Raw genomic sequence first — 71,309 nt, 5'->3', positions numbered from 1 at the left:
CTGATTAAAGAGCGTCAGTGGATGAATGTCTCAGTTTTGTATTGTGCTTTGAAACAGTAGGCATAGCCTAGATTTATGCTTTCAGGTTGAGAATAAATTTTGGTCGCGCATGCGGACCTGCGGACCACTTATGTGCACCCCTGTATATACATACAAACACACACACACACACACCGGTAGACTATATATAAAATAGTCCTGTGTGCGTGTCCCTTATTCTGTCCTTTATTTTTCTACGAAAAACCACGATTGTGCCTTATTTTCCTTTTCTGAAGTTGGCAACCTTAGAGGTACAGGACCATGAAAACACACATAAAGTGACATCCATTACACCCCTTGCACTTACACCCTCCAGCTATAATAATGACATAATTTGCAACTGTTGCTGTTTGTTATTTATTGTCATTGTTTTTTGTTGTTGTTTGTTTTTTTGTGCCCGAGACTCACCAGTCAGAATTTTGTTGTACTATGTACAGTGACAAAGTAAATTGAACTGAAATGAATTTATTCAGTCAAGTTTTATCACTTTTACCACAAGGAATACAATTCTCTAATGTAAAAAATACCTTTTGGTAGATGATGGTGTTTCCTCACTGAAATATGGTGGTCCATCTCTTGAACAGTCACTCTTCACAGACACAGAGCGGGACACATCTGAGCCTGTTTTTACACTAATGACACAAAGAACAGAGAGAGAGAGTCATGCTAATAAAGCTCATTTGAATTTGAATTGAGAGAGAGAGAGAACCTTTACTACAGAAGGTTCCTCTGTCTCAGTTTAGTTTAATTCAAATTATGTCTTCGCTGAGATTTCACCCTAAAAACTGATCGGGTCAGCTACAATAGAATTTAAACCGGTAAACAGTCAAGTTTCCTCACCCTGCATAATATCCATTTCACCATAAAACATATCCATCAGTTGTTCAGCCAACAGTCTGTGGATGTGACATCTGATTGTTTTCCAACTGTCATTTTTTTGTAATTACTGTTGTTACTTCATTCTGTCAAGTGTGTTGTTAAAAATGATTTAGTTATATTCCCAAAACATCTACAGTCATGATGGAAGCACTTTACATGAGCCATTGTCAAGCCCTGATTGCCAGCCATATTTTTATGTTCCAAGTAGTAAAATTTAAAAAAAAAATGGAACATAATGTGCACACTGATGGACATCCAGCTGGTTGTTTCATTTTCAATACAACTGTGATGCAAGATGTCAGAAGAGAAAGAATGTGAAATGAGAGAGTGAGTCCTTGCTGTAATATGAGACACAAAAAAGCGTCAGCTTGAAATACAATATGAGAGACATGAAAGAAGTGATGGCTTGAAATACATGGATCACTCTTCACATTCACCATTCTATTCCATGCTATCCGGAATGCTGAATCCCTGACAATTTTCAAGCAACAGCTGAAAACTATTCTCTTTCTATGCTACTTTACTTCATCCTAATATATATATATATATATATATATATATATATACAGGGAGTGCAGAATTATTAGGCACGTTGTATTTTTGAGGAATAATTTTATTATTGAACAACAACCATGTTCTCAATGATTCCAAAAACTCATTAATATCAAAGCTGAATATTTTTGGAAGTAGTTTTTAGTTTGTTTTTAGTTGTAGCTATTTTAGGAGGATATCTGTGTGTGCAGGTGACTATTACTGTGCATAATTATTAGGCAACTTAACAAAAAACAAATATATACCCATTTCAATTATTTATTTTCAGCAGTGAAACCAATATAACATCTCAACATTCACAAATATACATTTCTGACATTCAAAAACAAAACAAAAACAAATCAGTGACCAATATAGCCACCTTTCTTTGCAAGGACACTCAAAAGCCTGCCATCCATGGATTGTCAGTGTTTTGATCTGTTCACCATCAACATTGCGTGCAGCAGCAACCACAGCCTCCCAGACACTGTTCAGAGAGGTGTACTGTTTTCCCCTCCTTGTAAATCTCACATTTCATGATGGACCACAGGTTCTCTATGGGGTTCAGATCAGGTGAACAAGGAGGCCAAGTCATTAGTTTTTTTTCTTTTAGACCCTTTCTTGCCAGCCACGCTGTGGAGTACTTGGACGCGTGTGATGGAGCATTGTCCTGCATGAAAATCACGTTTTTCTTGAAGGATGCAGACCACTGCTTGAAGAAGGTGTTGACAGAGTACGCTAAATAACAGACGAGATACGTCTTTACCAACCGCACAGTCGCTCTGACTGGTGCCTTTTTATTAAAACAGAGAAAAAAATTCACACGTGCATTCATTCAGTCACTTATTAGGTCACATGACATTTCACAGTGTGACTGGATTGCCTGTACCAAAAAAAACAACAAAAATACAAATACAAATGAGAGCATATCATTTATACATGTCAACACCCCCACTTGCTCTCACATTGTTATTTCATCAGTCCACAACTCATACGTACAAAATTCATAAACCGAACATAAACAAATTAAATTTCATCAACTTAAGCTTTGTTGCTGGTTTAGTTAGTACATCTGCAAACATATCTTCAGTTGGACAGTACTTCAGACTAATTCTGCCTTCATTAATTACAGACCTCACAAAATGGTATTTAATGTCCACATGTTTACATCTTTGTCTATACACAGGATTTTTTGCTAAAGCTATAGCACCCTGATTGTCTTCGTAGACTATAGACTCATACACCATACCATCAATGTTTTGTAACAATTGCTGCAAGTATAAACACTCCTGTATAGTTGCAGCTAATGCCATATACTCAGCCTCACATGTGGAAAGTGCAACAGTAGGCTGCCTTTTGGTCTTCCATGAGACCAATGGACCTTTTCTGTTTAGGCTAATGCAGTAACCTGTAGTACTCAGTCTATCATTAACATCTGCTGCCCAATTTGCGTCACTGTATGCATGTATAACTTTCTCATTTGCACCTTTCCTGTAACACAGTTCTTTGTCTTTGGTGCCTTGCAAATATCTCAAAACATGCTTTACAGTATTCCACTGTTCTATTGTTGGCTTATTAAAATATTGTGCCAGTTTACTCACTACAAAACTTAGGTCTGGCCTTGTACAGGTTGCCAGGTAAATTAAGCTACCTACTGCTTCCCTGTATTTCCTGACATCACCCATTACATCAGCATCCTCAGTGTAACTTAGTTTCTGCTCACAAGGGGCAGCTCTGGGTTTACAGTTTTGCATGTCAAACTTTTCAAGTAGTTTCTCAACATACCCGTGTTGTGACATTTTGACAAAATCAGCACTTTGCTCAAAGTTAATGCCAAGAAAATGTGTGAGTTTTCCTAAATCCTTCATTCTAAACTTTAACATGAGCATCTCTTTCACATCTTTAAGCACACTCATATCACTGGCAGCAATAATCAAGTCATCAACCCAAATAATTATGAAAACTTTCTCAGTTTTTGTAACTTTTGTGTAAACACAATGATCAGCTGGGTTTTGAACAAACTGGTTTTCACATAGGTATTCGTGTAACATTCTGTTCCAGTTTCTGCCAGACTGTTTAAGCCCGTACAGTGATTTTTCTAGTTTACACACCAATTTTTCATTGCCTTGAGATTTTACCTTGTAACCCTCTGGCTGTTCTATATAAATCTCACATTCTATTGGCGCATGTAAATATGCTGTTTTTACATCCATCTGATGAACAATCAAATTTTCTTGAACTGCTTTTTGCATCAACACTCTGATACTAGTCATGCTAGCAGTTGGAGAAAAAGTCTCATCATAGTTTACACCTTTCTCTTGACTGTACCCTTTGGCAACATATCGTGCTTTGTACTTATCTGATCCATCACTATTTTTCTTAATTGCATAGACCCATTTACCCCCCACTACTTCTTTACCATCAGGCAGGTTAGTCAGGGTAAATGTAACATTCTCTCTCAATGAGTGCATTTCCTCATCCATAGCTTTAACCCATTCTTTCGCATCTACTGACGTTACAGCTTCTTTGTAGGTCTGGGGTATATTACACACAAGTCTGTAACAGTAATCAATATTAGTCACATCTCCTTCAATACCACAAATATAGTCACTTAAATAAGTTGGCTTTTTCCTGTCTCTTGCAGGATTTCTCCTTTCAGGTTTATCTTCTTCCTGTTGTGTTTGGTTACTATACACTACTGGTTCTTGAGTACTTTGTGAACTAACATCTGATTCTGATTTCACAGATTCTCTGAGAGGATTGTTTCTGGTCTCAAAACCATCGTCATCATCATCGATCAGTATAGTCTCAGTACTTTTGGATACAAACTCCACTAGTCTGCGTTTTTGTACCTTCTTGCTGTTAGGATAGTAAATCATGTATGCCGGACTATTCTTGTCGTATCCAACAAAAATACCCTTCTCACACCTTGAATCCAACTTTCCTAACTTCCCTCTGTCATGTATGTAAGCATAGCATACTACTCCGAATTTCTGCATCCTTGAAATGTTAGGCTGTCTACCTGTCAACATAAAGTAAGCTGTCTGATTAGTGCGATTGTTAAAACATCGGTTTCTCACTACAGCAGCTGTCTGGACTGCATATGTCCACAATGTTCTTGGTAACCCACTTTCTATTAACATGCATCTAGCCATGTCAAATAAAGTTCTCCAATTCCGCTCAGCCGTGCCGTTCTGGTGTGGCGAGTACGGCGCTGAGGTCTCATGTCTAATACGGTTTCTGCTTAATAATGCCTGGTACTCCCTTCCTGTAAATTCTGTACCATTATCAGACCTTATGCATTTTACCTTTCCATATGGAGCCATATCAGCAAGGAATTTTTCTGTGGCAGTCACTGTATCACTCTTGTTTTTCAAAAATTAAACAAACACTGCACTGGAGTAATCATCTGTGAAAGATAGTGCATACTTATGACCGTCTCTAGATGCTGGGTCTATAGGCCCTGATAAATCTGTATGAATCATTTCTAGGGCTGCTTTGGCTCTTGCATCTGGCCCGCTGTTTCTAGTTTGAATAAACTTTCCTTGTGTGCAAATTTCACAGCGTGGGATAGGTTTATCCTTACCCTTAATTTGCATACCGTCAACAACTTTCTCTAACTTAATTATATCCCCATGATTGCAATGCCCTAATATTTCATGCCATGTCTGCAAATCATAACACTTTTTACATTGATCAACACATTCATTGTCTATTGTGTGCAAGTAGTACAGTTTGTCGTGCACATGTATGGGGAATTTGGTACCGTCTTTATGTAGCAGAACGTTCTTCCCTTCTTTGAAGATCACCGTCGCTCCCTTCGATGTGGCTGCTTTCACAGAGATAATGTCCTGTGGATATGTTGGCATGTACAGCGCGTTTCTTAGCATTGCTTTGACGCGCTGTCCTGTGCTGTCCACCAAATATACCTCTGCGTCCCCTCTGTGCCTTGCGACCCCGTTGCACCGAGTGCCGTCAGCCAATTCCACGCAGTGTGTATTGGCCTGGAAACTGCTGTCAAAACTCAGAAACTTCTCGATGTCCGTGATGATGTGTGAGGTTGCACCTGCATCCACCATTAGGCCTTTCCTCTTGGTATTTTGTACCCACATTTCAGCGTCGCTTGCCCGAAAAGCATACTCCTTGTCACTTGGCTCTGCGGAAACTTTTTGTGCGTTATCTCGCTGCTTTCCCCGTCTGCATGTTGCGTCGCGGTGAGTGGTACTTCTACACTGACTACACCACTGTTTACGCTGACATGTTCTTGCTTTGTGGCCTTTTGTACCACACCTGTGACAAACAATGTTGGTACTTCCAGCACCACAAACAGCTGTACTCGCTAAAGCGGTTTTACTGCCAGGCTGCACTCTTGCTTTCATAACATTGTCCTCGGATACGGTTGCCCGCATATTTTCAATGTCTTCATAACTTCGAAGCCTTGTTTTAAATTCCGCAAAAGTCCATTTATCATCTCTCTGGCTAACATGAATGGCAAATGGCTTAAATGTCTCTGGAAGTCCTTTCAGAACCATTGCTATTAAAAGTCCATCACTCAGATTCTCACCTGCGTTCCTCAAAGCGGTGATTGCGGTCTCAGCCCTGACAACATAATCAGTAACACACTCACTGGCAGACTTTTGTAGTGACGTTAGCTCTGTGTATAAGTTAATTACTCTAGGCTTTCCTTTGCCAGCATAATATTCCCTAAGAATCTTCAATCCTGCTCTTCCATCGTCTTCTGCTTCCCTCATAACTAGCGACAAACTTTTGTCATCCAGGAACTGTATCAGCTCTGCATAGGCTTCGGTGTTTTTCGCTGTATCTCTCTCGTCTTCCTCAAAAGACTCACTTAAAATAGTCTCTTTCAGTCCTTGCAAATAAAGATGTCCCAAAAACTTTGTCTCCCATAGCTCATAGTTTTTCTCATCTCCATCAAAGACTAAACGAGACCATCGGTTTGTCACGGTTTCTTTTTCTCTTCTTCTCATGTTGAAAGACTCGGGTACACGCTTTATCCGTCGCGACTTTCACCCAGTGTCTTAACACTCAAAACGTTTTGTACCTTGCTCTGGGCCCATAACCTGTTGACAGAGTACGCTAAATAACAGACGAGATACGTCTTTACCAACCGCACAGTCGCTCTGACTGGTGCCTTTTTATTAAAACAGAGAAAAAAAATACACACGTGCATTCATTCAGTCACTTATTAGGTCACATGACATTTCACAGTGTGACTGGATTGCCTGTACCAAAAAAAAAAAAAAAAATACAAATACAAATGAGAGCATATCATTTATACATGTCAACAGAAGGTGTCTTCCAGAAACTGGCAGTAGGACTGGGAGTTGAGCTTGACTCCATCCTCAACCCGAAAAGGCCCCACAAGCTCATCTTTGATGATAGCAGCCCAAACCAGTACTCCACCTCCACCTTGCTGGCGTCTGAGCCACTGGAGCTCTCTGCCCTTTACTGATCCAGCCACGGGCCCATCCATCTGGCCCATCAAGACTCAATCTCATTTCATCAGTCCATAAAACCTTAGAAAAATCAGTCTTGAGATATTTCTTTGCCCAGTCTTGACGTTTCAGCATGTGTGTCTTGTTCAGTGGTGGTCGTTTTTCAGCCTTTCTTACCTTGGCCATGTCTCTGAGTATTGCACACCTTGTGCTTTTGGGCACTCCAGTGATGTTGCAGCTCTGAAATATGGCAAAACTGGTGGCAAGTGGCATCTTGGCAGCTGTACGCTTGACTTTTCTCAGTTCACGGGCAGTTATTTTGCGCCTTGGTTTTTCCACACGCTTCTTGCGACCCTGTTGGCTATTTTGAATGAAACGCTTGATTGTTCGATGATCACGCTTCAGAAGCTTGGCAATTTTAAGAGTGCTGCATCCCTCTGCAAGATATCTCACTATTTGTGACTTTTCTGAGCCTGTCAAGTCCTTCTTTTGACCCATTTTGCCAAAGGAAAGGAAGTTGCCTAATAATTATGCACACCTGATATAGGGTGTTGATGTCATTAAACCACACCCCTTCTCATAACTGAGATGCACATCACCTAATATGCTTAATTGGTAGTAAGCTTTCGAGCCTATACAGCTTGGAGTAAGACAACATGCATAAAGAGGATGATGTGGTCAAAATACTCATTTGCCTAATAATTCTGCACACAGTGTATATATATATATATATATATATATATATATATATATATCAGAATCAGAATGAGCTTTATTGCCAAGTATGCTTGTGCATACAAGGAATTTGTTTTAGTGAAATAAGCTTCCAGTACACAGAGACAACAACAACACAGACAAAAAAAAAAAAAAAAAAAAAAAATAGGCAAATAAATAAGTGTATAAACAATTGTGCTATAAATGATAATGGAATAGGATTGAATAAGAAGCAGGGATGTACTAGGATGAAGGGGTGACAAATAAATATAAGGATATTGCACATTTTTTAAAAAATAATTTCTTTAAGTATTCCCAAATTGTAAGTCGCTTTAGACTATGCAAAATGACTAAATGTAAACGTCACACTCTGTTGCTACTGATGATGCAAATAGTTTTATAAGGGAATATCAGACTTAGGAGTGTGGTGACTGACCATTCAGAATCTAATATTTTAATCATATTAGTCATAATATTAATTTAAGCTTGCTTGTTACAAAAAAATATAAAAGTAATAATAATCAAATAAACTTAGTGTTTAAAATGATTCTCTGAAAACAGACTCAGTCTTACCTCGGTTTCTCTGAGAGACTCATCTCAGACAGAAAGTCCTTTTCTAGCTTCTCTGACATACTGCAGATAAACTGGAAAATGCAAAATGTCAAATGGTGTTGACAATCAGCTTCTCTGTATGACTGGAGATGATGATATCTTACTGAGATGAACAACATGATAGTTGATGATGAAAATTTGAGAATGTTGAGTTAGCAACAAACAGGCTATAAATAAAGAAATAAATATATTGTGATTTTGCAATGCATTGTAATCACTATGTTTCTTTTCAACAGATTAACAGAAATGCATCCATCTCATCAAAACATAAAAAAATATGAATAATTAAACTATTAAAAATATATATATGTAAGATTAATTAACTGGCTTTCATTTTAACACATGGCACTATCTATAAGTACACCACAATGCAAGGAATACTGTAAAAACTAAAATGCAAAGATTACTTTCTCTATTGCAGTTTACATCATTTACACTCATATTTGTTCAACCTTTACTTTACAGTCCTTTTTATTTGTCATTTGATCATTGCTTAAAGTTCATAATCTATTTTATGGTTATCAAATGTTTTTAGACTTCTAATTGTGAATTATTATGATTACATGGAATATCTAATGAATTAGGCCATGTGAACCGGACATTTTATTTATTCACATCACATTCTTGTTACACGTTTCTTTGACAAAAACAAACAAACAAACACAAAACTAAATAATACGAGAGATCACATAGTTATATGTTGGGGTTCATCATTGGTGTGATTAAAAAATAAATAAATACTTTCGATTTCGGACAAACACAAACCAACAGCCTAAAATTAATCAGAGACAATACAGAGGGGAAAACGTTGCGAGGTAGCTATTATTCGTTTGCAGAGACGCTTTCAATAAACTTCATGTTTTACATCCGTGAACTTCATCTAATCTCTAGCAGTTTAACGCTCCGGAATAAAAGTAAAGCATACTCTGATACGCTTCACAATCTCGCTATTTTACAAATTAACTTGTAATCAAGAAGGTATTAAAACTTACTTGCAGTCTTGTGCACTAAGAAGAGAATTTGACGTTTTCATTTCCCAGGCATTTCCTAAATAACTTTCTCGCCGTGCCAATCACAGTTTCGAGGTTTAAGAGATAACGGTACGCGATCACTGCTGTGACAAAGTCCCCCTCAGTGCTGCTTTGAACGCCAGATTAAATCAACTGCTTTGGGGTGTGTCTATCCTGTTTGTGTGGATGTTATGAAATGCCAAAGCCTATCGCGTAAACAAAATTGAAGACCTTGTTAAAGATGAAGACCTCAGGGGTTTTGCAAGCGGACACAACGTTTATCCAGAGAATGCAAATATTTTTTTATATATGAAACGCAAAAGCGTTGACATTTTCCATCATCCTGTCCATTTTAGTGCTCCTTGGTTTGACTTTGTTCCAGCTGCTCTCTTTCCGCTGATTGTGTTGTGAATGTGGGGTGGGCAGATGGCTATTTGTTTACTCAATAGAGTGTGTTACAGCTAACAGTAGCCGATTGTTCTGCTGGCATGGAAGGAATGTTGCGAATAAAGGAAGGGCTTCCAAATACTGTAACTTATAGCCTCTAATGAAAGTTAAATAGACCAATAGTCTCTAATGTTCCAAATAAAATCTTATAAGCAACTTCCTGAAATAAATAGATCACCCTTGGCCACAACATTTTTGTATACTAACTTAAACAAATAAGATTATATTTTGTGCAGTGTTAAATATGATTAACAAATGGCATTCCTTCACTCCTTTACTTTAACAATTATTATTGGCACTAAAAAGTGGCCCTGGACTTTCTGGCAAAGAGTGTCCAATGTGATGCTATCCAGTCTGCACCACACTGCAAATAACACTGGGTCCTTTTGAGCAGAGCATTTTTTATAAAATATAACACACTAAATAGGTTTTCTTGTGCTAATTATTGACTGGAATACTAATTTGGTCATGCAACTCTGGACATAGAATTTTGAATTTTTTTGCTTTTTCCACACAGGGACAAATGAATGTAAATAAAAGCTGAATTAAACCTAAAATCAAGTTGATGACAAAACTGTATAAAAAAAAAACAATCATGACAAACTGCTCTTGTTTGATGACAGAAGTTATATGGACTGTCTTCATGGTGACTTTTTAGTGGTTACAGTATTTGTCCACCTTTGTAACAGAAACTGAAATGTTACCAGAATGTTTTCCATTACGGGGTGATAGTTAAAGAGCCAGTAAGATGGAAATTCTAAGCTTCCTATCACTGTTTATAAGTCCTGTACAATAGGTTTAAATCCATCCAAGGTTAAAAAACATTGTCATTTTGTCAAAATAACATTTTAAAATTACCTCAATTTTCAGAGATCCTCAAACGGTTCGCGCGAAGCTGTTCAAAAGATTCAGTTTCCTTAAACCCCACCTTTCGATAGCATACTGTGTTCTGATTGGTCAACTGACATAGTCAGGTTTGATTGGTTGTTCCGCACACAACTTCATGGTAAACAATGCGTTAGCATCTGTTTGGGGTGAATTATACATCAAAACTGACACTCATTCATCAACTTCATCAACAATTTTATCAACAGTCACTGCCTGTTTGGAGGAAATAAGGGCATGGATGACTCATAATTTTCTCCAGCTGAATAGTTCAAAGACAGAAGCTATCCTCATTGGTTCCCCTCATCAGATCAGATCATCTTCCATAACCTGCATTACATTCTCTGGCCAGGATATTCCCCTATCATCATTAGTCACCAATCTTGGTGTCAAGTTTGATCTTCATTTAACCTTTGAGGCGCACATTAAACATCTTTGTAAAACATCTTTTCTCCACCTCAGGAATATTGCCAGACTCCGCCCCACACTTACCCTACATGATGCTGAGAAACTCATTCACGCCTTTGTCTCCTCAAGATTGGACTATTGTAACGCTCTTCTCATCGGGATTCCTAGCAAGAGCATCCAGAAACTCCAGCACATACAAAACAGTGCCGCTCGGATCCTGAGGAGAGTGCGTAAATATGAACACATCACACCAATTCTTCGATCTTTGCATTGGCTTCCCATTTCTGCCCGGATTGAGTATAAAGTCTCCCTTCTCACACATCAGTGCATCCATGGCAATGCCCCCAGTTACCTTCAAGAACTCCTAACTCCACAGACTTCAGTACGTTCCCTCCGCTCCACAAATACCTACCGGCTCCGTCCCCCTAAGACTAAGTCCCGTACAATTGGGGACAGAGCCTTCTGTGCCGCGGCCCCTCGGCTCTGGAATGCTCTTCCTGAACACTTGAGGGCTCCACAAAAGACAAATGGTTTTAAAAAGGACTTAAAAACGTATCTTTTTAAAAAGTTTTTCAATGTTTAAAACTTTTTAGATTTATTTTTTTATTTTTATTTTTTTTATTTTTTTCTGCTTTTATTGTAGCACTTTGAGATTTTCTTTAAAATGTAAAGTGCTTTATAAATAAAATGTATTATTATTATTATTATGTCTTATTCCTCTCATCGCGAAGCAAACAGTAAAATAAAAAACTTGAACAGTCTCGCTGCTTTTTCTTCTGTGTGGGTGTATTCAAGCTGCGCGCTTCAGTTTGAATCTGAATAGCGCGTTAAGCGCGGGGGCGTGGTCACATTAGATATAACGAAGGGAGACATGAAAAACAGACATCGCGTTGTTTTCATATGGATTATTTTATCACAGAATATCTGTTTTCGGCAGCACTTGTTTAGTTTTAAAGAAGACATGTCAAGCTTTATAGATATCTCTCTCATGTCTCTTCGTTGAGTATTCACGGAGTTACACTTCATTTTAATTACCTGTTTGTAAAATGAAGATCGGCGCAGAGAAAGGCTGCAGACAGCACACATACTGATAAGACGCTCGGGAGAAAACAAACACATAACTTCATAATCATACTTCGCGTTGTGATTCGGAGATGCTCGTTGGTCTAAATAAAGTTGGTAATGAACCTTCTTTTATGGCCAAACGCTTTGAAAATCCCGCCTTGTACTCACCGAGATTAGAAAAGCAGTCATCAGTGAAATGTTGTGAACACAACAAAAGGGATTTGTTGTACTGCTCTGTTATTGTGGTAAAAATGAATTTTAGCCATTGGTTCTTTGGCAGTGAAAATAAAACAAACTTGCCTTTACAATTAAAAATATGGAAGCATATGGGTAGCATTATTCAATTTGGGATGTAATATGCAAAATGACAATGCAATATGTAAAATGGCAATGCATTTCTTTTTTTAAATTTACATTTTCCAATACATTTGCAACGTTTGGTGCAAAATGAAAATGAAAATTAAATTACATAAGTTTCATTTGCCATTACATACACCAGTTTTAATATGTAAAATGAATATTAATTTTAACGCTTTATAAGTTGCAAAATTAAAATGAAAATGTATTACAGAAATGTTTAACATGTCCAAGCAAACACTGTGGCAAAATGATCATTTAAATGCTATTTTTCTTAAATGCATTAACACTCACAGTCAAGACACTTGCGATTGCATTTTCATTCAATGACCCGCAATGAATGTAGCAAAATTCAAAGTCCACATTGAAAATGCATTCCGAGCAGATCACATCTCCGCCCCCTCCCGCCCTGTCAATCACTGCGTGAACAAGGCGGGGCTTACAGAAGGTCAAGAGACTCAAGTGAGAGAAAATGGACAAGACGGATGGCCCGTGTACGTTTTGATCATTTTGGTTTATGGCATCAATATTTAATTCGCACTTGTGGGCGGAGCTGAAACGCTGCTTTCATCTGATTGGTCGAATCGCTCCGCTTTCAGCTCGGTCTTTTTATTCTTTCAGACAGAATAAGAGTCAGTGCGAGTGAAGCACTGTAATGTCTGAAACCACCGCTCACTATCAATTAGCATAATATTTGAATCAGATGTAGCTGGGCACATAATTTGTGCTGCTGAGACCTGCAAGAGACCCCATTAAATTATTGTATGAATATTAATTTGTCCCACTAATAAATACAGTGCAAATAGTTCTGTCTCCTTGGATAAGTGGAAATAAATATAGTTAAATTTATGAAATAAAATTAAATAGGATTTTTTTGGGAAGGTAAGTCTGGCCAGTTATAAAAGCAACATGAGTCAGACGAGTCTGAAGATCTGAGCTGAATTTTGGTGAAACATTAAAGTCCTAGTCTGTGTCAATTACTCTCAGAATAGATAATAATAATGATGTTACTTGTATTTTTTCGCTATAAGTTGCATCAGTCCAAAAATATGTCATGACGAGGAAAAAAACATAGCCTATATAAATCGCACTGGACTATATGTCACATATATTCTGGACCAAGAGAAAACGCTACCGTCTACAGCCGCGAGAGGGCGCTCTGGGGTAGGCTACAGGAGCACTGAGCAGCATGAGCACTGAGCAGCATAGAGCTAATTTGACTATTTTTATTTAGAAATTTAACTATATTCATTTTTACAATTATTTATTAATGTAACACACACACATACCTAGTGCCTTATGACTTAAAAGATGAGAGTGGTAAATGTTACAGACATGGAACTGTTCAGTCTATTATTTACTTTTATTTCCACTTCATTTTATCCAAAGAGAGAGAACTATTTGCACTGTGTTTATCAGTGGGACAATATTCATACAATACTACAACCTAGAAATAATTTGGAAGTCTCGACAGCACAAATTATGTGCCCAGCTACATCTGATTCAAATATTATGCTAATTTACAGTGAGCGGTGGTTTCAGACATTACAGTGCTTCACTCGCACTGACTCTTATTCTGTCTGAAAGAATAAAAAGACCAAGCTGAAGGCGGAGCGATTCGACCAAACAGATGAAAGCAGCGTTTCAGCTCCGCCCACAAGTGTGAATGAAATATTGAAGCCATAAACCAAAATGATCAAAACGTACACGGACCATCTGTCTTGTCCATTTTCTCTCACTTGAATCCTCTTCTTGAGATTTGAGACCTTCTGTAAGCCCCGCCTTGTTCACGCAGTGATTGACAGGGCGGGAGGGGGCGGAGATGTGATCTGCTCGGAATGCATTTTCAATGTGCTCATTGAATTTTCCTACATTCATTGCGGGTCATTGAATGAAAATGCAATCGCAAGTGTCTTGACTGTGAGTGTTAATGCATTTAAGAAAAATAGCATTTAAATGATCATTTTGCCACAGTTTTTGCTTGAACATGTTAGACATATCTAATCATTTCTGTAATACATTTTCATTTTAATTTTGCAACTTATAAAGCGTTAAAATTAATATTCATTTTACATATTAAAACTGGTGTAGGAAATGGCAAATGAAATTATGTAATTTAATTTTCATTTTCATTTTGCACCAAACGTTGCACAAATGTATTGGAAAATGTAAATTTAAAAAACAGAAATGCATTGCCATTTTACATATTGCATTGTCATTTTGCATATTACATCCCAAATTGAATAATGCTACCCATATGCTTCCATATAAAAACACACTGTCTCCTCGACATGATGCTATCACACCAACCAGAGCGTCTGTGTGGGAGGGGGGGGGGGGGCAGGTCAGAGTTCCGTTTCTCCCAAGACGGTAGGCGGAGATTATTATGCAAAGTGTTCCTAGTGACGTACATAGAGATGGGCAAAAGATTTGAAATCTATAACGACTCATTTCAGCGATTCAAAGTCGACTCCTTACTTTAGAAGCCAATAACTTTATAAATCGTGTACTTTTTGGTTTAATTACTTTGCACATTGTTTACACTGATGGACAGCTATATCATTCACTGTAATAGAGGTAATTTTTGATTTCCCATCTGTGTGGCTCTTTAATAGAATTCCAGGAAAATGTGTGTGTATATATACTGGATGGATTTTGTCTGAATTAATTTGATCGGTTACAGCCGATATATATATATATATATATATATATATATATATATATATATATATATATATATATATATATATATATATATATATATATATATATATATATATATATACACATACATATATATATATATATACACATACATATATACATATATATACTAGGGGTGTAACGGTTCACAAAATTCACGGTTCGGTTCGATACGATACACTGATGTCACGGTTCGGTTCGGTACGTTTTAGATACAGCAAAATTTAAAAACATCTCAACTTTTCAGAATGCTGCAAGCGCACCGCGGGTCATGTGACAAGAACTAACCAATCAGCTTCATCCTTTCCCGTAACAACGTTGAAAACTCAGCCAAGATGAAGGAACAGCTGTTCACAGTTGTATATGGATTGCAATTTTGAAATAAATTTAGTAGCAGAGCTACTGCAAGCGATTTTTAGAGCTGCAAATCCATTTATCATTCGCTGAAATTTCTCTGCTGACTCCACTATATATATATACACACACGTATATATACACACATATATATATATATATATATATATATATATATATATATATATATATATATATATATATATATATATATATAAAAGAAAATCTCATACAGTACATGAATAAAACATTTACTTTGTGTCATTTTAATGTAGGGTACAAACCTGCTTGATAAAATTAAATGTAGTGAAATGTACCTTTAGCCCTTCAAAAACGACGTTTAACAGTCAGATTAACCTATTCTCACTAGTCGTGTCACTTCTGTGTTGTTTAGCAGTAAATATTTTAGCATATGTATACGTTTTATAGACACATTTCTATTTATAATCTTATTTAACCATTAGTACATTCAATTTTTCTTCAGATGGGGAACTGCTAGAAGCTGCAGTGCTATAAATCTTGTCATTTGAATCTGCTGTATGAAAACAGCTTTAATCACACTGTAACTGCTATACAGTATGATGCTACAAACTCTAGTTTCTCCAGTTTGCATTGTGGGTTCATCAGTAGATCACTGATGTTTTTCACTCCAGAGTAGGGCTGCACGATATTGGGAAAAAATGACATTGCGATATTTTATTTTTCTGCGATATATATTGCGATATTTTTTCTTACAAACAAAAATGGAGTGAGCACACTTACATTCTCATTTTAAATGATTTAAACATCGACACCATTGTGTCAATTGCTTAATATGCGCGAGGGAGAGATAGCAAGACAGCTCTCGTGTTGTTTGAAGACTGCTCGTTCTCTCTCTCTCGCGCGCGCGCGCACTCTCCGTCTCTCTCTCGTGCGCTCTACCTCACTCTCTGCCCTGTTAAACTTGCATGTGTTTTTCAGTCCTGTCAATGATAAACTTTCACTCTATGATGGTTAAGCTGTGCAATTAATCCGTGAATCACATTCGTCAAAGGCCGGGGAGCAGCTGGCCCGTACAGTTAATGAATAACGGATCAACTACGACAGCCTACATCGCACATCCTGCGATGTGAGTTTCGTGGATTCGTACATCGCGATATCGATGCTTTAACGACACATCGTGCAGCCCTACTCCAGAGTCTCCTAGTTTATTTCCACTGAGGTCCAGTTCTCTCAGATGTGATGGGTTTGATTTCAGAGCAGAAGTCACAGCAGAACAACCTTCATCTGTCACAGCACAACCTCTTATCCTACATTGAGAGAAAAGAGACAAACTCTTCAATTGCTTTTATTCAAATATCTAAAAAACATTTTCTTCTGTTTTGTGGTGTCGCATGCAAAAATGGAAATAAAGCTCTATCCAAACTTGGGGTGTGTTCTGATTCTACCTGCAGTGTTTCGGCACTGTGTCACCTAGTGGTCAGGAGATGCATATTTTTGCTTATAACTTCTGAATGGTTTGGCCAAAAATCACAAAACTAGTCTTTTTAGATTATGGGGTATCATGCTGAGTCAAATGATACATTTTCTCATGTCAGCCATTTTGGGCATCCGCCATTGTTAATTTTGTATTGTATCGTCGCGAAACTTGGTATGGGTCATCAGCACGATGCCCTGAAGTATCCTGAGAAGTTTCGAGCCAGCGACACCTAGTGGTAAAATTAAACATTCACATGCTTTTACCTTTGGGTGTGGTCTACTTATTTTCACGGGAGTCACCATTGTAGACTCCTGAATCCTTGCCGAGTCCAGCAGTAACACACATGCAAGGTTTTGCCTTATGGTTTTTGTGCAACTTTGCATTTTAGCACTTAAAAAACATTTGCCAATACCTTAAAAAAAACATTACTCTGATTTACACAAAACCACCGTAGAAAATTCTAAAACAGTGAGCCAGCTAAATTTGACACACATATGTATGGACACAGTCTAAGGACACACTCTAAGGACACATACAAAATATGGTGGGATTGTGCCTCTTGGTGGCGCTATAATTGAACAAAACATACAATTGCCATTGACTACAATAGATTTTTATAATATAAAATGCTATATTTTACGATGTACCATTACGAAATGTTGTATGTACCATCAAGACCATGACTTGAAAGTACTCGAGAGGTTTTGAGACAGTGCTATCTTGTGATCAAAAGTCATAATGAAATTTTAAATAAATGCTAATAGCGTCTTGTGAATTTTGCTTATTGTATTGAGACTGATATTATTCGATTCCTTGGGTCATGCTGAGAACAACGAAACTAATGTTTCCATGGTCAGCCAAAATCTCTGTCAGCCATTTAGATTTTCTTTGAAGACCATTGGTCCGATTTTCACCAAAATCTAATCGTATCATCTTCAGACCATACTGACAAAAAGTTATGGATTTTGTGTTCGCTGGACGAATTTGCTGGAAAGATGCCAAACTGAATCCGAGGCTGTATCACAGCAATATTTTTAATATAGACACCAAACTTTCTATGTGCCATTGTCACTTTCAACTGACAATGCCACATTAATTTGGTCCAACAGTTGGTCAAACGTGATAAGCCAATAAATCATGTTACTAGAGGTTGTATTTATGATTTTTCAGTCCTTTTGACCAAAATCATCCTAAAATTTACATTTACATACATGCATTCAGCAGACACTTTTATCCAAAGCGACTTGCAAAAAAAATTCAGGCTAGACATTTAATTATTATGTTATCAGTATAAAATGTCTTCAATTACTCACCTCTGCAATTGGTCTTATGCTACATGCTCAGCTTTTTGTTTAGTTTCTGCTGTGCTTGGCCCTGTATTTGCTGCTTGCAGCTATATTTCTAATTTTATCTGCTTGTTTTTCATTATTATAATTATTATAATTATTAGTATTATTATTATCACTATCATCATTATTTAAAAGATCCTTTAACATTTGTACTCCCTATTCTATTTCCATTTTAACCAGTTTTATTTAAAAATAAAAAGCAGCCTTTAACATTAGTATTTTGTGTTCTTTCTACTTATTCTATCTTTATTTATTATAAATAATGACCTTCTAACACAAGCTTTATCTATTCTTTTTCTGATGTACTGAGATTTTTTTTCTGTTCAATCTGCTTTTTTTTTAGTTATGAAAACAAAAACAAGTAAACAAACACACTTCAGGATAATTTTAGGAGGTTTGATTTTATTATTGAACTTTATTAATGTCTATGTATTATTCTTGTTAAACCTAGGATGACATTCTAGAAAGAACCCATAATGCATGACTTACAATCAAGCAGGAAAGCAAACAAATGAAAATATTTGGAAGGAAACTAATTTTGATCATAATCCATGTTATGGTAAAATAGAGTGAAGTATGAATACTTTGTTTTGGTGAGCTTTCTTAGCACGTCTCAAGCTCAGAATGTTTTGAGATCTCATTTACACCTGTGTTTTGTATTCACATTTGATTAGACTCAAAAATGCGTATTAATGCAAGGTATAACATGGGGCCAAAGTTGAATGTTCCTCACCTCAATGTCTCCAGTTTGCATTGTGAATTGTTCCGAATATCACAAAAGTGCTCCGCTCCTGTGTTTTTCATTTGATTCCAGCTGAGGTCCAGTTCTCTCAGGTGTGATGGGTTTGATTTTAGAGCTGAAGTCAGAATGAGACACTGTTTCTCTGAAATACTACAATCACACAGACTGAAAACAAAAAGAGAAAAAGCAATGAATCGGATCCATGTGAGATAAACGTGGCCCAAAAAGTTTAATGCTTTTGATAATGTATTGAACAATAGGTCAATTAATAAGATAACAAACACTATAATTGCTGTACAGTATAATGTTACTAACTCTAGTTTTTCCAGCTTGCATTGTGGATTCTTCAATAGATCAATGAGAATCTTAACTCCTAATTGTCCTAGTTCATTCTCACTCAGGTTCAGTTCTCTCAGGTGTGATGGATTTCAGAGCTGAAGTCACAGCAGAACAACCCTCATCTGTCATAAAACAGTATCTTAACCTACATTTGGAGGCATAAGACAAACTCTTCATTCTGTTTCATTCAAATTCTAAAACACTTTATTTCCATTTGTGAGAATGACGTTAATGTTTCTCACCTCAATCTCTCCAGTTTACAGCGTGAATCATTCAGGACACCAAATAAGTGATTTACCCGTTTTTTATTTCATTCTCACTGAGGTCCAGTTCTCTCATGTGTGATGGGTTTGATTTCAGAGCTGAAGTCAGGTTGAAACACTGTCTCTCTGTGATACTGCATCCACAAAAACTTAAGACAGAGAGAGAAAGAGAAAGAACAATGACTCAGATCCATGGTTTCCATCTTATAAAAGAGGTACAGAAATTAAGTTTGTAGTCCATCTAGACTGTTTTAACCACATCACACGATGTACTGTATACAGGATTCTGTTGACCAAAGGGAAATGCCAAAGGCAATGCTTCTGCTTAAACAATGTAACTTGGGCCCTGTTATTTAAAAAAATAAACCACCAAGGAGTAAACTTTAATAAATTAAACTGCTGTGTTACTAACTCTAGTACTTCCAATTTGGATTGTGGGTTCATCAGTAGATCTTTGATGTTTATGACTCCTGGTTGTCCTAGTTCATTTCCACTTAGGTCCAGATTTCTCAGGTGTGCTGGGTTTGATTTCAGAGCTGAAGTCACAGCAGAACAACCTTCATCGGTCAAACCACAGCATCTTAACCTACATTAAGGAAAAATAATTTCAACAAACAATATAGAATGACACATGCTTTGAGTGCTTTTGCTATATTATATATTGATTTTCAGTAGTAATTAAAAATGAACTGTGAAGCAACAGAATTAATCTGCTATTTTTTTTTTTTTTTTTTTGACTGAGAAATAAACTGATCAAACAAATTACATTTACTCATTTATTCATTTAGCTGATGCTTTTGTCCAAAGTGACTTACAATTGCTATATATGTCAGAGGTCGCACACTTCTGGAGCAACTAGGGGTTAAGTGTCTTGCTCAGGTACACATTGGTGTCTCACAGTGGATTCGAACCCAGGTCTCTCACACCAAAGGCATGTGACTTATCCACTGTGCCAACACCACCCCAAATTAAAATAAGTATTATCAGCTACTGTAAAATTACTACTAGTACTATAACATTTTAAATGATGGGAAATACTCACATCAGTGTGTTGAGTTGACAGTGTTTATCCTGCAGTAGAGCAACAATCTGATTCACTCGTGTCTCCTAGTTCACATTTACTCAGATTCAGTTCTCTCAGGAGTAACGGGTTTTTACCCACAATTCCTGTCACATACTGACAGGCTTCATCTGCAGCAGGACCCAAAAACCTACAGAAGATTATTTGAGATTTAAATCAACATCCATTGCTTTACAAAACATGTCAAGTTTACCAAATCCTTTTTGAAGTAAAGCTTTGATTACTTTTAACAGTTAGGAACAAAAGAACAAAAGCTCACAAGATCATTCATCTCAGTAAAAAAAAAATGGACAGTGAAATTAACGTCTTTATGGCTTCTGAAAAGATGATGAGAAATGTTAGCAAAAAGATTACTGGCTCAAGATTTTATGCTGGCTCTTACTATCATTAATAAGCATAATATACCAAGCACTGGATTGTAAAATCACTAATTGTCAACACGAACTGCATTTAGATTATATGTACATTTTATTTATTATAATTGTTGCTTTTTTTGTTTACAAATAATTCATCATCTCTCACCTCAGTTTCTTCAGTGAATAGTTTGGATCCTGTAGTAAATCAGTGAGCTCCTTCACTCCTGATTGTCCAGGATCATTTCCTGTGAGATCCAGCTCTATCAGGTGTGAAGGGTTTGATCTCAGAGCTGAAGCCAGAGCTTTATAACCTTCTTCTCTTATACTACAGTCAGAGAGTCTAGAAGAGGAATGAAAATATAACATTCAGCTGATTAGTCAGTTGCTCTACAAATGACCTGAGCAATATTAATCCATATTTTGTTTCTTATTGAAATAAATGTATTGCTTATTTAAAATATTTTGTGGGCATAGCTATTTTAAATTAAACAACATTGAGAATTTTTTCTTTCTCATCTGCTAAACTTTCCTGTGGTGTGCCAAATACTTCTTTCTGATTCTATATCATGGTTAAAGCAAAGAGGGGATAGAGCCTTTGCAGTTGTTGGCCCTAGGCTGTGGAACAGCCTTCCAGCCTATATCAGATCGGCACAGTCTTTAACTGTTTTTAAATAATCTCTTAAAACCTATTTCTTCTCTTTGGTTTTTGATTCATTGTGTTTATGGTATGAATCTGTGAAATGCCCTGTGTTCTATGTTTTTGTTTGTTCAGCACTTTGGTCAGCCGTGCTTGCGGTTTTTGAATGTGCTATATAAATATAACAAACTTGAAACTAAATTGGATGTTGGTTGCAAAACAAGTGAGTGAGATTGATGTGAAAATGGCAAGCAAGTGCTGCTTTGTTTATGGTTTGTATATCCGCAGTCCTAGCTTTTCTAGCTTCCCTTTTAAAAAACAATTGCCATACATAGACTAATGTCACCTGATGTAAAAATTTCACATTTCTTACAACATGCTAGTTGGCCATAGGATATGGTCTTTGCATCGTTTTTGAGCACAACTTGTTTTTTGATACAGGTATAAAGTGGCTGTTTCAAACAAAGGGGAGTGTTGGATCCACATGCAGTAAGAATATTTTTTTTTTTTTAATCCAGGCAAGGAACAATGGCCACTTTTCAACCACCAGACTAAATGGTTCTAAGAAAAAAAATGAGGAATCAGTTAATTGCGTGTTGTCTGGCTACTATTTTCTCTCTGTGGCTGGCCACAGGAGAAGCACTGAACAGACACACACAATATATCTATGCACGACAACACCAGACAAAGAACATGAGCAAACACTGGGGTAATTACACACAACTACACCAGGGTCTGACATGGGATAGCTGTTGGTCAATAGTTGCCATGAAAACTAACAAGGGTTGATAAGGAGACAAACAAGGCAGCAAAGCAAACAATTATTTATTTATTTACTTCCTTTTTTACCCATTATTTCGGAGCACAAAGGAAAAGAGCACAGAAATAATGGTTAATACATTTCAAAATATAAGTTCTTAACACAAGAACACAGGGTAACACAAGCTGGGATTATGACAGCAGGTGGCACCACAGTTGGCTTTTGATGCTGCTGTTTCTGTGATGTTGGTTTGGTGTGCCACTGCCTTTAGACATCAACTCACCTGAGTTTCTCCAATTTACAGTTATGTTTAAGTCCATCAGAGAGCAGCATCACTCCTGAATTCTGCAGATTATTATTGCTCAGGTCAAGATCTTTCAGGCTGCTAGAGTCTGCACTGAGAACTGAAGCAAGACTTGAACAGCTTTCCTCTGTAAGTGCACACTTGCTAAGCCTAAAAATATAATACATAAAATCAAAACTCAGGATATACAACTCTACCATTATAGCTGCAAGAACTAGGTGCTGATATTGAGGCGAATTAACCAGTTATTCTTTAAATATTTGAAATTCATTTGAGATAACGTTGAATTTTGAAAGTGATACTAAAAAGTGATTGTGCCATAGGCGCAAAATATAATTGAAATATGTGTATTATAAATCATATAATGATATATAGTTAAACTAATTGTGTAAGTAGTAAAACGATACAAACGCAAACAGAGCAACAACAAAAAAAGTTTTAAACATCTCGAGTTCCCCCTGCTTTGCCTCACATTGCTTTGGTCCACTGCCTGCTCCCCTTTTACCTCACCACCACCGACACACACACAGTCCAGTGCGAGAAAACAACATGTTTCAGTAGTTGTGGAACTACATAAGTCAAGCTTACTTTATTCACATTAAACATCGGATGACGTGATTATTTTCTCTTTAATATAGATGATGCTGAGTCATTAATAAATTGTGTCCAAAAAATATTATTGTGTACCAATTTACTTTTGTCACCGATGTCATCTGCGCTGTTAGCCATTAAAACGTTTACCCTTGTTTTATACAGGCGTTGACCTAGCTTGTTTAATAACGTCTTACACACACCCATATACAAGTCTTTTACATTAGATTGGACTAGTGTGGGTGCCCATTTAGATTTTTCTGCGTTCACTATGATTTAGTCAGTTTCAGTGGCGGGTCGTCGGGTGAGGCACCAATTTTTTTTTTTAATTAATATTGATATTGAATATATTTTCTTTACAGTTTCTGACTAAAAGCTGCCAAAAAGCCATTTTGAAGTGGTTAAACACATAATAATAATAACAATCGGAAGAGATCCCCAGACCGATACAATTAGTTTGCCTCCTCTATTTTAAAATCCATGAGCCACCACTGGTCGGTTTATTTAATTTAACGTAGGTAATCTAATATAACATCATACTAAAAGTGCAGTCATTCTCCAGATATTAGCATAACAAATGTGATTTAGATTTTTATAAAAATTGAATAAACAAGAAGTTAATATTAAGTGCATTTAGGCACCATATTGCCTGTTTTAGCTCTATTTCACCAACAAAAATGTTGAAAACTAAGCTACAGCAGTAACAGCACTAATTGCATCTTTGAGAAACACACTGAGGTGTTTCCTTACTGAATGAATCCATTTTTTGAACAAATCAGTCCTTGACGTAATAAATAATTATTTTTTGGTTGTTTTTCCCTCTCTTTCACGTCTATACCGATCTCACTATACAGTTGTGTGAGGGTGTATGTCTAAAAGTGTATATGCCTTCATTTTGCTAGGCATGGCAAATGTTTTTATACAAGCCTGCTTTAAAGAGCAACACAGATAGGAAATCAAAAATTACCTGTATTACAGTGTATGATGTAGCTGTCCATCAGTATAAACAATGTGCAAAGTAATTAAACCAAAAAGTACACGATTTATAAAGTTATTGGCTTCTAAAGTAAGGAGTCGACTCTGAATCGCTGAAACGAGTCGTTATAGATTTCAAATCTTTTGCTCATCTCTATGTACGTCACTAGGAGCACTTTGCATAATAATCTCCGCCTACCGTCTTGGGAGAAACGGAACTCTGACCTGCCCCCCCCCCCCCACACAGACGCTCTGGTTGGTGTAATAGCATCATGTCGAGGAGACAGTGTGTTTTTAATTGTAAAGGCAAGTTTGTTTTATTTTCACTGCCGAAGAATGAAGATCAGAAGAACCAATGGCTAAAATTCATTTTTACCACAATACCAGAGCAGTACAACAAATCCCTTTTGTTGTGTTCACAACATTTCACCGATGACTGCTTTTCTAATCTCGGTGAGTACAGCGGGATTTTCAAAGCATTTGGCCATAAAAGGTTCATTACCAACTTTATTTAGACCAACAAGCATCTCCGAATCACAACGCAAAGTATGATTATGAAGTTATGTGTTTGTTTTCTCCCGAGCGTCTTATCAGTATGTGTGCTGTCTGCAGCCTGTCTGCGCTGATCTTCATTTACAAACACGTCATTAAAATGAAGTGTAACTCTGTGAATACTCATCGAAGAGACATGAGAGAGATATCTATAGAAAGCTTGACATGTCTACTTTAAAACTAAAGTTGTGTGCGGAACAACCAATCAAAACTATGTCTGACCAATCAGAACACAGTATGCTACCAAAAGGTGGGGTTTAAGGAAACTGAATCTTTTGAACAGCTTCACGCAAACCGTTTGGGGATCTCTGAGAATTTAGGTAATTTTAAAATGATATTTGACAAGATTACAATGTTTTTTAACCTTGAATGGATTTAAACCTAATGTACAGGACTTATAAACAGTGATAGGAAGCTTAGAATTTTCATCTTACTGGCTCTTTAATTATAACTGCTAAGCAACAACATTGCTATTAAATGTGCTATATAAATAAATAAAAGTTGAAGTTAAGTTCAAATTTCATTGTATTTTGGTGGCTTGATAGTGTAAACAACTTCAAAAACACTGCAATAAAAAAAAAAAAGTTTTGAAGAATGTTTTGGTCAATTTAGTCAGCTTTTCATTGAACCAGAAAGAAACTTTGAGAAGGAGGATAATGGAACGTATGGAAGCATATGGGTAGCATTATTCAATTTGGGATGTAATATGCAAAATGACAATGCAATATGTAAAATGGCAATGCATTTCTGTATATACATTTCCATTTTCCAATACATTTGTGCAACGTTTGGTGCAAAATGAAAATGAAAATTAAATTACATAATTTTCATTTGCCATTTACTACACCAGTTTTAATATGTAAAATGAATATTAATTTTAACGCTTTATAAGTTGCAAAATTAAAATGAAAATGTATTACAGAAATGATTAGATATGTCTAACATGTTAAAGCAAAAACTGTGGCAAAATGATCATTTAAATGCTATTTTTCTTAATTGCATTAACACTCACAGTCAAGACACTTACGATTGCATTTTCATTCGGTGTCCCGCAATGAATGTAGCAAAATTCAATGTGCACATTGAAAATGCATTCCGAGCCGATCACGTGTCCCCGCCCTCGCGCCACGTCAATCACTGCGTGAACAAGGCGGGGCTTGCAGAAGGTCAGAGACTCACATCTCAAGAAGAGGATTCAATCAAGTGAGACAACATGGACAAGACAGTTGGACTGTGTATGTTTTGATCATATCGGTTTATGGCTTCAATATTTCATTCGCACTTGTGGGCGGAGCTGAAACGCTGCTTTCATCTGATTGGTCGAATCGGGTCGGTTTTCATCTGACAGCCTTCAGCTCGGTCTTGTCATTCTTTCAGGCAGAATAAGAGTCAGTGCGAGTGAAGCACTGAAATGTCTGAAACTACGCTCACTGTTAATTAGTATAATATTTGAATCAGATGTAGCTGGGCACATAATTCGTGCTGCTGAGACCTGCAAATTATTTCTAGATTGTAGTATTGTATGAATATTGTCCCACTGATAAAAACAGTGCAAATAGTTCTGTCCCTTTGGATAACAGTGAAGTGGAAATAAATATAGTTAAATTTATGAAATAAAATTAAATAGGATTTTTTGGGAAGGTAAGTCTGGCCAGTTATACAAGCAACAGGAGTCGGACGAGTCTAAAGATATGAGCTGAATTGGGTGAAACATTAAAGTTCTAGTCTGTGTCAATTACTCTCATAATAAATAATAATAATAATGTTAACTGTATTTTTCGGTATAAGTTGCATCAGTCCAAAAATACGTCATGACGAGGAAAAAAACATATATAAGTCGCACTGGACTATATGTCACATTTATTCAAGACCAAGAGAAAACATTACCGTCTACAGCCGCGAGAGGGCGCGCTGGGGTAGGCTACAGGACCACTGAGCAGCATAGAGCTAATTTTACTATTTTTATTTAGAAATGTAACTATATTCATTTTTACAATTATTTATTAATGTCACACACACACACACACACACACACATACCTAGTGCCTTATGACTTAAAAGATGAGAGTGGTAAATGTTACAGACATGGAACTGTTCAGTCTATTATTGATTTTAATTTCCACTTCACTGTTATCCAAAGGGACAGAACTATTTGCACTGTATTTATCAGTGGGACAATATTCATACAATACTACAACCTAGAAATAATTTGCAGGTCTCAGCAGCACGAATTATGTGCCCAGCTACATCTGATTCAAATATTATACTAATTAACAGTGAGCGTAGTTTCAGACATTTCAGTGCTTCACTCGCACTGACTCTTATTCTGCCTGAAAGAATGACAAGACCGAGCTGAAGGCTGTCAGATGAAAACCGACCCGATTCGACCAATCAGATGAAAGCAGCGTTTCAGCTCCGCCCACAAGTGCGAATGAAATATTGAAGCCATAAACCGAAATGATCACAACATACACAGACCAGCTGTCTTGTCCATGTTGTCTCACTTGATTGAATCCTCTTCTTGAGATGTGAGTCTCTGACCTTCTGCAAGCCCCGCCTTGTTCACACAATGATTGACGTGGCGCGAGGGCGGGGACACGTGATCGGCTCGGAATGCATTTTCAATGTGCACATTGAATTTTGCTACATTCATTGCGGGACACCGAATGAAAATGCAATCGTAAGTGTCTTGACTGTGAGTGTTAATGCAATTAAGAAAAATAGCATTTAAATGATCATTTTGCCACAGTTTTTGCTTTAACATGTTAGACATATCTAATCATTTCTGTAATACATTTTCATTTTAATTTTGCAACTTATAAAGCGTTAAAATTAATATTCATTTTACATATTAAAACTGGTGTAGTAAATGGCAAATGAAAATTATGTAATTTCATTTTCATTTTCATTTTGCACCAAACGTTGCACAAATGTATTGGAAAATGGAAATGTATATACAGAAATGCATTGCCATTTTACATATTGCATTGTCATTTAGCATATTACATCCCAAATTGAATAATGCTACCCATATGCTTCCATAGGAACGGTCTTCATGCAATAGTAAGGCTCTCCTCTCTGTACACATATCCTTAAGTACAATTTGCCTGTTTTATTGGTGTCCCCTTCAAAACTTCCTCGTAAGAAAATGTGTCTTGTTTATTTTCCCCTGCAACATTTAGATGAGATTTTCGCCCCTGGATTGTGCATTCAAAAACAGTTCCAATACCAGGCATACTGGCTCAGTGGCGTAGCAAGCTTTTCAAAAGTGTGGGGGATGGATGTGGTTTGTTCATAAACAATAAAAACTATGAATACAGTGACAGAGGGGTCCTCTGTCCCCATTAACACTGTAACTGCAGCTGCTTAACGACTCAAAGATGATACGTCTACAAACACACGATTGACGACATAAAATGACGATATACTTTAGACAAGTTTAACTGTATGACGTCTTAAGAACATAATCCACCTTTTAAATTTTATTTAAGAACCAAAATTAGCAGAAAAATACCGCCAATAAAAATGGCGCGGGCGGTAACTTTGAACCAACTTATTAACAGCTCATTAACACAAAACTCACAATATACTGAAAAATTACGCCAAACGAACACACTATTTAACTCAATCCAGCATCAAAACATGCCATCCACTGATATCAACCACAATTTTAACTCATTTTGATATAATTTAACTCCATGTCACAGAGCACATTTGCAACTTACCTGTCTCGCTCATGTCCAAAGCTGCTCTGACAAGAGCGGATTATGCGATCATTGGGCTATTCAATTAAAGGAAGTGACATCACACAACATAAAATGCAATACATTATTTTTAAACAAAAATCCACAGTTTCCTTATAGTCCTACAAGTTTATTAATAATGTCTTGATGGTGAAACGTGAAAATAAAAATGAAATATAATTTCTTGGAAAAAATTAGCTGGAATGGTCAAACTCATAACACTACATATAAACCACATAAATTAAGTAATGTGTGGATTAGTGCATACTGGTGATGCAAACTGTTTTAAACAATTCAGTTTAATTTGGTGAACTGAACTGGTTCAACACATTTCACATTACAAACGAGGCATTTGTTACATCCAGTGGGGACATAATTACTCATTAAAATGACATATACTGTCTTTTTACACCTTGCTTTGCCTATTGTGCTGTGTTGAATATTGCGCTGTGTAAAAATAAAACCATGTCTGCATTTGTGATCTGACAAACAACAAGTATATTCTACTCCTCAAAACTCCCATTTGAATCATAATTGGCAAATTATTTTAATATAAAAACGTACTTACAGGTTGTGAGTCAAAGAGCCAGACTGTCCTTGCAAAGTTTGAACTGCCCCGCTTTATAGAAACAGCCATTGTGCCACAGACACATTGCAGGCTACTGGTTCAGGTTAACTGTGCGTGCCTTTAATGGTTAAGTCAGTTTGAGTTAGTGATGTGTGTGGTTCTGCTCGTCCTGCAAGATTACACGCTCTGTCCCTGGTAAAAAATAAATAATGAATTAATTAATTAATTTAATTTAATTACATAAAAAAAGCCCTGTCCCTGGTTATTTGAATATGTGACTGTTACACTTTAGCTATGTTTTCTTGAGGTAAAACAAAATATAGCCATTTCTGCTTTTTTTCTTTTAAACAAAAAACCTGTACCCTTTTTGAAATTTCATCTTTCCTTCCGAAAAAGAATAATGAATGAACAAAAAAGTACACTGACCCAGAAATATACAGTTTGCCTCTGAGTCACACACTAACCATCATACTTCGTTTTAAAAAGCAGACTTAATATTTATCAATTTCAGGTCTGAATTTTAGAGTAACATTTTTATTCAGATTAGACTTTTAAATGCAAAATACAATGTAACTGCACCTACTGAACCAGAGGGCAGTTGTAATTTATCTGTTTGAAACACCTTGAATGAATGAATGCTTTATTTCGAACATAAACATAAAACAAGTCACAAAAGAAAGTAAACTGAAAATAAAAAGACAAACAAACCAAACAATTAATGATAATAATATGAAACCAACAGGTCCGAAAAGGAGTAGGATGAAGCATAAGCTTATGAAAACCTACCCCTTCTCCACTATTCAATAAACAATCAGTTTTCCCTAATAAACATTTTTACATAATACCTATCTACAAAAAATATAAAATAAATAAATTAAGAAAACAAATACATAAATTATTTACCGATTGCTAAATCCCTTCCTCCTCCCTATACCTTGTGAAAACCATATGTTTGTACTGCTTCTTAAACTGGGTCATGCTTGGACATAGCTTAACCTCCACACCCAAACTGTTCCACAACCTCACTCCACAAACAGAAACACAAAAACCTTTTATTGTTGTACGAACCCGCTGATGTTTTCAATTAAAAAAACAATTTTTGTATATTTCCAGGAAGTTTTTTTGTGTATTGCTTTGTACATGATTTGTGCTGTTTGAAAATGAACCAGGTCAATGAATTTTAATATTTTTGATTTTAAGAAAAGTACATTTGTGTGCTCTCTTTAACCAGTATTATGTATTATTCTTATGGCTCTTTTCTGCAATATGAATAGTGATTGTATTGAACATTTATAAGTATTGCCCCAAACCTCTGCACAATAATGTAAATATGGTAAAATCAATGAACAATAGAGAATGTGGGGTGATTTATGGTCCAGTATGTGTCTTGCTTTACTAAGAACAGAAATACTCCTTGACAATTTGCTGTGAACATATTTTATATGTGATCCAGTTTATTTTATCATCAATTATTACCCCAAGAAACTTATTTTCATTTACTCTTTCAATGCCCACCCCATCTATTTGTATCTGTAATTCTTATTGCAATTACTGAATAATATGAATTTGGTTTTACTTAAGTTTAACGATAATTTGTTTCTATCAAACCACATTTTCATTTTGCACATTTCAGAAGAAATCCTCGCCAGTAGTTCATGCAAATCTCCACCAGAACAGAAAATACTAGTGCCATCTGCAAATAATAATATTTTTAATGTTTTTGAAATGTTACATATATCATTAAAAACAGTTTTGGACCTAATACTGACCCCTGGGGGTCGCCACAAACAATGTCCAAGCATGATGATGTATATTCACCCAATTTCACAAATTGTTTTCTGTTGCTTAAATAACTTCTCACCCAGTGCAATACTAACCCCCAAATCCCATACCGTTCCAGTTTATTGATTAATATTTCATGATTGATTGTGTCAAAAGCTTTTTTAAGATCTGTGAATATTCCAACTGAATGCAGTCTTTGGTCTATTGCCTCTGTGATCACCTGAACTGATTCAGTTAGTGCCAATGATTTTGAACTGTTTGCTCTAAATCCATATTGACTGTCAGAAAGTAATTTGTATTTGTTTATGAAATTTTCTAATCGGTTATTGAATAGTTTTTCTAGTATTTTTGAAAATTGTGAAAGTAAAGAAACAGACCTGTAATTTGTGAAGTGGTGTCTATCCCCAGTTTTATACAAAGGTACAACTTTTGCTATTTTCATTTTATTAGGAAATTTACCAGTTCGGAATGATAAATTACAGATGTATGTAAGTGGTTTTGAAATCCCATCAATGACCTTTTTTACAACTTTCATATCAATTTAATTTAAATTGGTAGATGTTTTACCTTTAAAGTTATTTACAATATGTATTATTTATTTTTCTTCAACTGCTGTAAGAAACATTGAGCACGGATTTCTCACTATGAGATTATCCTCCCAATCCACGGATGACAGTGAATCAGGAATTTTTTTCTGCTAATCTTGGTCCAACATTTACAAAAAAAATTATTAAAACTGTTTACCACATCATCCATAATATATTTTTTCATGTTGTTATCAATAAAATATTGAGGGTAGCTCTTTTGTTTCAAACCATTTTTAATAATGCTGTTCAATATGTTCCATGTTCCTTTAATATTGTTTTTGTTATTATCTAATATTTTACTATAGTAATCTTTCCTACATGCCCTTATAATATTGGTTAACTTATTTTTATATTTTTTTGTATTTATTTTCTGACTCTTTAGTCCAGGGCCGTGCACAGACCTTTTGAGGGGCATGTGCTGAAACTGAAAAAGGGCACCCCCTCCCTTTTTTTATATCAAGATTATTTAGTAAAAAATTAATTATATATATTCTCTTTTTTAGCTTTTCTGTTTGGTTTTATAAGCTAATTTGTATTATTTGGTTAACATGATTATGAATGACATTGAGAAGAGGGGAAGGTGAGCAATGAGTCAAGTATGTTTAACAAACTTTTTTGAAATATAATTTAAGTAATTATGTCCAACTCAATTCCAGATTATAAGAAACTATAGCCATACCGTCACTATAACATATCCAACATGTATCCGCCTACCTGGCAAAAATTTGATACTGTGGTGGACCAGGGATGTTGGTCTCTTGAAGGTCTCTTATTCACTACACTTTCTCTAAAATAAGCCAGCAATGAAAAAATAAATAAAAATAGTGTGAAAAGTACAGTTGCAGTGAAAAGCATTTCTGAAGGATCACGTGACACTGAAGATTAATGATGCTGAAAATTCGGCTTTGATCACAAAAATAAATTACATTTTAAAATATATTCAAATAGAAAACAGTTATTTAAAATTGTAAAAATATTACACAATATTACTGTTTTTGCTGTATTTTTTGGATCAAATAAATGAAGCCTTGGAATGAATCATGAATTACATTCTGCATGATAAAATATAAAGATTTCACAGTGATCTTCTGTAAAATAAAATTTAGTTACTACTACATTACTGTAATAAAACCATTTTTTACTACATTTTATACATGTGAGAACGAGCGGAGAGTATACCATAACATGATTAGCCTAAATGTTAATAATGTGTATCAGCAATCATAAATCAAAGTAGCCTAAATTCCACGGATTTGGCAACATTCCCGCATGCAAATACACCAAACACACCTGGATGTAAGGAAAGCAAAAAGGGACAAATTTCTTGTTACACTGCAGCATAGTAAAATGATTCTCACATTCCCGTTTATGTTCTTTTTTTATTATTATTCATCTTGCAGTTGTTCCGTTATTTTTGTCTTATGTTTTTACATTTCAAGTTGAAAAACCTCTCGTCTTAAATTTATTTTCAAGTTTAAGATTTAGGACGGTATTTTTAACTATTTGACTTGCCGTACATCCAGTCACGCTTCTTGCGCACGCTAGTTCTGATCGTACGTATAGTAACTCTGCAACTACGCAAGAATTGTAGTATGTTTGCGTAAAGGGGAACAGAATCGACTGCTACACCGGCATCACATTTTCAACTAAAGTTACAGGTTACAAACTAGTTTTTGTAGCTATATAGATGGAGCGCTCAGTTTTTCCTGTGGTAAAATGCATTTGGCCAAAATCGCATTTTATAAAAGATGAAATGCTACTGTATGCACAGGCTATTTAAGTGTTGGCTATGTATTGGCAATGACTAGATGGCAAATGCTTGCCCTCTCTCTCAGGCGACGTCCCACATGTCTCAGTCAGTGAGTCAGTCAGACATCAAATAAATAAAATATGAGCCTTTATACAGACATAGTGTTTAGTAGTACTTATTCAAACAACAAGATATTTATTTAACCTTCGCAAAACTTTGTTCAGCTCAGCTGTTGTCTACTGTGCGGCTGCTACGGAACTTCAGTTAATTCAATGAATATAGAGGGGGCGAAGTTATCAGCTTACTGACAGCTTGAGGATCGAATAAGATTTACACAAGCTCGTTTTAAGAACTTTCATTTGCTAAATATTTGTAAAACAGACAGACGTAAAGGGTGACCAATAGCATTGATTAAAAAAAAAAAAAAAAAAACACCAAAAAAAGGGCACTTCGGAGTGTAAGGGCAAAAAGGGCATGTGCTCTGCACAGGTTGAGCCCTACCTGTGCACGTGCCTGCTTTAGTCCTTTGTTTTATGAATTCTCTATATAGTGTATTTTTCTTTTTACAGGCATTTTGTAATCCCTTCGTGAACCATGGTTGATCTTTGTATTTTTGTTTTCTGTAGTACTGTTTTATTGGACAATTTTTATCATATAATGACGTGAATATACTTAAAAAAGTTTCATATGCACTATCAATATTACTTTCATTATATACCTTTTCCCAATTTAGTGCCAGTAGATAGTTCTTAAATGCAGTTGTAGTTTCCGCTGTCCTTACTCGTCTGTATTTTAGTTTTTCTTCTGGCTGTTTTCTCTGGCTGTTGCTATTATAAACAGTAAAAACTGGTAGGTGGTCACTGATGTCGTTAATTAATAGTCCACTCACTGTATTATTGTCAATATCATTGGTGAATATGTTATCGATTAAAGTAGCACAATGGGATGTGATTCTACTTGGTCTGGTAATTTTTGGGTATAAACACATGCTCTACATTGTATTAATAAATTCATCAATCATTTTGTGCTTATTTGGATTAAGCATGTCAATATTTAAATCACCACAGATAAATACAACTTTTTGATTAGTTTTTGAAAACATTTCTCTATCGAGTTATTGAATGCTTCGATACTAGAGGCTGGTGCTCTGTATATACAGCTTATTATTACATTTTTACTTTTCTCTTCATATATTTCAATTGTTATACATTCTAATAAGTTATCAATCACAGTTGTCATTTTTTCCACTACTTTATAATTTAACATTTTATCTACATACACAGCCACTCCTCCTCCACTCTTGTTCTTTCTATTTACACAGTTAAATTCATATCCATCCAGTTCAAAATCCATTCTTTTATCTTTATTGATCCATGTTTCTGATATAGCAATAATTTTAAATGGTTTAATAAACTGACTTAGATATTCCCTTATGTTATTGAAATTTGCATACATACTCCTGCTATTAAAATGGATTATTGATAATTTGCTATCCTTTTTAATGGTCATATTGTACTGTTCATCTGTGTAGTAGCAACAGTTGTTGTTAATATTAGAGAAAAAATTATTGTCCGGGTCTATGTCATGCTCCATGTCCGGTAAATTATGATCAGTGTATTGAAATGTTCTCAATTCAAGTTTTTCATGATCAGCAATCCTCTGTGTTATATCTCCAATGCCTCCAGATGAAGATGAATAACCTCTGTCAGACCGTGTCATTAAGGTGTGTTGTGTATGAGCCATCATACCTGTCCGGATCGTAATGATCATTCGTATTTTTCCAGTTCCTCGATGTTCCTGATGACAAGGGCTTTGGCTTGTTGAGGTGTCCCATTAAGTGTAATAAATACTTTACAGTTTGATGTCCATGTATGTTGAATTTTTCCCTGTTTTTTCATAAGACTGATTGATCAGCCGGCCAATTAACTGGGCTGATCTTCAGTAATTTTTATTATTATTATTATTATTATTATTTTATCGTATTGGATGATACTGCTGCAAATTGGTCAATTAATAGGCAGGCACATCTGCGGGCAGCTAAGCATTGTTGTGGAATGTTGTACCAGAGAATTTATCTCCCTCTGAAGCTAAATGTGAGATGGAGCAGCTTGAAATCTGCAGCTTCAGCTAATGATGGCAGGGGAAAACAGACAATTTTGCAAGCGTAATTACAATGTAGCCTAATAGAATTTATGCTGACCATGCTTATCATAAGTGCAACAACTAATTTTGAAATTAGAAACACGTAGAGTTGGGGTACTCGAACTCGGACTCGGACTCGAGTCCGGACTCGAGTCCAATTTTGAATGAACTCGGACTTGTCACGCACTCGGGTGAATTTGTACTCGGACTTGACACGGACTTGAACATTTTGGACTCGGAAAATATTCCGAGTACAGTCGAGTCCGCGTCATGTGTAACAATAAAACCAGCATAAAATTGAGATGATAAATTAATGAATGTCTCCCCTTCTGTCATTTTACTGCACCACATCGGCAGGCAGCAGTAGCATATCATCTTATACTTGCAGACGAAACACACACATCACTCATTGGATATCAATGTGGATTAGTGATGGGAAATTCTATTCTTTTCCGCGAACAAGGTTCTTTCGGACGGTTTGATTCAATAAACCGGTTGAAAAAAAAAACGGTTCACCGGTTCTTTTACGTCATTGGCGATAACGTAATGGCGTCAAGTCTACCAAATATTCAAATATATAAAGTCACTAATCATAACTTCAGTAAGTTAAAAACCTCATAATCATGAAAAGTTTACAATTAAGTTTTGTAACACCACGCCCAAATACAGTAACAACAATGTGCACACAAGGATTTAAGTCTTGAAGATATAAAGTAAATAAATTAGGTGTCATCAGCGCAGAAACCATGATCCACTTACTACACATAATCCATTGCGATGTATTTGTTATTACATGAATTTACGTTTCGCCAGATTGCCCTTCATCCAAGCCCTCAGTTTACCCGTGCTCATATTAGCACAGAATCAGTTCAGAATCAATCACCAAAAGAATCAGTTCGGTTCAGACGCGCTATGAGTCAGTCGGCTTCACGCTGAATCAAACATGCGCAGTATCATCAGCTCCTCGGTTCTCGAATCGGACGCGTCCTAAAGAAACATAGAAGAAACTGTTTTCGGTTCAGTTTACTGATGATCCGAAAGCCGATGCAACCGGTTCTTGACTCGAGAAGGAGAACCGCTCTAACCGGCACTTGCTGCAGTTCAGTATCATCAGCTGCTTTACTCGTGTTCACGTTCTGTTTACTACAAACTCAATTTGTGAATGTGTCATCATTAACTATAAATACTACTGATATTTCATAAATCTTCCCTTATTCCTATTAAACATAGAGTCTTTAGAGATTTAATTATTTTCCAGCTTCCCTGAAAACCCCTTTGGCCCATACATAATCTACAATATACAGATTAGAAACATGCATTAAAAAATAAATAAAAAAAAATTATATAATATATTATTTTATATTATATATATATATATATATATATATATATATATATATATATATATATATATAATTTAGTTATTTTAGCACACTTTCCGATGTTTAACAAAATACTTGAAAAATTAAACGCATGCACAGTATCAACAGTTCATCGGTTCTTAAATCGGACGTGTCCGAAAGAAACGGTTTTCGGTTCAGTGTACTGGTGATCCGAAAACCGATGCAACCGAGTACCAAAGACAGCAGCAGCAACCAACAGATGCTGCACAGCTCAGCATTGCAGGATTTGCAAGACCAGAATTGACCAAACAAGCAGTGCAACTTTATGATGCAAGGTCTCCAACACAACAAGAAATTCATAATGCCATCATTAAGGATCTCCTCATTGGCTGCACTTTACCTCTGTCAAATTTGTGGGAGAGGCAGTGAATAATTGAAATGTCAGCTTTAACTGGAGGACAATATAGTGTGATACAATAATAAAACAGGTTCATTTGTATTTTCATGCACTTGTAATACAATAGAACTTTGAAACCTTTTTTGATAGGAAACTAGTTCTGTTGACATAAAATAAAAATGTTCAATGGCAATGACTAGATGTTACAGTGGTATTTTTTTATTAAATTTTTATATTTCCATTGGTTTAATGGGTTGAAAGGTTAAAATATTAATAGAATGTAAAAATTCACAATACCAATTTATAATCTTTTTTAATTTAATTACTTTCTGGACTCGGGCGGACTCGACTCGGACTCGGCCTTTAAGGACTCGGACTTGAGTCCAACTCGGACCCTTTTGGACTCGGACTCGGACTTGGACTTGATGTTTGAGGACTTGGTCTTGACTCGTACTCGACAAAGGTGGACTCGGACCCAACTCTAGAAACACGTGCAATTCCGACGTAAGGTCTAGCTAAAACATGCAGGTTAACTTTCCTCATTAAATGTGCATTCTTAAGCAGTTATGAGCAGCAGACTGCGTAATATGTGTGAACTCTTTTATTTTTGTTATCGCTTAGATTATGGCCAGTTGACTTATAGCATACTCCAGTGTTTCCAATACATATTTGTGGCATCACAATATCAAAACTGACCACCATAAAAACATTTTCCAAAAGGCTTCTACTGCATTGAATAAGCCTGCAAAATAAAAAAATACTGCAAAATCAGAATGTGATGCAGGTGTTTTTATATGAATGTATCTTTGTACAGAACATACATTGGCCAAACATATCAGACAAAATAATCAGCATCATATATCGGCCACCCTGATTTCTAAATATCGGCATCGAACAGAGAAAAACCCATATCGGTCGACTTTTACAAATTACATGAAGAAATACTGTAATTAGCAACATAATCTAGGTTACCCATTTTAGGTATTCTGTATTCTGATTACTTTTTTTAGATTAATTTTACAATACTTTTTTTCCTAATTTGTTATAAACTTAGCAATAAATGTACCCTATTTATATAAAAAATTTAAAGATAATTATAGTCCATTATTTGATAATAAAATATAAAGCAAGACAAAAATTTATTATTTTAAAACAAAAACAATTAAAATATAACACTAAAAATAGAAATAAGTTTTTTTTTTTTATCTGCACGTTAAAAAATTTGACCATTAATCTACATCAGAGAACTGTAAATATTTTATGTAAATAATAATAATAATAATTTAAAACAAATTTGTTTAAACAAATTTAACTTCTTTAGTTTTGAATTACATCACAAGTTAAAATTTTAGATTTGAAAAAAAAAAGAAGAAAAAAGAAAATAATATTACATTTAAAAAAAGGTGAGACTATACAAAGATGCCAAAAAATTCTTACAGACAAATCAGACCATGATATCCACGTTTTTCTTCAACGCAGAAGTAAGCCTTTGGGTGAGACTTCTGGATCATTAGCTGCTATAGCTAAATAACGAGGAGAATAACAACATGCCATAAACAGTAAAACTGTACAAACCAGTGTGTTCATAATTAAGATTAATAATGAATTAATTAATTTATCCTCATAGATTTAAACACTATAGTAGAGCTCTTGTGTAGCTCTGTCAGCTGATGGTGATTGCTGGTTCCATCCTGTTGGAGTTCAGCTTAAATTAATGTTGCTTAGACTAGCTGTGAGCCAGTGTTCTTTTTCTAGTCTGTAAGGAGAAATCATAGAATAAAATATTCAGTTTTCATTGAAACAAGGTGCAAATTATCTAGTATGTTTCAATTATGTTTGTGTTAAAAGATGTAGCTATAGATTGCACTAATACAATTAATATAACAAGTTACTATAAGCTTATTTGGCATACATATTCTAAAAAAATATTTGTGTTTATAATATAATACATTTAAAACATAATTTATGTTTGTATGATTTTGTCTGTGTGATTGCAGTAGAGCTTGTGACTCAAACTTAATCAGTGTAATGGAGAAATGCATGCTGATGAATGCTCAGTCTATGTAATAAACCATAAGGAGCTAACACAAATGCTATTGTGATTTAAAACAAAACAGTCCAGTTTAAAAATGTTTAGGCTTATTATTAAATAATTAGAAGAATAAAGTAATGTGATGTTTTGATTGTCAAAATAAAAACACACTAGAGACAGAAATATTGACAATGTAATGCTACACAACTGCGAGCTGAAGGAGAAATCTGAAATCATTTTACCAGCATTGACCAAATCCAAACCAAACAGAAATGATTCACTAATATAATTAATAAAGCAGGTATTATTGTATAAAGCTGTGACATTGTTTTTTGTTCTTTTTCCTAAGTTGTGCAAAATATTTCAATCAACTTTTTGCTTTATTGCAATAACACTTGATGATAATTTGAAAATGTTCTTTCACAAATATTTTAAAAATATATTCACATATGTATTCAAAAATAAATGAGAATCTTTAATACCACAAATCAGGGTACTGTGGATATTTTATGTCAAAGGCATTTGGCTTGCAAAAAAACAACAAAATAAATAAATAAATAAATAGGTACCCCTGCATTACATAAAGCAACATTAATAAACATGAAAACAACAACTAGATTACACATCCAAAGTATTCAAGTTATTAATAGTATTGTCCTGTCTTTCACATTCAATAATGTATTAATTGTTTTGTTTTATTTATTTATTTATTTTATTTTATTTTTATTGTGCATAATATCAATCACGCTGCAGGGGAGCATTCTAGAAAGGTTAACTTACATATACCCTTACATATACAAGCTAATTTCTTCTTCAGGATTGCTTTTACTTAATTAGTTATCCATTGGGTTTTTCTTTGTCTAAAGTTATATAAAGTTATATATACAGTGCATGGTCTTATATTGTTGTTTGGGTAAAGCTTTTATGTAAAGGGCCTTGAGAAAGTAACTTTTAAAGTCACTATATAAAATAATTAATGATGTATTGATGACACCTTTTATGAATTGTGTTGTATACTGTGACTACCATATTTTCCGGACTATAAGTCCCACTTTTTTTCATAGTTTGGCTGGTCCTGCAACTTATAGTCAGGTGCAACTTATCAAAATTAATTTGACATGAGAGAACCGAGAGAAATGAACCAAGAGAAATGAACCAACAGAAAACATTACCGTCTACAGCCGCGAGAGGACGCTCTATGCTGCTCAGTGCTCCTGTAGTCTACACTGAGCAGCATAGAACGCCCTCTCGTGGGTGTAGACGGTCATGTTTTCTCTTGGTTCTTGATTCTAAATAAATGCTACTTTTAGTCCAGTGCGACTTATACATGTTTTTTTCCTCAGCATGAAGTATTTTTGGAACGATGTGACTTATACTGAGGTGCGACTTATAGTCCAAAAAATATGGTAAATAAACAGAAAAGGCTCCACAGAATAAGTAGGCGCTGTGTCATCTTTCTTTTGTGAAATAATTGGTTCATACCACTTTATTTCTGTGTTATTATTTTGAAAATATTGATAATGTTGGATTTAAATCTTTAACAAAAACAAATGGCCGCTTTTATCATGTTTATTTTGTGATTATGCTAGTTCCACTTTGCATTTAAGTAATTAAGTGATTAACTAAGTGCTGATTGAGAATTAGTGATGAACAGCTGCTGTTAACAAACAGAATCACTGAAGAAAAGAGAAACACAAGAACTACTACAACTGACTTCAGACACAGACTTAGATGAAATCAACTGAAATAAAATACATGAAATCTCTCAAGATCTGATTTAACAACCCCACAAACAGCATCACCAGCTCCACTTATTAATAACCAGACTGACTTTATTTCTGTCAGACGTCTACAGAAGATCTTATTGAGAATGAACTAAGGTTTAGATGTTGATTTATTGTTTCATTTGAAGTAACCATGTTAGAGATCAGTGTTTGCTTTAGTTGGGCTCTTGACCCTTGATTTCTGTCTTAGTGTTTTCTCTGTCTGTTATAACTGTGTGTTTCTAAAACACATTTGTTGTAACTCAAAAGCCCAGAAGAAATGCCATCAGGTATTAACCTGTAACTAGGTGTAAGTTGTTATACTTTATATTGGTGATGATAATCCTCAATTATTGAACTGTACGGAGTCTAATCTCTGATGAAATAGGTGTTGTGTAATTTGATTGATTATAGTAAAAGTGATTCTAAGAGCAAGTGGTTCTGTGATAATCAGTTAATATGAATGACTTTTCAAACAGTGTGGTCTTCTACTGTGTCAAACAGTCACACAAAGACATCAATAATCAGAATATGAACCTCAACAATGGTGACCATAAAAAAAAATAAAAAAAATGCTGCAGAGCATGCTGGGAGCCATGGATGAGTTTTGTACTACAATAGTACCCAGCATGCATTGCATCATGTTTTTTTTCATCACCATTGTAGAGGTTCATATTCTGATTATTGATGTCTGTGTTTGACCAATTACTGGCAAAGAAGACAAATGTATGTGTACAAAAGTTTAGAAAGTCATTTTTATATTAACTGATTATCACAGAATCACTGGCTCTTACTGTCATTTTTACTAGAACCACTTCTACTAATTATACAACATATACTTCATCAGAGATTAGACTCCGTACAGTTCAATAATTGATGATTCTCATCACCGATATAACATATAAAAACCTACACCTAGGTACAGGTTAACACCTGATGATATTTCTTCGGGGCTATTGAGTTACAACAAATGTGTTTTTTTTTTCAAATATTGGGTACAGAGACAAAATAATAATAAGAAGAAGAACAATCATGTTAGTTGGCTTCATTTAGTAAACAGATATTTCCTTCAGCTGTTTCCATACTTAACTATACCTGTTAAATGTATTGATTAAGCTTTTGTTACTTTCACTGTTCATTTAAATCGCACATTTCAATATTGCAGCAGCTCAATACTTTAATGCAGGGAACCACTCCTTATTTAAACGTTATACGAGTAAGCCCAAACTCTTTTGGTGATCCAATTTGTGTAATGCAAACTGTATGCGGACCCTCGCTTACGAATTAAAACCATAATTTTAGAGCATGGTAAACATGCACAGCGCACAAATGTTTGCATTGGTGCAGAAGACACTTCAAGCCTAGCAAATTTCACACAGTCTGCTTGTTTCACTTTTGCTGTAATCATGTGTTTGACGTTTAAAATAAATGTTGTTTATATTGAATGCCCCTATAATTCGTGTTTGTTTTATATTTATGATTAGTTATAATCCAAATGCATGCACTAACGGAGAGAACAGCAATCAAGAAAATGCAAAAGAAGTGGATGATCTCTGACTCTATCTGGCTCTCACTCTCTCTGTCTTTCTCCCTTTCTCACTCTCCTTACCATCAAATAACTTTAGTAACCTGTACACTGTTTTGCTTGCTTGCTTTTGACATATCTGACCGAACTTCAAGTATCGGTATCGGTGCATCCATGTTTGTCACCACATTAAGTGTTATGGATAAGAACCACAGGGACAGAAATTCACACATTTATATACTGTAAGAAAACAAAAGCTAAAATTAGAGACCAAAAATGTATCACATAACAATAAGAGTAAATAATAATTATGATGATGATGATGATGATGATGATAATAATAATAATAACTATGCACCCATTTGTAAGGAAATTTATTTCTCTATTCAATGCTGTCACGTCACGTGACAAAAAAATGATTCGAAAGAAAAACCTATCAATTCTCTTTCCGGCTCAGACAGCATAGGTTTAGCTTATGGGTCTGTTACGTGATGAAGAAACAACTCAAACCCAAAGACTCAAAGAGTGAACTAATAGTATTATATTATATAGTATATTATATATGCTATATTATATAGTGTTTTTTTTGCGCAAGTACAAAGAAAGTAGCATGTAACATTTTAATTACATTTTGCTAAAATTAACGAAATGATGAAAAAAAAAAAAGATTTGTTCATTTGGTGAATGAGACTCAAAAGATAGAGTCAGTAAAATTATCCAAACTACTCATTACTAGTCTAAATGTTTCAGAGGTGCTTCCACTCCCCACCCCCAATTAAAATGTAATATAATCCAGTTTCAAGTACTTATTTTTTGTGATCTCATTACGTAATCCAGATTACATGTAATCAGTTATTACCCAACACTGTTAACTGGTTAGCTAGCAAATTCATACAAATTAATAAAAAATGTTAAACACCTATTAGTTTACCACTATCTGCTTACATTCATATGCATGCAAACTCTCTTAGTGTTTTTCTGGCAATCATCTACTCAATTTCAGCAAACCAAGCAAAGTGTTTGAATAACACCTATCCCCGTTCCAAAAGCAAAGTCATGCTTACTCACAGTTTACAGTTTGAGCCTTGTAGCACATCAATGAGCTGCTGCTTTGAGTCTCCAATCATATTGTAACTCAGATCAAGCTCTTTTAGAAACTGCAGTGCTTTTGTGTTTGTCAAAGACTGAATTAAAGTATGAAGATCTGTAATGCCACAGTCATGCAGACTAGAAAGAGAAAAATCACAAGAAAACATATCTTACGAAGAAATTATTAAGATTAAGAATTTTAAACAAGTATAATGTGATCTCAAACTCATCATGAGTTATTGGGTATAAGGTGTTTTGGTTTAAACTGTTGGAAGTGAATTTAAGCATTTTGATTATTGTTTGTGAATGTTACTTACCTCAATCTCTCAAGTTTACAGTCTGGATCCTTCAGTATGTCACATAAATGCTTCACTCCTGTGTTTTTTATTTTGTTCTCACTGAGGTCCAGTTCTCTCAGATGTGAAGGGTTTGATTTCAGAGCTGAAGTCAGGATGAAACACTGTTTCTCTGTAACTCTGCATCCACACAGCCTGAAGACATAAAAAAGGAACACTTATGCAAATTCATGTTAAGTTCACGTGGAAGTTAAATACACCATGAAAAACAGTACCACCAGCGAAATCATGTTAACTGAATTGAATGAACATTAGACATAAGCATTAGATCAGGGTTTCTAACAGTTTACATTCAAAGGTCAGAATCTGAATTGTCATCAAGGTCAGAAATGATTGTTATAGGGGTGACCCCAAATAGTCAACGATTCGATGCTTCGATTCGAGGAGCCTGATACGACTACCAATCTCACAGTCGAATATTCGCAGGGGGTTATGGTTATGCCATTCTGACTATATGTGAGCGCTCAAATGTCTGATTTCACATAGAACTTGCGGTTATTATGGCTGTCGGATGTCTGACTTGACTCAATGTATTTTGCCCCACCCCCAGACATATGATTCGACTATCAGTTGAATATCAGCAAGATTCGAAAATTCCGATTCGACTATGAAAATCCTTAGTCGGGGACACCCCTAGATTGTTATAACAAAACTTGTTTTAATAAACATAACTTTATATAACAATTCAAATTTGTGTATGCTTAATGATCAAATTCATGAAGTCATCAGGTCATGATTGCAATTACGAAAATTAATCATGGTTTTACTACAAATATAACCAAAAAAACATGGTTACATGCAACCCCAAATGAACTATGATCTTGCTAAACTAAGCATAGTTTAATCATGGTATTTGTAGTAAAGTTGTGGTTATACAAATTGTGATCAATATGCCAAAAAAAAGTAACTACTCTTCCACTATAATAAAACCATAACTATTTTTACTCTCTGAACTCTAACAGTAAGCAACTACATTTTCAAACAACTAACGCTCAATAAAGCAGTTCTCATTTGCATATTGTAATTTTTCCATAGTTAGAGAAATGACAGAAGGTACAGTGTTATAAATAATGTGACTTGAGCCAAGTTGTTTATATTAAGCAGTAACCTTTAATCTCTAACTGAAGTACAGTATAATGTTACTTACTCCAGTTTTTCCAGCTTGCATTGTGGGTTCATCATTAGATCACTGAGGTTTTTGGCTCCTGAGTCTTTAAGCTTATTACCACTAAGGTTCAGTTCTCTCAGGTGTGATGGGTTTGATTTCAAAGCCGAAGTCAGGATGAGTAACTGTTTCTCTGTAATCTTGCAACCACACAGTCTGAAGACAGAAAGAGAAAGAACAATGACTCAGATATGTGATGGTTATCTTATTAAAGAGTATATATATATATATATATATATATATATATATATATATACAGTCTTGTTCAAAATAATAGCAGTACAATGTGACTAACCAGAATAATCAAGGTTTTTCGTATATTTTTTTATTGCTACGTGGCAAACAAGTTACCAGTAGGTTCAGTAGATTCTCAGAAAACAAATGAGACCCAGCATTCATGATATGCACGCTCTTAAGGCTGTGCAATTGGGCAATTAGTTGAATTAGTTGAAAGGGGTGTGTTCAAAAAAATAGCAGTGTGGCATTCAATCACTGAGGTCATAAATTTTGTGAAGAAACAGGTGTGAATCAGGTGGCCCCTATTTAAGGATGAAGCCAACACTTGTTGAACATGCATTTGAAAGCTGAGGAAAATGGGTCGTTCAAGACATTGTTCAGAAGAACAGCGTACTTTGATTAAAAAGTTGATTAGAGAGGGGAAAACCTATAAAGAGGTGCAAAAAATGATAGGCTGTTCAGCTAAAATGATCTCCAATGCCTTAAAATGGAGAGCAAAACCAGAGAGACGTGGAAGAAAACGGAAGACAACCATCAAAATGGATAGAAGAATAACCAGAATGGCAAAGGCTCAGCCAATGATCACCTCCAGGATGATCAAAGACAGTCTGGAGTTACCTGTAAGTACTGTGACAGTTAGAAGACGTCTGTGTGAAGCTAATCTATTTTCAAGAATCCCCCGCAAAGTCCCTCTGTTAAAAAAAAGGCATGTGCAGAAGAGGTTACAATTTGCCAAAGAACACATCAACTGGCCTAAAGAGAAATGGAGGAACATTTTGTGGACTGATGAGAGTAAAATTGTTCTTTTTGGGTCCAAGGGCCACAGGCAGTTTGTGAGACGACCCCCAAACTCTGAATTCAAGCCACAGTACACAGTGAAGACAGTGAAGCATGGAGGTGCAAGCATCATGATATGGGCATGTTTCTCCTACTATGGTGTTGGGCCTATTTATCGCATACCAGGGATCATGGATCAGTTTGCATATGTTAAAATACTTGAAGAGGTCATGTTGCCCTATGCTGAAGAGGACATGCCCTTGAAATGGTTGTTTCAACAAGACAATGACCCAAAACACACTAGTAAACGGGTAAAGTCTTGGTTCCAAACCAACAAAATTAATGTTATGGAGTGGCCAGCCCAATCTCCAGACCTTAATCCAATTGAGAACTTGTGGGGTGATATCAAAAATGCTGTTTCTGAAGCAAAACCAAGAAATGTGAATGAATTGTGGAATGTTGTTAAAGAATCATGGAGTGGAATAACAGCTGAGAGGTGCCACAAGTTGGTTGACTCCATGCCACACAGATGTCAAGCAGTTTTAAAAAACTGTGGTCATACAACTAAATATTAGTTTAGTGATTCACAGGATTGCTAAATCCCAGAAAAAAATTTTTTGTACAAAATAGTTTTGAGTTTGTACAGTCAAAGGTAGACACTGCTATTTTTTTGAACACACCCCTTTCAACTAATTGCCCAATTGCACAGCCTTAAGAGCGTGCATATCATGAATGCTGGGTCTTGTTTGTTTTCTGACAATCTACTGAACCTACTGGTAACTTGTTTGCCACGTAGCAATAACAAATATACTAAAAACCTTGATTATTCTGGTTAGTCACATTGTACTGCTATTATTTTGAACAAGACTGTATATTCTTCCATATACAGTAGTTTACAGTTTCAATAATTTGATACAGCGTCATACTAGTTCAGTGTGCTTGAAACATTTCTTCTCTTTATTTTCTTTTTTGTCTTTTGTTTATTGTAGCAGCAGATGCAAATCTAAAAATGATATTGCTGCAGAACAGCAAGTACGCAATCAGTACATTGTTTCAAATACTTTAAATGTAGTTATTTGCTAGTTAGACTCTTAATTCTAATTGTGAGCAGTGACAAAGGTCAGAAAATACAATGCTATAATATAAATAATATAACTTGGGTACAGTTGTCTTAAACTAAATATTTAACTTTATTCACACTGTTGGTATAGAAAAGGCTTGCTATGTACAGTATATACTGTAGAAACATTAGTGTCCCCTTTTGACTGAAAAAGCATGACTCAACATTTCCCTTTAAAGGGAAAGTTCACCCAAAAAATTTAATTCTGTAATAAATAACTCACCCTCATGACATTCCAAACCCGTTAGACCTTCGTTTATCATCAGAAAAGAAACTAAGATATTTTTGATGGAATCTGAGAGCTCTCTGACCCTCCATAGACAGCAATGTTATCACCACAATCAACTCACAGAAACGTAGCAAGGACATCGGCAAAATGAGTGTTAGCATGTGAGTCATTTTAATCTAGATTAATCTAGATTAATTCCAACATAACAGTGAGATTAATCTAGATTAAAAAAATAAATCTATGCCCACCACTAATATATATATATATATATATATATACAATTTAAAGTTTATTTTCAGTTAGTATAGTCATGTCAAATTATTTTCAGTGTACTTGAAAGATGAAACATTTAAATAAATGTGAAAATATGAAATAAACATTTTTTTAAATACAATTAAGTATATTTACTTTCACTATGGAAACAACTGAGGAAATAGTATTATTATATACATTAACATCATTATGCAATGTAACATTCTAAATACAAATAATACTCACATCAGTGTACTGAGTTGACAGTGTTTATCCTGCAGTAGAGCAGATATCTGACTCACTCGTGTGTCTCCTAGATGATGTCCACTCAGATTCAGCTCACTCAAAAGTAACAGGTTTTTACCCACAATTCCAGTCACAAATCGACAGGCTTCATCTGCTTCAGGACACAAAAACCTGCAGTAGGCAAGATAAATGAGAATTCAAACGAATGGCAGGCATGCTCATAATATAAACAATGCAGTCCGTGCTACATCAAGATAAAAACATTTCAACTTTTCAGAATGCCACAGGTGCAATATGGGTCATGTGATATGAATCAACCAATCAGCTTCATCCTTTCACGTAAAAACACTGAAAGCCCAGCCAAGTTGAAGGAAGTTCAGGAAACAGCTGATCTTTAAGTTTCTCAAGAGTGATCGGCGATGTGATCACACATTTCATAAGATCCTTTTCAGCTGTCATAAGCTGAGAGTGATTCTTAAGGCTTGCGTACATGCTTAGTAAAGGACTAGTGCCGTTTTTCTCACAACTGAAAACTGTGTCACACGCCATATTCAAGGCCAACACTTCCTGTGAAAATTGCCAGTCCAAGTCAGCCAGCAGTGACTCAGTCCACCACATTTTTATTTGTAGGTTTATTAAAAAGATACACAGGATTTCCATTATTCCATTAACTTGCTAAAGCTGTAAAATAATGAACATTGAATCCTCTCATAGCCTATTGCGACAAGGGGCTGTTCACATATCACGTCTTCTGCTCTCACAAGTTCATTATTTCAAATGTAGATGCATGGCAAGCATGTTCATAATGGAAGCTATGTGGTCTGCTCTGCATCAAGATAAAAACATTTCAACTTGAATGCTGTAAGCATTACTGCTTCAAATCCATTTTCCTGCTCTGGGTGTGTGATCACGGTGTGTGTGTGTGTTCACTGCTGTGTGTGTGCACTTTGGATGGGTTAAATGCAGAGCACAAATTCTGTGTAAGTGTCACCATACTTGGCTGTATGTCACGTCACTTCTCTTTCTCTCTCACTTTCTCTCACTTCCACTTTGATGAAACGTCCACGTCTTAATGGAGAGCGCAGCCACCCCTCCCCTAAACTCTGCCTATGATACTGTTCCCCAATGTCTATTAACCACAACTAAACTGTGTTGACATTCATCATCAAATACAACAGCTACCACATCATCTGATCTATTCAATTTGATATTGATATTTTTGATGGCTCAAATTGTGCAGCTTAATGCATTACTAAGAATATAATTAAATTGTAATTTGATTTCATCATGACTCACCTCAGTGTCTTGAGTTGACAGTTTGGTTCCTGTAGAAAATCACTGAACTCCTTCACTCCTGTTTGTCCAGGATCATTTCCTCTGAGATCCAGCTCTATCAGGTGTGAAGGGTTTGATCTCAGAGCTGAAGCCAGAGCTTTATAACCTTCTTCTGTTATACTGCAGTCTGAGAGTCTAGAAAATTAGTTACTATTTATTTTAATATTATTTATCAAACAAGTACATGGTCTACATGAATATAAATGAGACATGTAATGATTAAATTAATATTAAAATGCCCCCCCCCCTCCTAAAAAAAAAAAAAAAAAAAATCAAAACCATAAAACTTATATATTAATTTACTGTGACAGCATTTGAAGAGTTTATTTGCAAAAAAAAAAAAAAATTTAAAAAAAAAATAAATGCCATGCTAAAAAATATATATAATACATATGGTGTGATCTGAACCCTCAACGTGTTTTGTCAAAAAATATGTTATTGTCCACTTTCAATGTTTGTGAACAAAAGTCAATGAGTAATTTTTAGCAAATGCTTGGATGGATGGGACATGCAGATGGAGGGCCGGGTGGAGAATTTGGAAAATCTCAATGAGAGAGCGTTTTTTTATATCTCTGTGTCGACCAATCTTTTGGGTTACGACCAATCTTTGACCTGCATGTCTTGAACCAGGCCCTTCACCATTTAACCATTCAAGATGTTGATGCAGAAAAGCATTTTCGGGTGTGTCCGTTCCCAACATTGGTTTGCAGCAATCTACCTGAAGGACATGTGTTTTCATGTGTCAATCAGACCATATCTGGGGTTAGCAATCTTGACAATTGGCTTATACTAGCACAGTCTTGGGATCAGTTGTGCGAGGACCTGGTGCTCCGGCACCTCAGCCTGTTGGGTCTTTGGGTCAACTAGGAAAAGAGCAAACTCTCCTCGACATCCAAGGTTTCCACAGTTCCCTTCAGGAATCAGGTGCTGAGCCTGAAAGCTTTACTCCCGGAGGAGACAGTCCCAGCTCTATCTTTGCTCTGTCCTGTCCAGGCATTGAGATGCTACATTGACCAGACACAAAGCTTTAGGGCCTCAGACCAGCTCTTTGTCTGTTATGGAGAACGGCAGAAGGGCAAGGCTGTCTCTAAACAGAGGATGGCCCACTATATTGTGGATGCCATTACCCTGGCTTATCAGGCACAGGGTGTGCCCTACCCGCTCAGGTTGCAAGCTCACTCTAGGAGTGTTCCATCCTCCTGGGCACTGACCCCCCCCCCCCCCATAGCCTGCTTTGTTCTCACCTCAAATGGGTAGAGGCACTGAGAGGTTTAGTGTCGGCTTACTAAAACTGCTCTAGAGTGTCCATACTGTAGACCCTGTCGAGCTCCTCCATCCCTTTGGCAACCAGATGGGACATTTCTCCCATTAAAAAACGTTTGTCAGGCATCTACACTGTCAGGTGATGAGATTACAAAGATTAAACAAGTGTTTTTTTTTTTTACTCTGAAACATGAAACGTGAGTTATCTACTTTTGCTATAAAACAAACTTTTAATATATAAAAAACATACATTCAATGAAATTTTATTTTGTAAGTACAGGTAGCATTTGTTAAAGTTATTAATCAAAACAACCCAACTGCAGTTTGATGCATATTACTTGGGATGCACAATAAAATACATGATTTCTGAAAATAAATAAAAATGGAGCTTTCTGTTTTTTGCAAATGAACTCTTCAGTATGTAATAGGCTACTGACACACATCTAACATGCATGATCATAGATTCATATCAAGGAGCTTTGATATTAAATGATACAGACTACAGAATGCACTGAGCACACTGGAAAAATGAATCACCTGCGTTAACACATTGATTTTGACAGTGCTGATATAAAAACATTTAGACCATTTAGTGAATGCTGTCAGAATGTGAAGAGACTTTCAACCAGCATAACAAAACAGTTTTAAGTATTCATATTTTTTCGAGACAGTTAATCTTATTAATTATACTTTAATACATGTATTTTCACATGTATAAGTATAGATAAATTAAAATACATACTTCAGTTTCATCAGTCTGCTCTTTGTATTTTTCAACAGACAACATATCTTCATCATTCCTGATTTTCCTATTGTATTTCCACTCAGATCCAGCTCTATCAGGTTTGAATGGTTTGAATCAAATGCTGAAGTCAGAGCAGCACAACCTTCTTCTGTGATATTGTCATTACTCAGTCTAAGGAAAATTTAAAATACAGGAAAAATTATTCAGTTTATTTTCAAAACTTTTCTAAATAACAGCCTTTTACTGAATATATAATTAAAAATATTACAGTATATTAAAAAGGCATTATACTCACATCAGTGTATTGAGTTTGCAGTGTTTATCTTGCAGTAGTGCAGTGATCTGATTCACTCGTGTGTCTCCTAGTTTACGTTCACTCAGATTCAGCTCTCTTAGGAGTAAAGGGTTTTTACCCACAATTTCAGTCACATACTGACAGGCTTCATCTGCAGCAGGACCCAATAATCTGGAGGTGGGAATATGAAGCGATATTGATTCAGTTCTTAACTTAATCTGGTGTTTTTGTTGTTGTTGTTGTTGTTTTATCTAATTTCTTACGTTTGTCTTGAATTTAAATGTATGTAACATTTTATATTACTGAAATATTTCTAAAAACAATCCGCCTGCATGTAAATAATTTGTGCTATTTAATCACATCTTACCTCAGTTTCTTCAGCTGACAGTTTGGATCCTGTAGTAAATCACTGAGCTCCTTCACTCCTGATTGTCCAGGATCATTTCCTGTGAGATCCAGCTCTATCAGGTGTGAAGGGTTTGATCTCAGAGCTGAAGCCAGAGCTTTATAACCTTCTTCTGTGATACTGCAGTCTGAGAGTCTAGAACAGGAATTAAAATAAAATATTTAGCTGATTAAACTGTTGCTCAAGAAATTACCTTTACAATATTGAACTCTAAAAAAGGAAAACAGATATATATATATACACACACACACACACACACAATTGGCAAATATGATCAAAGAAGGCTGTGAAAATAATTACATTTTATTTTTTAAATCACATAAATGTAACCTTTTATTGGAGAATTAGAATGAAAAATGGGGGGAAATATAATTATGACAAACATTCATTATGTATTTTGTAATATTATTTATTACTTTGAACTAAGTTAGCAATGCTGGAACTGATATGTTTCATGTGTATGTGTGTGTGTGTGCATGTATTTCTACACTTCAACTGTTTCCTTATATGAGCAGAATCAACTTTAAACACTTATTGTCTTATTAATAATGAATCCTTGTAGAAAGGTCTGCTTTTGTTTGTGTACACTCAAAATGAAAGTTCAAAATGTGAACTATATATATACACAGACACACACACACAGATACACACAAACACATTGATACATATAGGTAAGCTTTAATATATCCAACTTTTTAAATTACTAAACTTATATGTTTTCATTATTAAAATAATAATAATAATAACTTATAAGTAAAAACTATATAAATAATTAAATTCAGCTCATTCCTTTTCATAGTCATATTTTCTTTCTGCTGCCTTCGCAAACTTTTGCTGCAGCAGAAGTGGTTATTCCTGCCTTGTAAATGCATTTAGATTTACTTTTTAAAAACAAAATCTCTTAATTTTCTGCAGAAAAGTGAATTGCGCTGACTCTTGAGAGAAGAGTCACATGTTCAATGTGATTAGCCGTTTACTGCACACATCACACTTTCAAGGGCATGTGTTCCAGAGTTATAACTGGATTTTACAGGATATAACGTAATTTTTTTAAGAGTTTTTGTCTGGCATCATGTTCTTCACCAATTATTATTTTTCCTCAACAAAAACTACTGACTGATATGGAGGTGAACAGAAAGCCCAGAGACCTTTATTTTGTTAGACATCATCTCACCTGAGTTTCTCCAGTTTACATTTTTCATTTAGTCCATCAGAGAGCGACTTCACTCCTGAATCTTGCAGATTATTATTGCTCAGGTCAAGATCCTTCAGACTGCTGGAGTCTGAACTGAGAACTGAAGCAAGAGCTGAACAGCTTTCCTCTGTTAGATCACACATACTTAGACTGAAAAAAAAGACAATACTGAAAATACACAACTGAACCATTACAGCTGCAGAAGTAGAGGTGCTGACTGAAGCAAAAACAGAAAAACCATCAGACAACATTGAATAAATTAATGTGCTCAAAATGTGTTTCATTTTCCAATTATTCCGGGCCAGGGCATTCTCAGGGGCAGCAATGGCTTGTTTCATGTCTTATTTTATTCGGTCCATCCATCTCTTTTTTGGGTCCACCCTGTGAATACCGTCCATCAGGGCTAAGATGCAATGTTCATCCCGCAACTGATTTTTTTCCACTGTGGATGACATGGCTGTACCAACTGCACATCGCCTCATCTTTTCCCAGTGCTTTCATCATGTCCTCATTTCGACCCTGGTCCAGTCAGGTCAGCCCTCTCGACCACTGGAGCATACACATCTTCAAAGTGTGGAAGGTCCTACTGCTGTTGGATGTAGGCCAACATTCCACAAACTTGCTGCCAATTTAACCAGGTGACAATGTCATGAGCACATGTGTCTGGGAAGGATGTCACCATGTGCTGAGTGAGTGGAAACGAGGTATTTAAAGCACTTCACTTTTTTCAGGTCTTGACTTTCTATCTATTAGTCTACTATGAAGATACCTACAGTTTGTAGGCCACAATCTATTTACTCTGTCTTTGTAAGATTGATCCATAGTCCCTTTTTATTCAGCCGATCTTTCCACTGTTGTATTTGGTCATTGAGGTTCTGACGCTTTTCATTTGCGAGTAGAACATCATTAGCATACAGGAGCATCCAAAGATGTGTTTACTGGATGTCTGGCATTGCCGTATCCATACATAGGATGAATAAAAAGGACAAAAGGCATGATCCTTGGTGAAATCCAACACTAATGCAAAAAGCTGGCGAGATTCCCACAGAGCAGTGGACTATACTGATACTATTCCTGATAAAGTAGACTGGTCCATCAGACATAGACATAAAGGACCTGGTGTGATCAAAGGCCATCCAGATCAGTTCATGGGGACCCAATGAAACGCCAGATGGACTTTCTTGTTTTTCTCTCTGTATTTCTCTCCACAAGTAGACAGGCAACATGGAGAGCATCGACCAATCCACATTCTTTGGTGAAACTGCACTGATTTGGGGTGGTACTGGTAATGATTAGAATACGTCCATCAAGAACACTTTGATAGATTTTAACATATGGCACAGGAGAAGAATGGGTTTTTTTTTTTTTTTTTTGAAAAATTGCGATTTTCAACACTGCCTGAAATTTGACTTTCCAAAACAAAAAAATTGGTGAAGCAACAAGGTGTAATCTACAGTTAATGATAATGATAGTTCAATCTTATCAGAAAAATAAAATTAGTTCAAACATTCAGTTTTAGTTGAGCTCAATTATTGTGTGTTGTCACACAACTTACCTTAGTATCTCCAATTTACATATGTTCTTCAGTCCAGTGCAGAGCAGCTTCACACCTGAATCCTGCAGATTATTATTGTTCATGTTCAGCACTTTCAGACTGGTGTCTGATCCAAGAACAGCAACCAGAGCTGAACAACTTCTGTCTGTTAAGCTGCAGTCATTTAACCTACAAGAAAAAAACAAAATAACATAACAATAACAACCAAAGATGTGGAACAAATATAATACATTTTAAAAATACCTTTCTTTTTTTTACATGGACAGTGTATATATCATAATAGCTGAACTAACATTAGTAATCAGTAATGAGCTTTTTCTGTATGTTAGTATTTTTGATTCAGTGAAAAATTTGCTCGACAAAAGCATATCAGTCAGTTTAACGCATTAACTTAATTAGTTAGTTATGAAAAAATATATATTTTTTTTTTAATGGAGTTAACGCACTGGACTTGTACGTCATCTTATATTTCATACAGTGACTGTTGACAAATGTGACACTGGACCACAAAACCAGTCTTAAGTAGCACGGTGTATTTGTAGCAATAGCCAAAAATGCATTGGATGGGTCAAAATTATAATTAGGATATTAAGTAAAGATTATGTTCCAGTAATATGTTTAGCAAATTCCCTACCGTAAATATAAAAAAAAAATATTTTTTGATTACTAATAGACTAAGCATTGATAAGGACTTAATCGGGACAACTTTTTTTTCTTTTCTTTTTTTATTGCACCCTCAAATTCCAGATTTTCAAAAAGGTATATATCGGTCAAATATTATCATAATTATTACCATTATTATTATCATAATAAACCATACATCAATTCAAAGCTTATTTATTCATCTTTCAGATGATATAATAAATTTACATCAATAAAAAAAGAAAATACCCTTATTACTGGTTTTGTGGTCCATGCTCACAAATATGATTCAGGACAACAACTATATATTGAAGCAAAAAATAAATAAATAAATAAAATCATATGATAAGCAATATCACACAAGCAGTGAAAGCAATATCATATGAGTGCCAATTCATAAAGTGAGCCATTTACTTAATTCCTGAATGAATAAGCCATTTGAACAAATCAAAGGAATGAATGAATGAATGAATGAATGAATGAACGAATGAATGACCCATAAAGACATTTACTGCCACCTGCTTCTTTTTTGAGTGTTATTGTATTACCTCATTTAAATACAGAGGTGTCAAGTAACGAAGTACAAATACTTCGTTACTGTACTTAAGTAGAAATTTGGGGTATCTATACTTTACTTGAGTAATTATTTTTCAGCCGACTTTTTACTTCTACTCCTTACATTTTCAGGCAAATATCTGTACTTTATACTCCTTACATTTTAAAAATAGCTTCGTTACTGCTATATAATTTCGGCTTGTTTTCATTCCGGCTTGTCATCATTCTAAAAAAAAAAAAAAAAAAAAAAATCTATCCAGATAAATCGCGCCATCCGGATGGAGTGAATTTGATTGTGGTTGGATGAGAAGTATAAACATATACCATTCCGACACCCTATTGGTTTGTACGCGATCCATCGCACCTGCACGTGACACAAATCACATCACACTCCAGCCAGGACATAGACAGTTTTGGGTTCGTTTATCAAAAAATATATTTATTAAAAGTAGGGTTGGGTAAGGAACCGGTATCCGATCGCCTCAGAGTCAGTCCGCTTAAATTTCACATGAAACCAGCGTCAGACCGGTCTCCTCCCATCTTCAGCGCGCTGTTCAATCCGCAGACCGCGGCGGAGCAGCGCATGCGCACGTAAACAAACAGAGGACACAAGGTATGTGTTTATCGATAGATTGTTAGAATATCCATATCTGTGCAGTTCTTTGTCATAAATACAGTTTGCAAAAGGTCACGAGGTAGCAGTCGGTTTCTCATCTGTAAAGTTTTCGCTCATCACACCACAGCCGTTTCCTCCAGCGAAAATCTAGCCCTTAACACATATGAACGAACACATACTTTAATAATTAAACTTATTTAAATATACTTAATTTAATCATACGTACTTTATACATACACTACTGTGCAAAAGTCTTAGACGCGTTAGTATTTACACTTAAAAGAATGGTGTTCGGCCAGTTATTTATATATTTTGCTGTAGTGTGTCAGTAGAAAATATCAGTTTACATTTCCAAACATTCATTTTGCCGTTGTCAGACTGCTTGTGCATTCAAAATCGCACTAGATTATTATTAAAATTAATGGCAAACTGATATTTCCTACTGACACACTACAGCAAAAGATATAAATAACTGGCTTAAAACCCATTTTGGGGTGAAAATACTATTTATTCCATAAGACTTTTGCACAGCACTGTATTTTAAAAACGACATTTTTGCTACTTAATAAAGAATGACCATACAGTAATTCACAGAACTGATTAAAGACAGTGACAGACAGCACTCATCTTAACTAAATATCAGAGTGAGTGACAGAGATACAGTAGAAATATTATGTGTGGTTTTGTATTAAATAATGACCCAGACTGTGAAATACATTTATTAGCCTTAGATTAAGGGAAGCACAACTTGGGAAATGAGAGCATCCAAGGTGAAAGCTATGGATTTATTTTAAATATTTGTAATGTTCTTTAAAGTTATCCATAGTTTTTTTTTTGTGTGGTTCTTTTTTTTTAAAGTATAGGTTCAGGCACCGTTTAGGAGCCGGTACCGTTTCTAAAAGTATTGAAAAGGCACTGGACCCTACTTAAAAGTTATTATTTCTCACTGGCTCATTTACCAAATGAGTGCTTTTTCTTCGTCCTCCACAAATTAAGCTACTGTAGGTAGTTCGGTAGCGAGACGTTTGAATAAATTAGCGTTTTCGATTGACGATGCGATTGACAATGTTGTGATAAGTAGGCTATACCAACTTTGTAACTCGTTACCCCCCGAACACTGGACATAACAGACGTATGTACCAAATACAAGAAGCTATCAATCAAGAAAGTATCAGGATTATGATTTCTTTTTCAGTTTCAGTTTTAGTTTTTGATTAATCACTTGAATTAATCATTCATTTTGACAGCACTATAATGTTTAATGTAAATAGACAACCATACAAGTGTAATTGTTACTAAGCCTGCACCAATGTTCTTGTCCATTGCCCTCGCAGATTCCTGCAGCTAAGCTTGGATGTACATTTACATTCCATTAAAGGTTATTGATGACAAGCCTCTGAAGTTTGACTTTTTGCACCATAACAATACTTATTGGCAACTAGTCATCATTGTACTAAAGTGCGTTCATTTTAAATGGGCATGTATGCGGTTGATGAAGACCTGAAGGTCGAAACGTTGCTGGATTAAATTCCTCTGGAGCAGTAGTTTTCAGTGTTCAGACTTCACTTCTTTATTTGTCTATATCATTCAGTTGTCTTGCACCTGCGTCCTAATTAGATGTTTGGGATGTGCACACTATTTTTGTATTTTCATATATGCGGCTGAAACAGGTAGCCTAGTGCATCCCAAATTTTTCAACATGAACATTTTAATATAACATTATAGTCATTATGGCCTATGGCCTTTAGAAAAATGTTTTTTTGAGGAGGTGGGGTAGTGAACAGGCCCCTGTGGTGCGGCCTAAGCATTTGTTCTTAATGGCATTTTTTTCCCCTTACATTACTTTTACTTTTATACTTTAAGTAGTTTTTTAAACCAGTACTTTTACACTTTTACTTGAGTAAAAAGCTTGAGTTGATACTTCAACTTCTACAAAAGTCTTTTTAAACCCTAGTATCTATACTTCTACTTGAGTAATGAATGCCAGTACTTTTGACACCACTGTTTAAATAATAAAAATAATAATAATAATAATAAAGGGGAAAAACTCATACTAATTTATGTCATCATTTACTCTAGCTAAAATGTATTTTGAAGATGGTTGGTAACAAATCTGTTTTGGTTACCAATGACTTACATTGCATGAACGAAAAAGAAAATATGTTTCATTTATGTTAGGCCATTGTAGCCTAAACGTTTATGGTTAATACATGGCACTCAAAATAACAATGAAACATTGTGCTTCTGTAAAATAATTAAAGCAAAAAGGATGTGTTTTCTGGAGTCTTAGTCTCTGTGAACTTGAGCAACAAACATTGCAACTCTGTGTCTAAAATATCAACTCCCAACTCATCACATATTTGAAGCTTGGTCATTTTTCAACCTGCAGGTTCTTCCATTGCTTTAAATAGGAAACCCATGTCGTCAATATGCCGATGAGAAAGATATTGGGAATTTTATCATCAGTGTAACCAAGGTGTTTTTTTTTTTTTTTACTGACCGAAAGAGAGAAGCACATCATCATTAATTCAGTGGTAAGCAATTTATTAAATGTTATCCTACTTAAAGTCAATTTACAAGTTCACCCTTACATCTAATCTGAAGGCGAATAGTAGGCATATTTTGGTGTGCTGTCCTGGGGGAGGGGTCCGGGCGCGGAGCATAGCTCGAACACAAATAACTCCCCCATCCCTAATTTGGGATAAATAGATTAGAAGTGAGGAGTTGAGGTGGAGGATGGATGTCTGAGGAAAACTGTCGTGGGACAGGAGGTAGGAAGACTGGATATATATATATATACGCTTGTAGTTTATTCTACCGGATGTGGGAGTGCTGGATGATCACTCACATACAGCAGTGGTATCGTAAAGAAGTAAAGAGTAAAGAGGTTCTATTTATGTTAAGAATTTTTTTCCTTGCTAACCAACAGGAAGCACTCTTTGGAGCATTCTGGGAATGTTCTGGGAACCCCAAACTAACATTGTCAGAACGTTCTGGGAACCAAAAATTGTTAGCTGGGTGACATGCTATTGGCTCTTGTGTGTCACGTGACTACTGCGTCATGCTAATGTTCGGGAGTATTTTTTTGAATGAGATGTGAGTGCGTTAACAGAGCGGGATCATTTTCAGCAATTAGAACTTCATGTTTTACTCTCTTCTTCACTTAAAGACAGTACGGCTTCAGAAGACTTAGAATGCTTTTACAATGCTTGCAATAAATAACTGACTGCACTTACTGTCTGTTACGTGTTTTATATTGTTCAGTAATGGTTAGGTTTAGGGTAGGGGTGGTGTTAGGTGCGCCAATGAAAGTATAAATTTATATATATAAATTTAAATTCATATACTTAAGGGATACCTTAAGCATAAAGAAAGCGACCACAAAAGGGTCCTGACCAAGCGTCAAGATGTGATTAGATATGAGTGAGAACATGGTGGAAAAATATATATGTAGAGAGTGAAATGTCTATTTTCAAATGAACCAGTAAAAATAAAATGTGTGTTTTCATGGATGATTTAAATTGAATTTAATGTGTGCACAGTTCATTGTTTAAGATGGTTTACTGTTCAATAAAATTACAATATATATCTATATATAATATATCTATATATCTATAATAAATGTGATATTCCGATTCTTAAATATGTGCAGTTATTGAATTTTGTGTTTTAAACAGCTTTATAATGGCCATGTTAGTTGATCTATAATGGATGTTAGCACCTGTGGGATTTACAACACATAAATTCATCCTATCCTCCCAAAAGACATTACAGTAAATTTCCGGTGAATTTGGAGAAGAATATTGTATATTTATTGTTACCTACACAATGTGCATATGATATCAATAAAACATATCTTTAAATAATATTTGTAAGGATCATTATTGCCAATTCCATAGCCTGGTGTTTATTTTACAAACAATATATATAATAGTGTTTATTACTAAATGAAGCACATGGGATCACTAAACGAGGGTTCAATAAATTTGTCTTAGTGAAAGTTTTTTAAATGTTTTACTTTTTTGCATGTTGCATAATTTGCTTGTGCAAATTCTAATTCATTTTGCCAGCACAGAACACATAAATACCAAACTGAGTACATTACATATTTTGTACCAGTTACGACATAATTTTTTTAAATAAAAAAAAAATAAAAAAATAAAAACATTGCATTCATTTTTTACATGTTCTATTACAGTATATTATTTTAATCTAAAGGATCATTACATTTGTCAGATAATAATAATAATAATAATAATAATAATAATAATAATAATATAAGTTTCCTTTTACTAAAAACATATTTATACATGATATATAAATGTAAAGGTGTCACTCTTCATATAAATAATAAAACTAAATGATTAGCATTACACCTTAATTCCACTGCATTACTTTATAAAAAAATAATAATAACAATAATATAAAAATGCTATTAAAATATAGTTTTATACTATATACAATATATAATAAAGAATAACTTGATTGTAGATAAATGTGATTTTCAGATGAGACCAAAACCTGACAAAATATATTAGATTACTTACAGAGCTCTTTTGGAGGTTTTGATGACTGCTGATAATCTAATGAGACACTCGTCTGATTTCTTGAATTTCTGAAGCTCAAACTCCTCCATCTCCTCCTCTGATGTCAACAACACAAAGGCCACAGCAGACCACTGGGCAGGTGAAAGATCAACAGATGAGAGACTTCCTTCTCTAAGGTGGGTCTGAATCTCTTTCACCAGAGTTTGGTCATTCAGTTCATTCAGACAGTAGAACAGATTGATGGATCTCTCTGGAGACAGATTAGCTTCTAATTTCTGCTTGATGTATTGGGCTATTTCCTTTTTGATCTGATCATTGCAGCCTTCCTGTGTCAACAGTCCTCGTAAGAGAAGTCTATTGGATTGGAGTGACAGACCGAGAAGGAAGCGAAGGAAAAGGTCCAGGTGTCCGCTGTCACTCTCAAGTGCCTTGTCCACTGCAGTCTTGAGCAAATCAATCATGGTTTCAGTTGTTTTCTGTTCTATAGACTCATGAACAAACACACTTTTCTTGTTGATGTCTAGAAACAGATGTGCATAAAGGGCTGCAATAAACTCTTGAATGCTCAAGTGAACAAAGCAGTACATGGTACCAAGAATGATCCCCGTTTCCTCCTTAAAGATCTGGGTACACATGCCTGAATACACTGATGCCATGTAGACATCAATACCACAGGCTTCGAGATCTGTGTCATAGAAGATCAAGTTGTTTCTTTCCAGCTGATCAAATGCCAGTTTCCCCAGTGAAAGCATGGCTTCTTTATCCCAGGAAACATTTGGTGTGTATTGTCCATCATATTTTCGTCTGCTCTGCTGGATCTGAAAGCGGAGAAAGTGTGTGTACATTTGTGTCAGAGTCTTAGGAGTGTCTATAGTGTTTGATTCCTGCAGTGTTTTGGAGGCATCATCAGCCTGATTGATTTGCTGATTATTATCTGTTTTAATTTCCAAAATGTTCTGGAGAACAGTGGATGAAATCCAGCAGAAGACTGGGATGTGGCACATGATAAATAGACTCTTTGATTTTTTTACATGATTAAGTATTTCTTTTGACAGATTGTCATCTAAGAATCTTTTTTTGAAATACTCCTCCTTTTGTGCATCATTGAATCCTCGTATCTCTGTCAGCCGATCGATACAGTCAGGAGGAATCTTACTGGCAGCTGCTGGTCTGGTGGTGATCCAGATGAGAGCAGAAGGAAGCAGATTTCCCTTGATGAGGTTTGTCAAGAGAACATCCAGAGATGCTGGTGATGATACATCACACCGTGTTTCATTACCATCGAAGTTCAGAGGAAGTCGACATTCATCCAATCCATCAAGGATGAACATGACTTTAAAATTATTTCTTCTTGTAAGGTTCAATCCTTTTATTTCTGGGAAAAACTGATTTACAAGGTCCGTCAAACTTTGTTTTTCTTTTTCCATTAAGTTAATCTCTCTGAATGGAAGAGGAAATATGAAGCTGATATCTTGATTTTCTTTTTCTTCAGCCCAATCCAGAACAAACTTCTGCACAGTGACTGATTTTCCGATACCAGCAACTCCTTTTGTCAGTACAGTTCTGATCTGCTTGTCTTGTTCAGGTGCTTCAAACAAATTTTTGCACTCAATCGGTATCTCTTGAGATTCATGACGCCTAGAAGCCACTTCAATCTGTCTTACCTCATGTTCAGTATTGACCTGTTCACTACAACCCTGAGTGATATAGAGATCTGTGTAGATGTTATTCAGAAGTATAGAGTCCCCTTGCTTTGCAATTCCTTCAAACACACATTGATACTTCTTCTTTAAACCACATTTCAGCTGATGAATGAAGACCAGATTGTCTAAACACAGAAGGAAAAGTTTTAGTCTTAATTTTATCTCATAGGTGGCTGATAAATCTGACAGATGGCAATGAGTCTTTTACCTTCTAAAATATCAGCAGCTTCACCTTGCTTCATTTCTCTCAGGAAGTAGAGTGTGAGGTCAAGAGCTGCTTCTTTGATACTGCATCTGTTCTCATTAAAGTCATTCACCAAGCATTGTGTGTTCTCATTCTGTAATAGCTTCTTAAACTTCTCCAGCTCATTCTTAATAAATGTGAATATTTTGCCCTCAAGATTCTAAAAAAAAAAAAAAAAAAAACACCCCAGAACAAGACAATATAAACATAATCGTACATCTAAAATGCAATACTTTTTTTAAAAATTAATTTGTAAAAGAAACATGTTTCCTGTTATTTAAAATAGAAAGAAATATGCAAGGAAGTTATTTTTTACTTTTAACACCAGCTTGTAGGCACCCAATAAATGCACTGTTAACAGATGAAAGGATAGTATGGGCCTACCGGACATTCAAACCATGTTTTATTAAGTTACATTTTCAAATTAGTAACAGGGGCTTGGGCTCAGCTGTTAAACTTTCAAACTGAGATTTGAATTTGTGGTGGAAAGAAGTAGTTCACACAAAAGAGGACTTTTAAAGATACTCCCTTGTTGTTTCTAATGTATTTACACACCCATAGTGTCAAACTGTTGTAAAAATCACACTCATAGACTAGATTATTATAAAACAAAAATCTTACCCTAAACCATGTCTAATTATGCATGTTACCCCATGAATAAAAGTTAGAAATGTCTGTCTTTTAAATTTACATAAAAACCTGTCTAATAAATCCCCTCTATAGAGACACCAAAGACCATGAGTGTACACCCCAAATGAAGACCGCATAAGGGTTAACAAAACTAAAGCAAGGATGTAAAAGCCATGTGTGACAATATTAGTATAATATATACACCCTATGATTCAAATGCCTGTAGATGCACTTTTAGCAGCAATAACTTCACGTATTAGTTGTCTGTATGACTTTATCAGTCTCTCACATTGTTCTGGAGGAATTTTGGCACACTCTCCTTTACAATGTTACTCCAGTTAATTGAGGTTTGTGGGCATTTGTTCACTCTCACCACAACATTTCAGTCAGGATGAGCTTTGGACTTTGACTGGACTGTTGCGACACCTTGATATTTGTCTTTTAAGCCATTCTGTTTTAGATTTATTGATTTGATTAGGATCATGGTGCTGTTGCATGACCCAATTTTGGCCAAACTTAAGCTATCAGATGGATGTCCTCACATTTGACGTTAGAATATTTTGGTAAACAGAGTTCATGGTCAATTCAATGACTGTGAGGCTTCAAAACAAGCCCAAAATCATCAGGCCTCCACCAGCTCTTCAGGTTTTCACCAAATGTGCCACTGTGCATTATGACCAAACATCTCCACCTTAGTCTTGTCTGTTAAAAGGACATTGTTCTGGAAGTCTATAAGTTTGTTTAGATGCAACTTCGCAAACCTAATCCATGCTGCCATGTTCTGCCATGTTCTTTATTTAACATGTTAACTGAAGCCTGTCTACATTGAAGTTTTTGGGTTGTCTGCCATTTCTCTGAGCATTACACAGTCTGATCTTGGGGTGTATTTCCTGTAATGTCCATTCCAGGGAGGATTGGTGTCTGTCTTGAATATCTTCTACTTGTGAATCATTTTCATCATTGTAGAATGATTGACTTCAAATTGTTTGGAAATTGCCATGTTACCCTTCCCAGATTGATGGCAGCAACCATTGCTGATGTCTTACCTCTTTGACATTTTGTTAATACACGCCCGAAGGCTCCAGACCAGCAAAGAGACAAAACTTCTACTTTTATGGAGGTGCTTATACTTGCCGATGATTAGTTAATCAAAGGTATTTGATTAGCAGTGCCTGACTGGTTCTGGCTTATTTGAAGGACATCACTGGACCCTTACTGGACCCCCTGCAGTTTGCTTACCAAGCAAACAGGTCCGTGGATGATGCAATCAACATGGGATTGCACTTCATCCTGCAACATCTGGACAAAACAGGGACTTATGTGAGGATCCTATTTGTGGACTTTAGTTCGGCATTCAACACCATCATCCCAACAGCCCTTCAGACCAAACTGACCCAGCTCTCTGTTCCTAGCTCTATCTGTCAGTGGATCACCAGCTTTCTGACAGATAGGCAACAGTTAGTGAGACTGGGGAAATTCACATCAAACAGCTGCTCCACCAACACTGGTGCCCCTCAGGGATGTGTTCTCTCCCCTCTGCTTTTCTCCCTGTACACCAACGACTGCACCTCTAAAGACCCCTCTGTCAAGCTCCGATAGTTTGCAGACGACACTACAGTCATCGGCTTCATCCAGGACGGTGATGAGTCTGCTTACAGACAAGAGGTTGAGCAGCTGGCTGTCTGGTGCAGTCTTAACAACCTGGAGCTGAACACGCTCAAAACAGTGGAGATGATCGTGGACTTTAGGAGAAACCCACCTGCACTTTCCCCACTCACCATCATGAACAGCACTGTGACTGCAGTGGAGTCATTCAGATTCCTGGGAACCACCATCTTTCAGGACCTGAAGTGGGACAATCACATTGACTCCATTGTTAAAAAGGCCCAGCAAAGGTTGTATTTCCTTCGCCAGCTGAGGAAGTTTAACTTGCCACAGGAGCTGCTGAAACAGTTCTACTCAGCCATCATTGAGTCTGTCCTCTGTACTTCAATAACTGTCTGGTTTGGTTCAGCAACAAAATCAGACATCAGAAGACTACAGAGAACTGTTCGGACTGCTGAAAGGATTATTGGTGCTCCTCTGCCCACCCTTCAAGAACTGTATACATCCAGAGTGAGGAAAAGGGCTCAGAAAATCACTCTGGATCCCTCACATCCAAGTCACCCCATCTTTGAACTTTTGCCATCTGGCCGGCGCCTCAGAGCCGCAAACACCAGAACAGCAAGGCACAAGAACAGTTTCTTCCCCCAGGCAATCTACCTCATGAACAGTTAAATGTTCCCTACTTATGCTTATAAACGTGCAATATCCTTATATTTATTTGTTAACCCTCCATCCTAGAACATTCCTGCATCTCACTCAATCCTATTCCATTATCATTTATAGCACAATTGTTTATACACTTATTTATTTGCCAATTTGTAAATATCTAATTTTTTTTTTTTGTCTGTGTGTTGTTGTCTCTGTGTACTGGAAGCTTATGTCACTAAAACAAATTCCTTGTATGCGTAAGCATACTTGGCAATAAAGCTCTTTCTGATTCTGATTCTTCTGATTCTTCTGACTGCTACAGTACTTAGCCTCTTATTTCCTATGTTCCTAATTTCAAGACTTGACAAGTACCGATACATTTTTCATTATGTCATGATATGGGAAACCATGTAATTCAATAGGGTGTCCTAACTTCTTCACATTATATTTGTTTCTTATAAATATGAAACAAATAATGTAAATATGTTTTCTTACCTGGAAGATCCATAGGAGATCATTGACATTGCTGTGGTCCCTGTAAGTCTGGAAATCTGAATCTAATGTTTCAAACTGAAGCCTGTTAGCAAATTCGATAAAATTAAATTGAATACTGCACTTCCATGCAAAAACATTACAGAAATCTCTTGTAATCATTTAGCAAAAAAAACAAACAAAAAAAACACTTTATTTTAAATGTTAAATATTTATTTGATCAAAAATACAGAAAAAAAACAGTAATCTTTCAAAATGTTATTATAATATAAAAAATAATGGTTTCTATTTAAACATTTTAAAATATAATTTATTTCTGTGATGCAAAGTTGAATTTCCATTAGCCATTACTCCATTCTAAAGTGTCACATGGTCCTTCAGAAATCATTCTAATATGTTGATTTATTATTAAAATGTTCAGTGTTGGCAACAGTTGTGCCGCCAAATTTGTATTATATTATTATTTTATTTATTTATTTTTTTAAACTGCTGTACTTTTTTTAAGGATTCTTTGATGAACAGCATTTATTCAAAATATGAATCTTTTCTGACAAAATAAATCTCTGATATCACTTCTTATCAATTTATTACTGTCACAGTGTCTGGTCTGTGTATCCCTGGGTGTCCACTATTGGTCTCACTTCCCCATAGAGTCACCCCACTGCAGGCACTACATTTCCCTCAAGCCTTTGTCCCATTCATCACTGTTAATTGCACACCTGTTAATGGCACTCAGCTGTCCCCACTTTCATCGTTTTCACCTGTCCATATATACCCGGTCTGTTTCTATCTGTTTCATGGTGTCCTTGTTTTATGTCACCCTGCTTTCTAGTGTTCTTTAGTTTTTTTCGTGTTTCTTGTTTTGGACTGCTTTTGGTAATATTGATCTCTTGCCTGTCTGGACCACGATTTTTGGATTCTCCCTAATAAACACTGCAATTGGATCTCTCTGTTTGTGTGTACGTTCGTGACAATTACATCCTTGCTGAATAAACATTTTAAATTCTTAAATTCTTAAATTCTTTTTAAACTTTTTATTCATGAAACAATCCTGAAAAAGTATCACATTTAAAAAAAAAAATATTAAGCAGCACAACAGTTTCTAGCACTGATAATAAATCGTCATATGAGAACAATTTCTGAATCTTGTGACACTGAAGACTGGGATAAATGACACAAAAATTTTGCTTTGCATTACAGGAATAAATTTGATGTTAATGTTAAAATAGAAAAAAATTTTTACATCGTAATGATATTTCACAATATCAAATTTTTTCCTTTATTTTGATCAAATAAACGCAGCCTTGAAAAGCATAAGAAACTCCTTTAAAAAACAATAAACATCGTTCTGATCCAAAACTCCTGAAATGGAAAAGGTGTCAATGGATGATAAGTTCATTAAGCAGAGGGAAAAGGAGTCTGGGATGTAGTGGCATGGACATGGGATGGAGTGCCCTCTAGGGGAGTTCGTGGGAACTGCTAGCAAACGTAAATATGTGTGACCAAAATTAAGAAGCACATAAAATACCTTTTTTTGGATGATGTTTTTTTGTCTCTTAAGTTTGGTCCAAGACTTTTTGAACAGTCACTCTTCACAAACACAGAGCTGAACACATGCGAGCCTGATCTTACACTTATCACACAAACAAAAACAAACAAAAAACATTAACAACACAACAACAAAAACACTTTAATATAGGAGGTTTTTCTGTATCTGAAACACATCTACCTCTAATTCTACACAGAAATATGTGCACTCAGCTGTACAAAGTTCTGTAACCCTTCTTCAATTAAATTAAGTAGTCATTTTGTAATGTCTGTTAATAACACTGAATTTTATTTTGTTATTGCGACCCCCCCACCACCACCACCACCATATATAGACTCAGTCTTACCTCTGTTTCTCTGAGAGACTCATCTCAGACAGAGAGTCCTTTCTTCGCTCTTTTGACATACTGCAGCTGAACAGCTTAGGTTTGAAGATAGAGATGACCACGTTACTGAGATGAATAACAGGGCAGTTATTCAAATAAATACTGAAAAAGTTTGTAAAAACAACATATTACATATATAATAATCTCAATAAAGTGGGTTCGAAACAAACCAACTGAATAACAAAATGGTCTTAATTACTTCAGATCATTTTATGAGTTTTGGCTCTAAATATAAATTTGCTAGGGAAAAGAAATTTACACTGCTTAAAACTTTGAGTGGAAAAAACTGAACAATTTTCTGCATTGCAGTTTGTATAATTTTATAGTCAAATATATATATATATATATATACATATATATATATATATATATATATATATATATATATTTATTATTAAGTGCTGAAACATTTCTTATTTGATCATTACTCACAGTATATTTCATATATATTTCACATAACTTCATATAATTTCATAACTTTCCAATACTCCTTAAATAACTGATCAATTAAAAGTAACCTGAAGTACATAAATTATCACCCAAATGCTAGGCTTTATCTGTAAAGGTCTGTTTTAAAAATACTTTCTATTTTGCATCAAAAAGTGCAAATGTGACCCTTTCTCAATTAACTTGTTTCAATAAACATGTTTAAGTCCTTCTAAAGAGTTCAATAATTTCCATAAGCTCCTTAGTCTGGTCAAACTTTAAGCCCTATACAGTTTTTTTTTTTTTAAATGCCTACATCAGTTTTTGAAACCATGGCGGCATGCATTTCTCAAAACTCTACACACAACGTGTAAAACATCACACATCTTGCAAAAGTAAAGACTTCTTAAAAAAAAAAATAGTATTTTTGCATAGTAACTTACACACAAACATAAACTAATTAGCCACATACATGCCAAACTACACACACATGTGAAAAATGTAAAACACTACTCTTGTGTGTCTTTTGCTTGTTCAGAATGTAATGGAGTTTGTCATAGCACTCATATACAGTATACATCCATATGTACACTGTATATACAGTATTTATGTACAGCTGATGAATTTTACACAGTTATGCAACTGAATTGAATCAATACTGAACTGACTCGAGGTATATAATGACACTATTGACTTTTTAGAGCTGCATTTACAGCAGAAGTTGAATTTGATATTTGCTGTGTGAAACAACTAGTATAAAAGCACTTTAGAAATAAAGTTGACTTTATGACTTGGCTTGTACGCATATTCTGTTTACTATGGATGGATGGCTAGATTTCTCAAAACACTGAGTTTTGATTTCTAAGTGAATAAATTCAAGTGTTTTCACACCTGATCACTATGTGTAGGTCATCAGTAAATGAGTGTGGCATTTAGATAGCAGTGCTTCCCAAGTGAAACAAAAGACCTGTTAGTTTTAAGTGATGTGTGTAATGTAGATAACTGAGTTTAGAGTTTTGCAAAAAAAGTTTGTTTTACAACAGCAAACTGAGTTTAAAGCATGTAATGTGCGTGTAGTTTTACAGACTTGGTCTAAAGATTAGGTATATGACCGAATAGTTTCACTATGTGGGCATCAAGTATCAATTTTAGTGTCTAAGCATTTAAAACAAAAAAAAATCTGTAACAAATCATGTTTGCATACAGTATGAAATCCCTACACTCTGTTCCAAATTATTATGCAAGTGACAATGTATCAGTAGGATTTTAAAAACATTTACATTTTAGTTTTTCAAAGAAAGAGTTTATTTATTGTATTTATTATATACAGTAATTGCCATTAATGTCAGGCATGTTTGTTCAATAGCTTGCTAGGTCTGGAAAAATGGTCTGGTAAATGGAAAAACGACTTAATATTACCTTAATATTATACTATTTACATTATATACCTAGCAACCTAACATTGTTAAGCAAGTCACAGTTCTCATGCAATACAGGGAAGAAGAAGAAAGATCTTTCAAAAGATGACAACCATATCATTTTGCAACAACATCTTGTGACAGTTCCCATTTACCAAAGAAGACATGCAACTATTTAACAGCCTGTCTGAGATAGATACCAGTTATCTAAAAAGATATGAGAAATAAAACAAACGCTCTTTTTACTGAAATTCTACTCATATGTGACTTGCATATTAATTTGGAACATAGTGTATTTTACTCCCCCAAATACCTTAACTGTCCTTTATGCTCGCTGTATGTCAGTGCACGTCATCAACACGGGCCGAAAACAACACGCCACAGCATAAATTATGAACACTGCTCCGGGTGTGTGTACACTGCTGTGTGTGTGTGTTCACAGTGTGTGTGTGCAATTTGGATGGGCTAAATGGAGAGCACAAATGACTGAGTATGCATCACCATACTTGACTATATGTCACTTCACTTTCACTTTCAGATTGTTTCAGTAAACCTGTTTTTAATGCAACCTTTATAAGGTGGCTGCTGTTTTTGGTTCTTTTTTTCTGACTGTTACAACTTACCCTGGCATGTAACCTTCCCTGTCAGTGGGGTAGACTGTAACAAAGGCACTCCATGTATTTGACATCAACTTATAAGGGCTTTGATATTCTTGCAGAGGTTTATATTGGTACATGTTGTAGTGAACAAATGTGGGTGCTTTGTATAAAAGTTTCATAACTCTTGCGCAAAAATTCAGTGAGTTACAGATGTTGAAACAAAAAGTGTTACCACACCTGGTCTCTCTATATACTTTAAACAGTGTTTGACTCTGGCTTTTTCAGGAACAGGCATACATATTATAAATTAACATTTAAACCACACTTAAATGAAATCAGTTCATAATTCCCCCAAACAAATGTAATCACAGACGTATTCAAACTTGCAGTAGTTCAGATGGTCGTGTGCAGCAGGAACAGAAACTTCTTTGAAACACTTTCGATTTGTGATCGCTCACTGTGAGTGTCACATTCATGATTCCATC

The 71,309-nt window shown here is 35.5% G+C and overlaps 1 protein-coding gene and 1 long non-coding RNA gene across 2 annotated transcripts; both read right to left on the bottom strand.

Annotated features, from left to right (window-relative positions):
• Nucleotides 1-38,537: 38,537 nt before the first annotated feature.
• On the bottom strand, nt 38,538-44,233 carry LOC113081513 (uncharacterized). The gene is made up of 3 exons (XR_003282238.1): nt 43,907-44,233; nt 43,569-43,727; nt 38,538-38,936 (listed from the first exon to the last, which is right to left on the bottom strand). It is a non-coding gene; the product is annotated as an uncharacterized LOC113081513 (long non-coding RNA).
• Nucleotides 44,234-44,949: 716 nt separating this feature from the next.
• On the bottom strand, nt 44,950-68,419 carry LOC113081509 (NACHT, LRR and PYD domains-containing protein 12-like). The gene is made up of 10 exons (XM_026253577.1): nt 68,343-68,419; nt 67,976-68,080; nt 66,451-66,532; nt 63,037-63,232; nt 61,126-62,953; nt 54,766-54,933; nt 53,190-53,360; nt 49,268-49,441; nt 47,972-48,142; nt 44,950-45,266 (listed from the first exon to the last, which is right to left on the bottom strand). The coding sequence occupies exons 1-10, from the start codon at nt 68,399-68,401 to the stop codon at nt 45,089-45,091; spliced, it is 3,132 nt and encodes a 1,043-aa protein (XP_026109362.1). The 5' UTR covers nt 68,402-68,419; the 3' UTR covers nt 44,950-45,088.
• Between the last annotated feature and the right edge of the window lie 2,890 nt (nt 68,420-71,309).

This window comes from Carassius auratus, unplaced genomic scaffold, assembly GCF_003368295.1.
Source record: "Carassius auratus strain Wakin unplaced genomic scaffold, ASM336829v1 scaf_tig00034504, whole genome shotgun sequence".
NCBI classification, from domain to species: domain Eukaryota; kingdom Metazoa; phylum Chordata; class Actinopteri; order Cypriniformes; family Cyprinidae; genus Carassius; species Carassius auratus.
This window is presented reverse-complemented; position numbering and strand designations above follow the sequence as displayed.

Excerpts from the sequence above, each read along its gene's own strand:
- LOC113081509 (XM_026253577.1), bottom strand. The coding sequence starts at position 68,401 with ATGTCAAAAGAGCGAAGAAAGGACTCTCTGTCTGAGATGAGTCTCTCA. Across the intron at positions 53,361-54,765 it reads TGTAAATTGGAGATACTAAG|TCTAAGTATGTGTGATCTAA; the intron begins GTAAGTTGTGTG and ends CTTTTTTTTCAG. Across the intron at positions 48,143-49,267 it reads TGTCAACTCAAGACACTGAG|GTTTTTGTGTCCTGAAGCAG; the intron begins GTGAGTCATGAT and ends TGCCTACTGCAG.